This window comes from Trachypithecus francoisi, unplaced genomic scaffold (genome assembly GCF_009764315.1).
Source record: "Trachypithecus francoisi isolate TF-2019V2 unplaced genomic scaffold, Tfra_2.0 Lachesis_group6, whole genome shotgun sequence".
NCBI classification, from domain to species: domain Eukaryota; kingdom Metazoa; phylum Chordata; class Mammalia; order Primates; family Cercopithecidae; genus Trachypithecus; species Trachypithecus francoisi.
Genome location: NW_022681471.1, coordinates 77,797,133 through 77,867,479, shown reverse-complemented (window position 1 = coordinate 77,867,479; position 70,347 = coordinate 77,797,133). Strand labels below are relative to the sequence as shown.

At 41.2% G+C, this 70,347-nt stretch overlaps 2 pseudogenes; one reads left to right on the top strand and one right to left on the bottom strand.

The window, feature by feature from the left end:
- The first annotated feature begins 33,487 nt into the window (after positions 1-33,487).
- LOC117077755 lies at positions 33,488-34,733 on the top strand (annotated as a pseudogene).
- Positions 34,734-56,901: 22,168 nt separating this feature from the next.
- LOC117077754 lies at positions 56,902-68,401 on the bottom strand (annotated as a pseudogene).
- Between the last annotated feature and the right edge of the window lie 1,946 nt (positions 68,402-70,347).

Sequence of the window (70,347 nt, the reverse complement as noted above, 5' to 3'; positions counted from 1 at the left end):
ATAGCACTAAATGCCCACAAGAGAAAGCAGGAGAGATCTAAAATTGACACTCTAACATCACAATTAAAAGAACTAGAGAGGCAAGAGCAAACACATTCAAAAGCTAGCAGAAGGCAAGAAATAACTAAGATCAGAGCAGAACTGAAGGAGATAGAGAACAAAAAACCCTCCAAAAAATCAATGAATCCAGGAGTTGGTTTTTTGAAAAGATCAACAAAATTGACAGACCGCTAGCTAGACTAATAAAGAAGAAAAGAGAGAGGAATCAAATAGACGCAATAAAAAATGATAAAGGGGATATCACCACCGACCCCACAGAAATACAAACAACCATCAGAGAATACTATAAATGCCTCTACGCAAATCAACTAGAAAATCTAGAAGAAATGGATAATTTCCTGGACACTTACACTCTCCCAAGACTAAACCAGGAAGAAGTTGAATCCCTGAATAGACCAATAGCAGGCTCTGAAATTGAGGCAACAATTAATAGCCTACCACCAAAAAAGTCCAGGACCAGATGGATTCACAGCTGAATTCTACCAGAGGTACAAGGAGGAGCTGGTACCATTCCTTCTGAAACTATTCCAATCAATAGAAAAAGAGGGAATCCTCCCTAACTCATTTTATGAGGCCAACATCATCCTGATACCAAAGCCTGGCAGAGACACAACAAAAAAAGAGAATTTTAGACCAATATCCCTGATGAACATCGATGCAAAAATCCTCAATAAAATACTGGCAAACGGATTCAGCAGCACATCAAAAAGCTTATCCACCATGATCAAGTGGGCTTCATCCCTGGGATGCAAGGCTGGTTCAACATTCGCAAATCAATAAACGTAATCCAATATAAACAGAACCAAAGACAAGAACCACATGATTATCAATAGATGCAGAAAAGGCTTTTGACAAAATTCAACAGCCCTTTATGCTAAAAACGCTCAATAATTTGGTATTGATGGAACGTACCTCAAAATAATAAGAGCTATTTATGACAAACCCACAGCTAATATCATACTGAATGGGCAAAAACTGGAAAAATTCCCTTTGAAAACTGGCACAAGACAGGGATGCCCTCTCTCACCACTCCTATTCAACATAGTGTTGGAAGTTCTGGCTAGGGCAATCAGGCAAGAGAAAGAAATCAAGGGTATCCAGTTAGGAAAAGAAGAAGTCAAATTGTCCCTGTTTGCAGATGACATGATTGTATATTTAGAAAACCCCATTGTCTCAGCCCAAAATCTCCTTAAGCTGATAAGCAACTTCAGCAAAGTCTCAGGATACAAAATTAATGTGCAAAAATCACAAGCATTCTTATACACCAGTAACAGACAAGCAGAGAGCCAAATCAGGAATGAACTTCCATTCACAATTGCTTCAAAGAGAATAAAATACCTAGGAATCCAGCTTACAAGGGATGTAAAGGACCTCTTCAAGGAGAACTACAAACCACTGCTCAGTGAAATCAAAGAGGACACAAACAAATGGAAGAACATACCATGCTCATGGATAGGAAGAATCAATATCGTGAAAATGGCCATACTGCCCAAGGTATTTATAGATTCAATGCCATCCCCATCAAGCTACCAATGACTTTCTTCACAGAATTGGAAAAAACTGCTTTAAAGTTCATATGGAACCAAAAAGAGCCCGCATTGCCAAGACAATCCTAAGTCAAAAGGACAAAGCTGGAGGCGTCACGCTACCTGACTTCAAACTATACTACAAGGCTACAGTAACCAAAACAGCATGGTACTGGTACCACAACAGAGATATAGACCAATGGAACAGAACAGAGTCCTCAGAAATAATACCACACATCTACAGCCATCTGATCTTTGACAAACCTGAGAGAAACAAGAAATGGGGAAAGGATCCCTATTTAATAAATGGTGCTGGGAAAATTGGCTAGCCATAAGTAGAAAGCTGAAACTGGATCCTTTCCTTACCCCTTATACGAAAATTAATTCAAGATGGATTAGAGACTTAAATGTTAGACCTAATACCATAAAAACCCTAGAAGAAAATCTAGGTAGTACCATTCAGGACATAGGCATGGGCAAGGACTTCATGTCTAAAACACCAAAAGCAACGGCAGCAAAAGCAAAAATTGACACATGGGATCTAATTAAACTAAAGAGCTTTTGCACAGCTAAAGAAACTACCATCAGAGTGAACAGGCAACCTACAGAATGGGAAAAAATTTTGCAACCTACTCATCTGACAAGGGCTAATATCCAGAATCTACAAAGAACTCAAACAATATACAAGAAAAAAACAAACAACCCCATCAAAAAGTGGGCAAAGGATATGAACAGACATTTCTCAAAAGAAGACATCCATACAGCCAACAGACACATGAAAAAATGCTCATCATCACTCGCCATCAGAGAAATGCAAATCAAAACCACAATGAGATACCATCTCACACCAGTTAGAATGGCAATCATTAAGAAGTCAGGAAACAACAGGTGTTGGAGAGGATGTGGAGAAATAGGAACACTTTTACACTGTTGGTGGGATTGTAAACTAGTTCAACCATTATGGAAAACAGTATGGCGATTCCTCAAGGATCTAGAACTAGATGTACCATATGACCCAGCCATCCCACTACTGGGTATATACCAAAGGATTATAAATTACTCTACTACAAAGACACATGCACACGTTGTTTATTGCGGCACTATTCACAATAGCAAAGACTTGGAATCAACCCAAATGTCCATCTGTGACAGACTGGATTAAGAAAATGTGGCACATATACACCATGGAATACTATGCAGCCATAAAAAGGATGAGTTTGCATCCTTTGTAGGGACATGGATGCAGCTGGAAACCATCATTCTTAGCAAACTATCACAAGAAGAGAAAACCAAACACCGCATGTTCTCACTCATAGGTGGGAACTGAACAATGAGATCACTTGGACTCGGGAAGGGGAAGATCACACACTGGGGCCTATCATGGGGAGGGGGGAGGAGGGAGGGATTGCATTGGGGAGTTATACATGATATAAACGTCATGCACATGTACCCTAGAACTTAAAGTATAATTTAAAAAAAAAAATGTTTGATGGAAGTTGGGAAGGGAGTATTTTGTCTTTATTTTATGTTTTAGGGGGAAATTTCAGTTTTCTTCATTGTGTATAATGTTTTAGTTGTGGGCAAATACTATAATATCTGGGACATATTGAAAAGCAGTGTGTAGAGGGAAATTATAGCATAAATGCCCCAAGAGAAAGCAGGAAAGATCTAAAATCAGACCCTACATCACAATTAAAAGAACTAGAGATGCAAGACAAGCACCTCAAAAGCCAGCAGAAGGCAGAAATAAACAAGATCAGAGCAGAAAACTGAAGGAGATAGTGCACAAAAACCCTTCAAAACATCAATGAACTGGGAGCTGATTTTTTTTTTAAGATCAACAAAATTAATAGACCACCAGCAAGACTAATAAACAAGAAAAGAGAGAAGAATCAAATAGACGCAATAAAAATGATAAAGGGGATATCACCACCGATCCACAGAAACACAAACTACCATCAGAGAATACTATAAACACCTCTATGCAAATAAACTAGAAAATCTAGAAAAATGGATAAGTTCCTGGATACCTACACCCTCCCAAGATTAAACCAGGAAGAAGTTGAATCTCTGAATAGACCATAACAGGTTCTAAATTGGGGCAGTAATTAATAGCCTACCAACCAAAAAAGTCCAGGACCAGACGAATTCACAGCTGAATTCTACCGGAGGTACAAAAGGGAGCTGGTACCATTCCTTCTGAAACTATTCCAACCAATAGAAAAAGAGAGAATCCTCCCTAACTCATTTTATGAGGCCAGCATCATCCTGATACCAAAGTTTGTCAGAGACACAACAAAAAAAAAGAGAATTTTGGACCAATATCCCTGATGAACATCAATGCAAAAATCCTCAATAAAATACTGGCAAATCATATCCAGCAGCACATCAAAAAACTTATCCACCACGATCAAGTTGGCTTCATCCCCGGGATGCAAGGCTGCTTCAACATACACAAATCAATAAACGTAATCCATCACATAAGTAGAGCCAAAGACAAAAACCACATGATTATCTCAATAGATGCAGAAAAGGCTTTTGACAAAATTCAACAGCCCTTCACGCTAAAAACTCTCAGTAAACTAGGTATTGATGGAATGTATCTCAAAATAATAAGAGTCATTTATGACAAACCACAGCCAATATCATACTGAATGGGCAAAAACTGGAAGAATTCCCTTGAAAACTGTCACCAGACAGTGATGCCCTCTCTCACCACTCCTATTCAACATAGTGTTGGAAGTTCTGACCAGGGCAATCAGGCAAGAGAAAGAAATAAAGGGTATTCAACTAGGAAATGAGGAAGTCAAATTGTCCCTGTTTGCAGATAACATGATTGTATATTTAGAAAACCCCATTGTCTCAGCCCCAAATCTCCTTCAGCTGATAAGCAACTTCAGCAAAGTCTCAGGATACAAAATCAATGTGCAAAAATCACAAGCATTCTTCTACACCAATAACAGACAAACGGAGAGCCAAATCATGAGTGAACTCCCATTCACAATTGCTACAAAGAGAATAAAATATCTAGGAATCTAACTTACAAGGATGTGAAGGACCTCTTCAAGGAGAACTACAAACCATTGGTCAATGAAAAAAAAGAGGACACAACAAATGGAAGAACATTCCATGCTCATGGATAGGAAGAATCAATATTGTGAAAATGGCAATACTGCCCAAGGTAATTTATAGATTCAGTGCTATCCCCATCAAGCTATCACTGACTTTCTTCACAGAATTGGAAAAAATTGGAAAAAACTACTTTAAAGTTCATATGGAACCACAAAAGAGCCTGCGTTGCCAAGACAATCCTAAGCCGAAAGAACAAAGCTGGAGGCATCACGCTACCTGACTACAAACTACACTACAAGGCTACAGTAACCAGAACAGCATAGTTCTGGTACCAAAACAGAGATATAGACCAATGGAACAGAACAGAGTCCTCAGAAATAACACCACACATCTACAACCATCTGATCTTTGACAACCCTGACAAAAACAAGAAACAGGGAAAGGATTCCTATTTAATAAATGGTGCTGGGAAAACTGGCTAGTCACATGTAGAAAGCTGAAACTGGATTCTTTCCTTACACCTTATACAAAAATTAATTCAAGATGGATTAAAAACTTAAATGGTAGATCTAAAACCATAAAAACCATAGAAGAAAATGTAGGCAATACCATCCAGGACATAGGCATGAGCAAGGACTTCATGACTAAAACATCAAAAGCAATGGCAACAAAGCCCAAATAGACAAATGGGATCTAATTAAACTAAAGAGCTTCTTCATGGCAAAAGAAATACCATCAGAGTGAACAGGCAATCTACAGAATGGGAGAAAATTTTTACAGTCTACCATCTGACAATGGGCTCATATCCAGAATCTACAAAAACTTAAAACAAATTTGCAAGAAAAAAACAACCCCATCAAAAAGTGGGCAAAGGATATGAACAGACATTTCTCAAGAGAAGACATTTACACAGCCAGCAGGTGCATGAAAAAATGCTCATCATCATTGGTCATCAGAGAAATGCAAATCAAAACCACAATGAGATATCATCTCATGCCAGCTAGAATGGCGATCATTAAAAAGACAGGAAACAACAGATTCTGGGGAGGATGTGGAGAAATAATGCTTTTACACTGTTGGTGGGAGTGTAAATTAGTTCAACCATCATGGAAGACACCATGGCCATTCCTCAAGGATCTAGAACCAGAAATACCATTTGATCCAGCGATCCCATTACTGGGTATATATCCAAAGGATTATAAATCATGCTACTAGAAAGACACATGCACACATATGTTTATTGAGGCACTATTCACAATTACAAAGACTTGGAACCATTCCAAATGTCCATCAATGATAGACTGGATTAAGAAAATGTAGCACATATACACCATGGCATACTATGCAGCCATAAAAAAATGAGTTCATGTCCTTTGCAGGGACATGGATACAGCTGGAAACTATCATTTTCAGCAACCTATCAGAAGGACAGAAAACCAAACACCTCATGTTCTCACTCATGGGTGGGAATTGAACAAAGGAAACATTTGGACATAGGGTGGGGAACATCACACACCGGGGCCTGTCATAGGGTGGGAGGCTGAGGGACGGATAGCATTAGGAGAAATACCTAACATAACCAATGAGTTGACGGGTGCAGCAAACCAACATGGCACATGTATACCTATGTAACAGATGTGCACATTGTGCACATGTACCCTAGAAGTTAAAGTGTAATAATAGTAATATTAGTTGTGGGTTTTTCATAAGTGTCCTTTTTCATGTTGAGGAAGTTTCCTTACATTTCTAGTTTGTTGAATTTTTAAGGAAGTGGTATTCAATCATAGAAAGTGTTTCTTCTGCATCAATTGAGATGATCCTTTAGGTTTTTTTTTTTTTTCATTTTAGTAATGTTTTATATTTCACTAGCTGCTTTTCCTGAATCAAACTTGCATTCCTAGAATAAATTACATTTGGTCATTAAGTATAATCTTAATATGCTGTTGGATTCATTTTGCGATAGTTTTCTTCCTTGTAGAGTCTTTGTCTGCTTTTGTCATCAGGGAATGCTAGCCACAAGAAATGCTTTAGAAAGTATTCCCTCCTCTTTTATTTTTGGAAGAGTTTGAGAAGGATTGATGTGAATTCTTTGTTTCGTTGGATTCAACAGTGAAGCTGTCTGGTCCTAGAATTTTCTTTGTTGGAAGGGTTTTGGTTGCTGACTCAATCTGTTCTGTTGGTATAGATTAGTTCAGATTTTCTGTTTCCTCTTCAATCAGTTTTGGTAGCTTATATGTTTCCAGGAATTTAATACATTTCATTTAGGCTGTTTTTTTTGTGTGTATAATTACTCATAAGTATTATCTCATTGCTCTTTTTATTTCTGTAAGATCTATAGTAATGTTCTCACTTTAATTTCTGATTTTAATAATTTGAGCCTTTTTTTCTTAGTCAGTGGGTATTCACAAACTTTGTGGTTGGGGGAGTGATTTTACATGTCTGTATATTCAGACACCATCTGATCTCCTAATTTTTATAATTTCCTTCCTTCTGCTATCTTTGGTTTTATTTTACTTTTTTTTCTTGTTCTTAAAGTGCAAAGATAGGTTATTGATTTTGGATTTATTTCTTATTTTTTAATATAGTCACTTACAGATATAATTCACCTCTGAGCCTTCTCATGAGTTTTGATGTATTGTGTTTTCTTTTTCATTTGACTCAAAGTATTTTCTACTTTTACTTATTTCTTCTCTGTTTAATGTTGTTTAATATTTCTATGTTTGTCAGTTTTCAGTTTCCCTTTTGTTATTGAGTTTTAGTTTCATTACATTGTTGTCAGAGAACATATATGCTTTTACATTTTTGTGGCCAATATATGGTATATTTTAGAGAAGGTTTAACGTGCATCTGAGAAAAATGGAACAATAGAATAAGCAAAACAATGGTATCTGATATTGCTGGGTGTAGTGTTCCATAGATAGTAGGTCTAGTTGGTTTAATATGGTTTAAGCCCTTTATTTTTCTTCTGTCTAGTTATTCTATCCATTAATGAAAGTGGGATTATAAAATCTCCAAATATTATTTTAGAGCTGTCTACTTTTTCCCTTTAATTCTGTCAGTTTTTCTTCATAGGTTTGGGGCTCCTTGTTAGGTGCATACACGTTTATGCTTTTTCTAATTTCTTGACAGATTAACCCTTTTATCAATATATAATGTCCTTTGTCTCTTGTAACAATTTCTGTCTTTAAGTCTATTTTGTCTGATATTAATATAGCCACCTTAGCTCTTCTTTTTTCGGTTTGCTATTTGCATGGAATATCTTTTGGTATTATTTTACTTTCAATTGATTTGTGAATTTTGATCTAAAGTGAGTTTTTTGAATTATTTTTGAGTGTTGACTTTTTATTATTAGTCAATGTTCATAATTTGTTTCAACCAAAAGACAATACACACAACAGAATTCTAATGCATCTCATTTTACATCCATTTTATTCTTCACTCACCTCTAAGACTTATCATTTAAATAAAATTTTTTTTACATCTCAAAATGTGTCTGCAATAATTAGAGCTTCATTAGCTGTCCCACTTGGAAACAGGTTTTTAATATTTTTACAGTAAAGAAGACGTGATGGGACATAACGAAAATGTAACCTACAACACTATGAAACAAAAGGAACTTTGCAGGAACACAGTGGGAGTTCATAAGGAAAGAGTTCAGAAGCTCTTTCTCCTGGGGCCCCCAAGCAGAAAACAAAAACAAAACACACAAAGCACAACAACAGCTTCTTTGAGGAAAACAAAACCAACTGCAATGCTCCATCTTGAAGCCAGAATCAGCCTCTTGGAAGTTTGTAAAGCAACTATGCAAGCTGCTTCACCAATTCCCTCTGTTAAAACGTTCCAGGTCCTGGAACCCTGTCGATGAGACTCACTGATATTGCTTGAAAAAGTTATTCACTTCCGGTTCTGCAAGCAGCCCCACTCTCCTGAGCCAAAGCTGGTCAAAAGTGTTTTAAATTTCAGGACTTTCTGTGCAATTATCTCTTCAATGATCATCTCCACTTCCAAAGTCATGAATATACAGACGTGTAAAATCACTCCCTCAATCACAAAGTTTGTGAATACCCACTTTTTCCTCTCTAGATTTCTCAGTTTAGGACACTGCGATTCAAATATATTCACTAGAAAAAAAAAGGGGGGGGGGCAGAGCAAGATGGCCCAATAGGAACAGCTCCAGTCTCCAACTCACAGCGCGAGCGACAGAGAAGACCGGTGATTTCTGCATTTTCAACTGAGGTACTGGGGTCATCTCTCTAGGGAGTGCCGGACAATCAGTGCTGGTCAGCTGCTGCAGCCTGACCAGCGTGAGCTGAAGCAGGGCGAGGCATCGCCTCACCTGGAAGCGCAAGGGGGAAGGACATCCGTTTTCCTAACCAGGGGAACTGAGACACACAACACCTGGAAAATTGGGTAACTCCCACCCCAATACTGCGCTTTAAGGAAACAGGCACACCAGGAGAATATATCCCACACCTGGCCGGGAGGGTCCCACACCCACGGAGCCTCCCTCACTGCTAACACAGCAGTCTGCGGCGATCGATCCACAAGGCAGCAGCGAGGCTGGGGGAGGGGCGCCCGCCATTGCTGAGGCTTAAGTAGGTAAACAAAGCCGCTGGGAAGCTCGAACTGGGTGGAGTTCACAGGAGCTCAAGGAAGCCTGCCTGTCTCTGTAGACTCTACCTCTGCGGACAGCGCACAGCTGCAGTCCAATAGGCGAAGAAGAGGGGGCCAGTGCAGACGCGAAAGACTCTGTCTGACAGCTTTGGGGAGAGCCGTGGATCTCCTAACGCGGAGTTTGAGATCTGAGAATGGACAGACTGCCTGATCAGGTGGGTCCCTGACCCCTGAGTAGCCTAGCTGGGAGACATCCCCCACTAGGGGCCATCTGACACCCCACACCTCATAGGGTGGCGTCACCCCTGAGAGGAAACTTCCAAAGAAAGAATCAGACAGGTACACTCGCTGTTCAGCAATATTCTATCTTCGGCAACCTCTGCTGCTGATACCCAGGCAAACAGGGTCTGGAGTGGACCTCAAGCAATCTCCAACAGACCAACAGACAGTGCTTCTGACTGTCAGACGGAAAACTATCAAACAGGAAGGACACTATACCAAAACCGCAACAGTACGTCACCATCATCAAAGTCCAGAGACAGATAAAACCACAAAGAGGGGGAAGAAGCAGGGCAGAAAAGCTGGAAATTCAAAAAATAAGAGCGCATCTCCCCCTGCAAAGGAGCGCAGCCCATCGCCAGCAATGGATCAAAGCTGGTCAGAGAATGACTTTGACGAGATGAGAGAAGAAGGCTTCAGTCCATCAAACTTCTCAGAGCTAAAGGAGGAATTACGTACCCAGCGCAAGAAACTAAAAATCTTGAAAAAAAGTGGAAGAATTGACAGCTAGACTAATTAATGCAGAGAAGATCATAAACGAAATGACAGAGATGAAAACCATGACACGAGAAATACGTGACAAATGCACAAGCTTCAGTAACCGACTCGATCAACTGGAAGAAAGAGTATCAGCGATTGAGGATCAAATGAATGAAATGAAGCGAGAAGAGAAACCAAAAGAAAAAAGAAGAAAAAGAAATGAACAAAGCCTGCAAGAAGTATGGGATTATGTAAAAAGACCAAATCTACGTCTGATTGGGGTGCCTGAAAGTGAGGGGGAAAATGGAACCAAGTTGGAACACACTCTTCAGGATATCATCCAGGAGAACTTCCCCAACCTAGTAGGGCAGGCCAACATTCAAATTCAGGAAATACAGAGAATGCCACAAAGATACTCCTCCAGAAGAGCAACTCCAAGACACATAATTGCCAGATTCACCAAAGTTGAAATGAAGGAAAAAATCTTAAGGGCAGCCAGAGAGAAAGGTCGGGTTACCCACAAAGGGAAGCCCATCAGACTAACAGCAGATCTCTCGGCAGAAACTCTACAAGCCAGAAGAGAGTGGGGACCAATATTCAACGTTCTTAAAGAAAAGAATTTTCAACCCAGAATTTCATATCCAGCCAAACTAAGTTTCATCAGTGAAGGGGAATAAATCCTTTACAGATAAGCAAATGCTTAGAGATTTTGTCACCACCAGGCCTGCCTTACAAGAGACCCAGAAAAAAGCCCTAAACATGGAAAGGAACAACCGGTACCAGCCATTGCAAAAACATGCCAAAATGTAAAAACCATCGAGGCTAGGAAGAAACTGCATCAACTAACGAGCAAAATAACCAGTTAATATCATAATGACAGGATCAAGTTCACCCATAACAATATAACCTTAAATGTAAATGGACTAAATGCTCCAATTAAAAGACACAGACTGGCAAACTGGATACAGAGTCAAGACCCATCAGTCTGCTGTATTCAGGAGACCCATCTCACATGCAGAGACATACATAGGCTCAAAATAAAGGGATGGAGGAAGATCTACCAAGCAAATGGAGAGCAAAAAAAGCAGGGTTGCAATCCTAGTCTCTGATAAACAGACTTTAAACCATCAAAGATCAAAAGAGACAAGAAGGCCATTACATCATGGTAAAGGGATCAATTCAACAGGAAGAGCTAACTCTCCTAAATATATATGCACCCAATACAGGAGCACCCAGATTCATAAAGCAAGTCCTTAGAGACCTACAAAGAGACTTAGACTCCCATACAATAATAATGGGAGACTCAACACACCACTGTCAACATTAGACAGATCAACGAGACAGAAAGTTAACAAGGATATCCAGGAATTGAACTCATCTCTGCACCAAGCGGACCTAATAGACATCTATAGAACTCTCCACCCCAAATCAACAGAATATACATTCTTCTCAGCACCACATCGCACTTATTCCAAAATTGACCACATAATTGGAAGTAAAGCACTCCTCAGCAAATGTACAAGAACAGAATTATAACAAACTGTCTCTCAGACCACAGTGCAATCAAACTAGAACTCAGGACTAAGAAACTCAATCAAAACCGCTCAACTACATGGAAACTGAACAACCTGCTCCTGAATGACTACTGGGTACATAACGAAATGAAAGCAGAAATAAAGATGTTCTTTGAAACCAATGAGAACAAAAATACAACATACCAGAATCTCTGGGACACATTTAAAGCAGTGTGTAGAGGGAAATTTAGAGCACTACATGCCCACAAGAGAGAGAAAGAGGAAAGATCTAAAATGGACACTCTAACATCACAATTAAAAGAACTAGAGAGGCAAGAGCAAACACATTCAAAAGCTAGCAGAAGGCAAGAAATAACTAAGATCAGAGTGGAACTCAAGGAGATAGAGACACAAAAAACCCTCCAAAAAATCAATGAATCCATGAGTTGGTTTTTTGAAAAGATCAACAAAATTGACAGACCGCTAGCAAGACTAATAAAGAAGAAAAGAGAGAGGAATCAAATAGACGCAATAAAAAATGATAAAGGGGATATCACCACTGACCCCACAGAAATACAAACAACCATCAGAGAATACTATAAATGCCTCTACACAAATCAACTAGAAAATCTAGAAGAAATGGATAATTTCCTGGACACTACACTCTCCCAAGACTGAACCAGGAAGAAGTTGAATCCCTGAATAGACCAATAGCAGGCTCTGAAATTGAGGCAACAATTAATAGCCTACCCACCAAAAAAAGTCCAGGACCAGATGGATTCACAGCTGAATTCTACCAGAGGTACAAGGAGGAGCTGGTACCATTCCTTCTGAAACTATTCCAATCAATAGAAAAAGAGGGAATCCTCCCTAACTCATTTTATGAGGCCAACATCATCCTGATACCAAAGCCTGGCAGAGACATAACAAACCAAGAGAATTTTAGGCCAATATCCCTGATGAACATCGATGCAAAAATTCTCAATAAAATACTGGCAAACCGGATTCAGCAGCATATCAAAAAGCTTATCCACCATGATCAAGTGGGCTTCATCCCTGGGATGGAAGGCTGGTTCAACATTCGCAAATCGGCCGGGCGCGATGGCTCAAGCCTGTAATCCCAGCACTTTGGGAGGCCGAGACGGGCGGATCACGAGGTCAGGAGATCGAGACCATCCTGGCTAACACGGTGAAACCCCGTCTCTACTAAAAATACAAAAACTAGCCGGGTGAGGTGGCAGGCGCCTGTAGTCCCAGCTACTCGGGAGGCTGAGGCAGGAGAATGGCGTAAACCCGGGAGGCGGAGCTTGCAGTGAGCTGAGATCGGGCCACTGCACTCCAGTCCGGGCGACAGAGCGAGACTCCGCCTCAAAAAAAAAAAAAAAAAAACCATTCGCAATCAATAAACGTAATCCAGCATATAAACAGAACCAAAGATAAGAACCACATGATTATCTCAATAGATGCAGAAAAGGCTTTTGACAAAATTCAACAGCCCTTTATGCTAAAAACGCTCAATAAATTCGGTATTGAAGGAACGTACCTCAAAAGAATAAGAGCTATTTATGACAAACCCACAGCTAATATCTTACTGTATGGGCAAAAACTGGAAAAATTCCCTTTGAAAACTGGCACAAGACAGGGATGCCCTCTCTCACCACTCCTATTCAACATAGTGTTGGAAGTTCTGGCTAGGGCAATCAGGCAAGAGAAAGAAATCAAGGGTATCCAGTTAGGAAAAGAAGAAGTCAAATTGTCCCTGTTTGCACATGACATGATTGCATATTAGAAAACCCCATCGTCTCAGCCCAAAATCTCCTTAAGCTGATAAGCAACTTCAGCAAACTCTCAGGATACAAAATTAATGTGCACAAATCACAAGCATTCTTATACACCAGTAACAGACAAGCAGAGAGCCAAATCAGGAATGAACTTCCATTCACAATTGCTTCAAAAGAATAAAATACCTAGGAATCCAGCTTACAAGGGATGTAAAGGACCTCTTCAAGGAGAACTACAAACCACTGCTCAGTGAAATCAAAGAGGACACAAACAAATGGAAGAACATACCATGCTCATGGATAGGAAGAATCAATATCGTGAAAATGGCCATACTGCCCAAGGTTATTTATAGATTCAATGCCATCCCCATCAAGCTACCAATGACTTTCTTCACAGAATTGGAAAAAACTGCTTTAAAGTTCATATGGAACCAAAAAGAGCCCGCATTGCCAAGACAATCCTAAGTCAAAAGGACAAAGCTGGAGGCGTCACGCTACCTGACTTCAAACTATACTACAAGGCTACAGTAACCAAAACAGCATGGTACTGGTACCACAACAGAGATATAGACCAATGGATCAGAACAGAGTCCTCAGAAATAATACCACACATCTACAGCCATCTGATCTTTGACAAACCTGACAAACACAAGAAATGGGGAAAGGATTCCCTATTTAATAAATGGTGCTGGGAAAATTGGCTAGCCATAAGTAGAAAGCTGAAACTGGATCCTTTCCTTACCCCTTTTATGAAAATTAATTCAAGATGGATTAGAGACTTAAATTGTAGACCTAATACCAAAAAAAACCATTCATGCTGGATAGTTTTAAAAGTCTATTTTCATATATAAATGGAATAAACAGGGGGTACAAATGGCACCTTTAAACTAGCAAGAGGAAAGAATCTCTTCCCTAATGTTACACTGAGGAATGTATCTTTAAATGAGAAAGGCCTTAAAATTAACTGATGATCACTATACACAGTCTGAAACTTCCATGACTGTCCAAAGCACCTCAAGGTAACAGCATCAAAGCACTATGGGTGAAGATTCTCAGGCAGAGCACCCCTCCTACAGTTTTTTGAGATTACTTATATGAATTAATTCTCCTTTAGGATTCCCTGGGATGGGGAAGAGATGAGAATAAAATTGACTTGTGATGAGGGAAATAATGAGGTACAAGTGCATGTGGAATTTTTGAAGTAAGCATGTGAGAGATCACTGCTTATCACCCCAGGGTTATCAAAACAGCCTTGGAAATTGCTCTTTCCTCATAATGCCTCTGAAGTTGTAAATCCATCCAAATTTGCTCCCCCTTGAGTGATTACACTTGGGAAATGAATTATTAAAATGTGCAAGTATTCACAGAAACTGAAAAATTTCTCCTTTTAGCTGCAAGGCCAAATGAGAGGAAAACTAATTCTGATCCTAGAAACTAAGGTACGCTGAAGCTTTCAAAGATCCAATCATTTGAATTAGTCTTCACAACCATCAGTTTCCTAAGTAGTTATTTGGCTACTAGTCCTTCAGTACGGTGCTTGTGTTCAATTTCCGAAGTCAATTCATATTCTATACAGCACCTTTGTGTTAAAGCCATGATATTTTACTCCTAGACAAAGCTATGGATGATCATAAACTCTACTTCAAAACTATGGTCACCAAAGGAAATGCTCTGTCAGTGGAGTAGACCCTTTCCAGCTCCATTAGCTGACACTGTCTTATAGCATGGTCTTGAACAGATTTCTTCAGAGATTCAATCCAGTTCAAATTAAAATAAAAAACCTGAGCTGGTTAGATACAATATAGGAGAGAAAAATAAAGCCTCTATACAAAGAGCTTTATTTTATCTAACAAAGAGGAATGTTAAGACAAATTCTATTCAAGAAATCCACCAACATTATGTTAATCCTATCATGTTTCACAGCATTATGTATCCATCCAATGAAATCAGTCGGCAAAGAAACCCATTAAAGGCTATTTTTCATTGTACAGGCAGAACAGTTGTCTGAAATATGCACTAGTCCACACTTACATTACTGAAAACTGTGGAGGAGATAATATCCTGTGACTGACTCAGTCAACCATTTACCCAGTGGAGTAGGTTTTAGCAGATCTTGCTCATACATACTAATAAGACCAGAAACTTTCCCCTGTGGAGCCTTTAGATAAACTCCAGTTTGTCAAATGTTAGGAATAGTCTAGCATCTGAAACAGAGCTATATTTGACAAGACACTGAAGATTTTAAGTAAAGGCTTGGTGAAATGGAGGGGAACTAAAGGATATTTGTTTCCAGGTTTAAGATTGAAGCCAAAATAGTCATTATACTGTATTCAATACATTAACAATTGCAAACATTATAAGAGCAAGGTGGGCCACACTTTTTCTTTCTTCTTCAGTGTATAAGACATAGTGCCTGAATACTTGAACGTATATAGTACATTCATCGTGTACCACAGAGAGAGTCACCTCTACTTCATTCCAGCAACTCAATTTCAAAGTTTAATAACACATGGGTCCTTTCTAAAAAGCACTTGGCACTCTAGCTAGTTTAAAAAACTCAAGCCTTTGATGTGGATATTTGTGAGATTTGTCTTTTAAAAGAGACCAATTTCTCAGACTCAGGAAAAGCTATTCGTACCCTATGGTGTCCGTAAGACTTGCTCTGACATGGGGGCAAGGAAGTTACAAGGCTTCACTCCAACACCATAAAGTACAATATAGGGAAGATTTCTTTAACCATGTGGTCTTTATTTCAGTGCCAGTGTTACAGATACAACACAAATGTTCCAGTCAGAAGGAATTCAAATGGGATGTCAAGGTCCAAGCAAGGCTCAGGAAATAAAAAGAGAGGTTTGAAGTAATAGATAAGATGACTCCAATATACTCCAGGATGAGTCTGATACTCACTCTTCCTAATGGCAAAGGTGCTTTTGATACAGAGTCTGATCTTTAAAACTGGTGAACTACTCTTTCCACCCATTACCATAGTTAAAACAGGCAAGTTATGGGCTTATGAGCACTTCAAAATTTGTAGTGGGAATAGGGTCATTAATAACTATGAATATATCTTTTAGAAAACTTTTTGATCTAAAGTAAGCATATAGATAGATCCTTAAAAAAAACTCTCTCTTGCCATATCTGCTTTTTGATTTGAGAATAAATCCATTTACATAGAAAGCAATTGTTGGTAAGACAGGGTGTAGTTCTGTATTTTGCTATTTATTTTCTATATGTATTAGTCTTTTTTGTTCTTCATTTCCTCCATTAATTCCTATATATATATAATATTGTATTACATATGACATAATAGATATGATATATGTCATATCTATTATGTAATATGTAATTACATATATATTGTATACATATTTGAAAGAAGGTTCTTCCATGTGTGCACTGGAAGCTGGAGCCAACTGAAGGTCTCCGCATGGGAAAATGGGGAAAGTGATGGGGAGCTGGATCTGGATACGAGGAGCATTACTTCCATCAGGAGAGATGCAGATGCCAAGGCTATTTTGCCCAAGAATGAGAAACTGAAGCTGAGGAGTCAATGATGGCTGCAGAAAACCAAAGCCAAAAGTTGGCTGAGCAGAAGTGCAAAGAGCAGAGGCAGAGGGCCACTGTGGTGGTAAGGAACCTGCACCCACTGAGGCACACTCTGGTGGAGCTGCTGAAGCTGGACGCCAGCACCTAGAACAAGGCTCATGACAGGGTGAGCAGCAAGCCCAGGCCACCGGAGCTCAGTCAGATGGGTGCAGCCCAGAGAAAGGACCAGGTTTCAGGAGCTCCAGGCCAACAGAGCTAGCCCCCTGCTGGCTATAAGGCAGCAGCTGACCCACCAGGTGCAGCTGGAAGGTGATGTGGGACACACATGTAGGCTGAGATGCCAAGAAGATGGCCGGCATCTTGAAGACCGTGGCCTGAGTCTGCTGGGTACCCTCTTATCTGGTCTTTTTGCCATGTCACGGGATAAGTGAAGACAGCTGGTTGTGAGAACCAATAAAGTGCTCTATGAATTCCTTCCCTTGCACCTCCAAGGGCTGAACTACTCCTGTTCCTCAGGGCTGGGCCGACTCTGGAAGAACTGCCCTCTCTCCCCTCAGGATGACAAGTCGTGTGCGCCAAGCTGGGGTCCTCCAAATTCCCATGCAGAGTGAAGATGACCAAAGTGGTGGGTTTGTGGGGGCTACACTTGCGGGAAACTTATGGCCTGTCAAGTCCTTGATTCTGTCACTAAACAGGTGCAGACGCACCACACTCCTAGACTGCTGTATGGCTTCCTGGCTGTGTTGGATGCAGGAATCTGTGTAACTATATGCGTTATTAACTATGAGAAAGGTGCCTGGGAGGGGACAGCCTGCTGTGCTGGGTTCTGCCACAAACCGCTGTCTTTTGCTTCAACCTGAATTTCCACTGTGGCCCTGGTGGGGTCCAGGAGCACTCAGGCCTGTGGAGTCTGGAGCCGAGGCTGGCTCCGGGCTTTCTCCACCTTGGAGTCTGCCCCTCAACCCCCTCCTAGTCACAAGGGTTAAGTTGGCACTTGTGAGCACCCCCCACCCTCCACTTGCTTTCTCACTTGTTGTACCCACTCCCTTTGCCTTGCTCCTGCCAGCTCTGAGCCCAGGACTCTCAAGATCTCACTTTGGTGATGTCAGAAGGGAGGGCCTTCTTGCACTGAGGAAATATGGAGCAGGCCCAGTGGTGAAGCCTCTCAGCTGACTCAGAAGCAAGATGGATTGACATTTGTTGTTAGAAGCCATTGGGATTTGGAGTTTGGTTGTTGGAGCACAAATCACTGACTGGTCAGCCCTTGATTTCAGGATATGGAAAGTGAGGGCAGTGCGTTCCCAGCCCCCTGAGGCCCAGCTGGGGTTCCCCCTGCCCCAGCTCTCTCCTCAGGTGTCCCCCAGTGCTGTGTGGGACTTGCTGGCCCATATCCTGCCAGGGGGCCTGGGCAGGACCACTCTCAGCTCTCAGGTTGGGGCCCAGTACCCTAAGCCTTCACAGGCTGCCTGGGGTGGGGTGGCGCTAGGTACCCCAGGATCTTCTGGCTCCAGGATGTGTGCCTGGACTCCCTGCTGATGTCCCTGTGTCATGAGCCCTCTATGGTCCTGACCTCCCATGGCACACCCACGTGCTCAGGGTTCAGAACCCCAGCAGTGTCCAGGAAGGCTGCCCAATGAGAAGGTGGCCAAGAGGAATCTGAGCCTGTGTTTCCTCCATTCAGTCCTAGGATCCTGGGCCCCTACTCCACAACAACAGACTTGGTGGTGTCCACAGACACAGCGTGGACACCCTCCAAGGCACTTGACAAATAAGAAGGGACAGCAGTGGCTGGCTTGGCTGCCTGGCAAGAGAGCACCAACCCTGCTGACAGAGGAATTCTCACTTAATTGAGATAAGTAGTTTACAAAATCGAATTTATGATAAACCCATTTTTGCAATAAAGTGAATGTTAGGAACAAAACCTGTCAAATGCACAGACAGCATAGCCTGACTGTCAGGGAGGCAGGGTGGGGGTGGCCTTCACTTTCTTCACACTTTTCTGTATAGTCTGAATTTTTGTATAATGGATATGTGTTCTGTGTTATTTTAAGAGGAAAACCTTCTAGTTTCCTAGTCTTCAAATGACTTCAGTCTGACTGTGGGCTGGTGTGGCTTGAAACTCCCCTTCTAGGGATGCTCCTGGGCTCAGGAGCTTCTGACTCCTGTCCAGAAACAGGTGCCTTCCCTTTGAGGTCCTAGCTGAGAAAACAGGCCCCATGCAGCAGTGACTGCAGAGTCACGTGTGGACAATGCTGAGGAAAGAGGACTGGCTGGGCATTGTCAGGGAAGATATTTAAGCAAAGACTTAGGAGAGACAGGGGGCAGTGGGCATCCTGTCAACTGAGATGGACTCAGAATTGTCCCAAGAAAGTAGCCTAAGAAACCACAAATTTTGGGTGATGTCATCCTAGCATTTTTTTGCAAGTGCAAGAAACCCAAACACTCAGTGATGGGCTTGTGCTCAGACAGACAGGTTAATCCTTGCATCAGAAGAGCATTCTTGAGTTTATTTATCATCACTCATGTTAAACATGGTTGTTAGCTGAGCACTGCTCCGTTCCAGCCACCATGTAGAGAGAGGGAATCTCTAGATAGAGGATGGAGTAGTCCCATCTTGCCCCAAAACAAATCACGTGCAGTCTCTTTGGACAAACATTGAGAGACTCCCTGGAATCAGTAGATCCGAGTGAAGAAAAGTGTATAATCTTTTCTATCTATCTATATATATATATGCATGTATATTTTCTAACCTTTGTAGCATGAATATGAATTACTTGGTAATATAAGAAAAAATATAAATATATATATTTTTTGATTGTTTTGTTTTTATTTTTAAAATTTGTGTAAATTTATGGGATGCAAGCGTAATTTTGTTACATGCATAGACTGTGTAGTGGTGAAGTCAGGGCTTTTAGGGTAACCATTGCTCAAATAATATACATTGTACCTGATTTGTTTTTTCTAAGACCACCAGAGCGGGCACAAAAGAACCAGCGAGTAGGCAAGGCTAGGAGCAAAACTGCAAATTTATTCTTTGGTCATCTAGCTTCAGGGAAGAAGGTATGTGGGTGAAGTCTGTCGGCCTCTGGCAAGGGAGGCTGAGAGAGTCGCCTGGTAGAGCTCTCGGGCGGAGTTCCTGATGCAGTCCCGACAAAGGTGGGGGCTGAGGAAGCCCACACCACGCGTCTGCCGGGAGTGGCTTTTCTAGGAGTGGAAGGGCAATAGGCGGGGCATGGACGTGTCGGGCAAGGGGAGGGGCTCTGCAGGTGCCACCAGGTAAATCTTGGTCTCTTCGAATTGACATCACCTGGTGCATGACCGGTTGGTCTGCACCTTCCTGGGCACCGGCTGCATTTTCGTGCACACGGGAAAAGTTGATGATGAAAAACCCGGAAGTGTGCCATCCTGCCTCCGTTCGTCCAAACAGTCCAACCTTTTATTGGTAATAGTGATAAGGGGCACCGTGGTCTATCTGGCTGCTTCCAGCTGTTAAGGGGCGTCGTTAAGGTCGGGGTCTATGGTTGGTATCTGGACGTACGGATGAAGAAGCATTTAATTAAAGGTGACGCGAGTGACTTCTTGAGTCTTGGCTCAGAGAAATTTGATCAAAATGGAGGCAAAACATAAAATAAGGCACAGTACTTATATAGGAATGAGGAATGGAAGCATTCATTGGAACATGGACAAAACCCAGAAGGATAGTCCTGGCAAGACTGGGGAGTATGAAATAGTTAAGAAAATTTAGTAAGTTTGAGGTGAGTGGGGGAAAATTGAACTGATTTCCACTGATTGCTTTCAGTGGGGGCCCTTTTTAGCTGGGAATGAGGAACGAGTGCGCAAAGTTGTTGCTGGCCAGGCAGCAAGTAAGGAGTTGAGTTTTTCATGGAGTGGATGGCTTTCCGCCTACTCCTACTACGGAGATATTGAATGGAAGGCTAGGTCCAGAGAAGGATGGCAAAACAGGATAGGTAGCCTCGCTGTCGATTAAAAAATTAATTGTCTTACCCGCTACCAGGAGAGTTACCTGTGGCTCGGTGAGGGTGATGGGGGTCCCTGAGTCTCGGCACCTTCAGCTGTCGTCGTCCAAATGTAGGAGCTGGAAGGAGCTCCCAGGATCCTGGGAAAAGGGGTCACGTTGAGCCGTGGCACCTGTTCTCAGGGTGGGGCAATCAGACTTCCAGTGTCCTTCCTGTTGGCAAACAGGGCAAGGAGGTTGCTGGTGGACGAGGGTCAGGACATTCACTGGCCCAATGTCCTGACACCTTGCAGTTATAGCAAGGCTGCGTTGAGGCTCGGGGACCTTGTGGATACCTGTTGGCATAGTGTCCTGCCTTGCCGCATTTATAGCAGGCTCCTTTTGTAGCCTTGGAGTCTGCGGGGTGTATACTCTCTGGTCTGGGGTTACGACTGGGCTGTAAAGCTGCTGCTAGGAGCTGTACTTTCTGTTTGAGGCAAGCCTGCCACTGTGCCTCAGCCGTCTCCTCTCTGGAGTTATAAACCTTAAAGGCTAATTTAACTAGGTCTTGTATTGATGTCTGAGGACCATCCTCTGCCTTTTGAAGTTTTTACGAATGTCAGGAGCTGATTGAGAAATGAAATAAGACGCCAAAATGGTGGCCCCTGTGGGGGAGGCGGATCCAACCGGGTATATTGGGTTAGAACCTCAGTCAGCCTATTTAAGAATGCGGCTGGATTTTCTTCGGATTTTGAATAATTTCTTTTAATTTGTTAAAATTTACAGTTTTGTTTGAGGCTGCTTGCATACCAGCCAACAAACACTGGACCATTATGTCTCGCCTACGGCACCCAGGCTGGCCTACTTGGTAGTCCCAGTCTGGGTCTGCTGAGGGGACTGCTTGCTCTCCTAGTGGAATGGTGGCATCAGTTAAATGTAGTTGGTTGGCGTGCTGCCTAGCGGCCGCTAGGATACACTGTTGCTCCTCAGGGTTTAGGGTAGGAGTTAGGATCACCTGGAGGTCATGCCAAGTTAAGTCATAGGCCTGACAAAGGTATCTAAATTCCTTTATGTATATGGTAGGATTAGCTGAGAAATCACCTAAACGCTTCTCAATTTTGGAAAGATCGGCCAGTGAAAAAGGGACATGTACTCTGACTACCCCCTCTGCCCCAGCTACCTCTCGCAAAGGTGCTAACACTATAGGAGAGTGTGGGGCAGGAGTGGGGGCATCAGCAGGGCACTTAGAGCGGGTGTGGGCAGAGACAGGAGACTCAAGACAGCCAGTTGGGGGCCCCCAAAGAGGCACGGGACCGAGTGGATTGCTAATAGATAAAAAGGAGGAAGGAGGAGTCTGGACAGGGGGAAAAGGAAGAATGTAGGGCGGGGGTGAGGGTATGGAAACAGAAGGAAACCCTAGGTCCTCCGGCTGAACAGAAAGGAATGAAGACTCCTCTTTTTCGGGTTCCTGTGAGCCAGCGTCCTTGGCCAGCATAACCCGGACCAAAGAACACCGGCTACACAAGTCGGGATGAGAGCGTAAGGCCCAAAAGCCTTGTATGTAATTAATTTCGGACCACTTGCCTAGCCGCTGGCAGAAATTGCTGAGGTTGATCAGAACATTGCAGTCTAAGGTGCCCTCTGGTGGCCACTAAGACTGATTATCTAGTTTATATTGAGGCCACGCCACAGTGGAAAGGAAAATTAACCGCTATAAGGTTTTTAAATTGTCTAGGAGGCACCCTAAAGGGGTGCTCATTAGAAATTTGAACTGGGGATTTCCCATTTGTCTCCTCTTTACTTACACAATGGAGATCTCTGCCTGGCTTCAAAGCGTCCTTTGAAATCACCAGAGACAGACTGGAGGCTCTTGGAGCCAAGGTGGAGATTACCTTCAGGCAGCTGACGTCTCCGTCCTGAACGGGTCTCCTGAGCCACTTGGTGGCTCAAAAGTAAGCCTGGGACCTGCACAGGTTTTTGGCCGAGGGAGGTAAAGAGGAGACAAGGGCACTTACCCCAGAGAGGCCATGAAAGTAAGGAAAGCGGGTCTCAGGTCCTGGTCTGTCTGCGGCGTGGGAGCAGGAGGAGGTTCCTCAACCGTTAGAGGCCTGAGGAGGGATCTCCTCCTGGGTTTCAGCACCAACTGATTTGTTTTTTCTAAGACCACCAGAGTGGGCACAGAAGAACCAGCGAGTAGGCAAGGCTAGGAGCAAAACTGCAAATTTATTCTTTGGTCATCTAGCTTCAGGGAAGAAGGTATGAGGGAGAAGTCTGTCGGCCTCCGGCAGGGAGGCTGACATAGTCACCCAGTAGAGCTCTTGGGTGGAGTTTCTGATGCAATCCCGACAAAGGTGGGGGCTAAGGAAGCCCACACTGCGTGTCTGCCGGGAGCGGTTTTTCTAGGAGTGGAAGGGCAATAGGCGGGGCATGGACATGTCAGGCAAGGGGAGGGGCTCTGCAGGTGCCACCAGGTAAATATTGGTCTCTTCGAATTGACATCACCTGGCGCAAGCCCGGTTGGTCTGCACCTTCCTGGGCGCCAGCTGCATTTTCGTGCACATGGGAAAAGTTGATGATGAAAAACCCGGAATGGTGCCATCCTGCCTCCATTCGTCCAAACAGTACCCATTAAGTAATTTCTCATCATCCACCCCACCCAAAATATACTATATGAATTTACTTATCTTTTTCTGTATAGTTTTAAATTTTTTTTTTTTTTTTACACTGGAGATTACAGTTAACATCTTACAATTAACATCTTTGTTGACCAGCCTGGGCAATAAAGTAAGACCCTATCTCAAAAGGAAAACAAACAACAACAAGAACAACACAAAAACAAAAAACAAAGAAACAAAAAACCCCCAAAATGCAGTAACAGGGACTTTTATATTTATCTATGCAGCTACTTTTACCATTGCTCTTTATTTGTTTGTATGATTTTGGGTTATTGTCTAGTGTTCTTTCATTTCAGGTTGAACAACTCCCTTATAATTTCTTTTAGGGTAGATCTGTTAGTGACAAATTCCCTCAGTTTTTTGTTGCCTGGGAATGTCTTAATTTTGCCTTTATTTTTGAAGGACAAAAGTTTTGCTGAATGTAGAATTATTGGTTCATAGTTTGTTTTTATTTTCCCCTTTGGCACTTAAAATATATTATGACCATCTTCTGAAGTCTATGGTTTCTGAAGAGAAATTGATTTGTTTCTCATTGAAGATCCCTTTTTCATTCGTGGAAAGTCACTTTTCTCTTACTGCTTTCAAGATTCTCTCTTTGCCTTTGGCTTTTTACACTTTGATCATAACTTGTCTCAGTGTGGATGTGTTTTAGTTTTCCTGCTTGGAGTAAATTATGCTTCTTGGATGTGTAGATTCCTATCTTTCACGATTATTCGAGAAACTTTTGGACATTACTACTTTAAACATTCTTTTGCCCACTCATTTTATGTTCCCTTCTGGAGGTTTCACTATTCAAATATTGGTATGCCTGATAGTTTCCCTTAGGTCTCTAAGACTCTATTTATTTTTATTTTTTCTTTGTATTTCTGTTCCTCTTACTGCACACTCTTGTTTGACCTATCTTCAACTTTACTGATTATTTCTTATACCAGCCCTAATCTACAATTGAGCTCCTCTAGTGAAGTCTTTATTTCTGTTATTTTACTTTTGTTCTCCAGGTTTTGTATTTGTTTCTTTTTAAGAAATGATTTCTCTTTATTGATATTCTTTATTTGTTGAGACTTTGTTCTCCTGGTTCCTTTCTTTTTTTTTTTTTTTTGTCCATGATTACTATTAGCTCTTGGAGCTTTTTAAAGATAGTAGATTTTTTTTTTTTTTTGAGATGGAATCTCACTCTGTCACCCAGGCTGGAGTGCAGTGGCACAATCTTGGCTCACTACAACCAAGCTCCGCCTCCTGGGTTCAAGCGATTCTCCTGCCTCAGCCTCCCAAGTAGCTGGGACTACAGGTGCATGCCACCACACCCAGCTATTTTTTTGTATTTTTAGTAGAGATGGGATTTCACTGTGTTAGCCAGGGTCTCAATCTCCTGACATCGTGATCCGCCTGCCTCCCAAAGTGCTGGAATAAGAGGCGTGAGCCACCATGCCTGGCCAAAGAGAGGAGATTTAAAGTCTTTGTCCAATTCCTAGCCTTTCTCAGGGAATGTTTCTATTAATTTCTTCTTCTTCTTCTTTTTTTTTATACTGAGTGCACCTTTGCATGTCTCATAATTATTGTTTAAATCTGAACATTTTATGTATTATGAAGTGGCAGCACTTGATGTCAGATGATCCCTGTTCCCCTAAATTTGTTTTGCTGCTTGTTGTTACTTTTTAGTGACTTTTGTAAACCATTTTTTATAAAGCTTGTATTCTTTATGTGTGGCTACTGAAGTCTGCATTCTGTTAGCTTACTGGACGTTCATATTTTGAAAGCATTTTCTTAAATACCTGAAACTCACCCCGACAAAATACTCACCCAGTCTTTGAATATGGACACTGTGTGGGGCCCTCCTTCAATGCTTTGCTTTGAAGTCTGTTTTATCTGATATTAATGTTTACATAATATGCATTTTTCCTAATTTTGGCATACTTATGCCTTTGTATTTAAGGTGAATTTCTTGTAAACCATAGTTTTAAACATAATTCCCTCCCCCAAATCTCTCTCTTTTAATTGGTGTATTTAGATGATTTACACATAAGGTAATTATTAATATATTAATGCTTATGTCTGCCACCTTATTATGTGTGCTCTACTAGTTTTCTTTACTTCTCAATTCTTTTATTTGCCTTTTAATTTTTAACATCTTGTTGGTTAAGTAAAATGTTTTGGATCACACCTTGATTTATTTAGACCATTTTTTTTCTTTCTCTTTAAAATATTACCTGCAACCAACTCACACCATATACTGTTTTTGAGTATACCACTTTGCATAGTTTTCTTTATAATTGCTTTAGAAATTACCATATGTATACTAACATATCACTGTGTACTGGTATCGGATTTTTAATGCTTCGTATTAAATATAGAAACCTTGCTTCCACTTAGGTCATTTCATCCTGTGCATTCAAATAAAATATAACTGGCTTAAATACTTAGTGTGCATATATTGAGCACCATATCACATAGTGTTATAATCTTTGCTTCAATCTTCAGATAAGATTTAAAAACGCAGGAGAATTAGGATTATCTCTTACTATTACACCTCTTTTTTGTATTCCTATGTTCTTCCTTTTCTGAGGTTCCAAGCCTTCTTCTGTTATAATTTCCTTTCTAAGAAAGTTTAAAGAACTTCTTTTAGCTGTTTTTTAAGGATAGATTTGCTAGCAACAAATTCTCTTTATTTTTCTTCATCTAAGAATGTCTTGATTTACCCTCATTCCTGACAGATATTTTTGCTGGATATACAATTTGTGTTTGACAAGTCCTTTCTTTCAGCACTTAAAATACGTTGTTACTTATTTCTGGACTTTATGGTTTTAGATGAGAAATATATTTTCGTTTGAATTAGTATCATCCTAGAAGAAATGTGTTGTTTGACTCTGGCTGCTTTCAAGATGTTTTCTTTACATTTAGTTTCCAGAAGCTAAATATCCCATGTCTTGACATGTGTTTCTTTGGATTTATCCTATTTGCAATTCACTGAACTTCTTGAATCTGTGGGTTTAAGTGTTTCACCAAATATGGGAAGTTTTCAGCCAGTATTTTTTTGAGTATTCTCTCAGCCATACTCTATCTCTTCTTTACTTCTGGAACTCTGGTAATAAGAACGTTATATATATATATTATATATATATATATATATATATATACATTCTCACACGTCCCTTAGGTCCTCTTCTTTTTTAAAAATTCTATTTACCCACTGTTGTTAAGATTGAATAAATTCTATTTATCTGTCTTCAAATTTACTGATTCTATCCTCTGTCATCTCTACTCTACTATTAAGCCCATCGAGTAATTTGAAAAAATTTGCTTACTGCCTTTTTATGTTCTATAATTTCCATTTATTATTTTAAAATATAACTTGAATTTCTTTCTGACATTTTCTCTTTTTTTTTTTTCATTTATTTCAAGGAAATTGTAAGTCCTTGTTAAAGCAATTGTATAGGGGTGGAGCAAGATGGCCGAATAGGAACAGCTCCAGTCTCCAACTCCCAGCGCGAACAACATAGAAGACCAGTGATTTCTGCATTTTCAACTAAGCAACTGGGGTCATCTCACTAGGGAGTGCCGGACAATTGGTGCTGGTCAGATACTGCAGCCCGACCAGCGAGAGCTGAAGCACGACGAGGCATCGCCTCACCTGGGAAGTGCAAGGGGGAAGGGAATCCCTTATCCTAGCCAGGGGAACTGAGACATACAACACCTGGAAAATCGGGTAACTCCTACCCCAATACTGCGCTTTAAGCAAATGGGCACACCAGGAGAATATATTTCACACCTGGCCGGGAGGGTCCCATGCCCACGGAGCCTCCCTCATTGCTAGCACAGCAGTCTGCGATCTAACCGCAAGGCAGCAGCGAGGCTGGGGGAGGGGCGCCCGCCATTGCTGAGGCTTAAGTAGGTAAACAAAGCCGCTGGGAAGCTCGAACTGAGTGGAGCTCACAGCAGCTCAAGGAAACCTGCCTGTCTCTTTAGACTCCACCTCTGGGGGCAGGGAACAGATAAACAACAACAACAAAAAAGCAGCAGAACCTCTGCAGACGCAAACGACTGTATCTGACAGCTTTGAAGAGAGCAGTGGATCTCCCAACAAGGAGGTTGAGATCTGAGAAGGGACAGACTGCCTGCTCAAGTGGGTCCCTGACCCCTGAGTAGCCTAACTGGGAGACATCCCCCCACTAGGGGTAGTCTGAGACCCCACACCTCACAGGGTGGAGTACACCCCTGAGAGGAAGCTTCCAAAGTAAGAATCAGATAGGTACACTCGCTGTTCAGCAATATTCTATCTTCGGCAACCTCTGCTGCTGATACCCAGGCAAACAGGGTCTGGAGTGGACCTCAAGCAATCTCCAACAGACCTACAGCTGAGGGTCCTGACTGTCAGAAGGAAAACTATCAAACAAGAAGGACACCTATACCAAAACCCCATCAGTACGTCACCATCACCAAAGACCAGAGACAGATAAAACCACAAAGATGGGGAAGAAGCAGGGCAGAAAAGCTGGAAATTCAAAAAATAAGAGCGCATCTCCCCCTGCAAAGGAGTGCAACCCATCGCCAGCAACAGATCAAAGCTGGTCAGAGAATGACTTTGACAAGACGAGAGAAGAAGGCTTCAGTCCATCAAACTTCTCAGAGCTAAAGGAGGAATTACGTACCCAGCGCAAAGAAACTAAAAATCTTGAAAGAAGAGTGGAAGAATTGACAGCTAGACTAAATAATACAGACAAGGTCATAAACAAAATGACAGAGATGAAAACCATGACACGAAAAATACGTGACAAATCCAGAAACTTCAGTAACCGACTTGATCAACTGGAAGAAACAGTATCAGTGATTCAGGATCAAATGAATGAAATGAAGCGAGAAGAGAAACCAAAAGAAAAAAAGAAGAAAAATAAATGAACAAAGCCTGCAAGAAGTATGGGATTATGTAAAAAGACCAAATCTATGTCTGATTGGGGTGCTGAAAGTGAGGGGGGAAATGGAACCAAGTTGGAAAACACTCTCAGGATATCATCCAGGAGAACTTCCCCAACCTAGTAGGGCAGGCCAACATTCAAATTCAGGAAATACAGAGAATGCCACAAAGATACTCCTCAGAAGAGCAACTCCAAGACACATAATTGCCAGATTCACCAAAGTTGAAATGGAGGAAAAAATCTTAAGGGCAGCCAGAGAGAAAAGTCGGGTTTCCCACAAAGGGAAGCCCATCAGACTAACAGCAGATCTCTTGGTAGAAACTCTACAAGCCAGAAGAGAGTGGGGGCCAATATTCAACGTTCTTAAAGAAAAGAATTTTCAACCCAGAATTTCATATCCAGCCAAACTAAGTTTCAAAAGTGAAGGAGAAATAAAATATTTTAGAGATAAGCAAATGCTTAGAGATTTTGTCACCACCAGGCCTGCCTTACAAGAGACCCTGAAGGAAGCCCTAAACATGGAAAGGAACAACCGGCACCAGCCATTGCAAAAACATGCGAAAATGTAAAGACCATCGAGGCTAGGAAGAAACTGCATCAACTAACGAGCAAAATAACCAGTTGATATCATAATGGCAGGATCAAGTTCACACATGACAATATTAGCCTTAAATGTAAATGGACCAAATGCTCCAATTAAAAGACACAGACTGGCAAACTGGATACAGAGTCAAGACCCATCAGTCTGCTGTATTCAGGAGACCCATCTCACATGCAGAGACATACATAGGCTCAAAATAAAGGGATGGAGGAAGATCTACCAAGCAAATGGAGAACAAAAAAAAGCAGGGGTTGCAATCCTACTCTCTGATAAGACAGACTTTAAACTATCAAAGATCAAAAGAGACAAAGAAGGCCATTACATAATGGTAAAGGGTCAATTCAACAGGAAGAGCTAACTCTCCTAAATATATATGCACCTAAAACAGGAGCACCCAGATTCATAAAGCAAGTCCTTAGAGACTTACAAAGAGACTTAGACTCCCATACAATAATAATGGGAGACTTCAACACTCCACTGTCAACATTAGACAGATCAATGAGACAGAAAGTTAACAAGGATATCCAGGAATTGAACACATCTCTGCACCAAGCGGGACCTAATAGACATCTATAGAACTCTCCACCCCAAATAACAGAATATACATACTTCTCAGCACCACATCACACTTATTCCAAAATTGACCACATAATTGTAAGTAAAGCACTCCTCAGCAAATGTACAGGAACAGAAATTATAACAAACTGTCTCTCAGACCACAGTGCAGTCAAACTAGAACTCAGGACTAAGAAACTCAATCAAAACCGCTCAACTACATGGAAACTGAACAACCTGCTCCTCAATGACTACTGGGTACATAAAGAAATGAAGGCAGAAATAAAGATGTTCTTTGAAACCAGTGAGAACAAAGATACAACATACCAGAATCTCTGGGACACATTTAAAGCATTGTGTAGAGGGAAATTTATAGCACTAAATGCCCACAAGAGAAAGCAGGATAGATCTAAAATGGACACTCTAACATCACAATTAAAAGAATTAGAGTGGCAAGTGCAAACACATTCAAAAGCTAGCAGAAGGCAAAAAATGATTAAGATCAGAACAGAACTGACGGAGATAGAGACACAAAAAACCCTCCAAAAAAATCAATGAATCCAGGAGTTGTTTTTTTTTAAAAGATCAACAAAATTGACAGACCGCTAGCAAGACTAATAAAGAAGAAAAGAGAGAGGAATCAAATAAACAATAAAAATGATAAAGGGGATATCACCACTGACCCCACAGAAATACAAACTACCGTCAGAGAATACTATAAACACCTCTATGCAAATCAACTAGAAAATCTAGAAAATGATAATTTCCTGGACACTTACACTCTTCCAAGACTAAACCAGGAAGAAGTTGAATCCCTGAATAGACCAATAGCAGGCTCTGAAATTGAGGCAATAATGAATAGCCTACCAACCAAAAAAAGTCCAGGACCAGATAGATTCACAGCAGAATTCTACCAGAGGTACAAGGAGGAGCTGGTACCATTCCTTCTGAAACTATTCCAACCAATAGAAAAAGAGGGAATCCTCCCTAACTCATTGTATGAGGTCAATATCATCCTGATACCAAAGCCTGACAGAGACACAACAAAAAAAGAGAATTTTAGACCAATATCCCTGATGAACATCGATGCAAAAATCTTGAATAAAATACTGGAAAACCGGTTCCAGCAGCACATCAAAAAGCGTATCCACCATGATCAAGTGGGCTTCATCCCTGTGATGCAAGGCTGGTTCAATATTCGCAAACCAATAAATGTAATCCAGCATATAAACAGAACGAAGACAAGAATCACATGATTATCTCAATAGATGCAGAAAAGGCTTTTGAGAAAATTTAACAGCCCTTCATGCTAAAAACGCTCAATAAATTCGGAATTGATGGAACGTACCTCAAAATAATAAGAGCTATTTCTGACAAACCCACAGCTAATATCATACTGAATGGGCAAAAACTGGAAAAATTGCCTTTGGAAACTGACACGGAACAGGGATACCCTCTCTCACCACTCCTATTCAACATAATGTTGGAAGTTCTGGCTAGGGCAATCAGGCAACAGAAAGAAATCAAGGGTATTCAGTTAGGAAAAGAAGAAGTCAAATTGTCCCTCTTTGCACATGACATGATTGTATATTTAGAAAACCCCATCATCTCAGCCCAAAATCTCCTTAAGCTGATAAGCAACTTCAGCAAAGTCTCAGGATACAAAATTAATGTGCAAAAATCACAAGCATTCTTATACACCAGTAACAGACAAACAGAGAGGCAAATCATGAATGAACTTCCATTCAAAATTGCTTCAAAGAGAATAAAATACCTAGGAATCCAACTTACAGGGATGTAAAGGACCTCTTCAAGGAGAACTACAAACCACTGCTCAGTGAAATCAAAGAGGACACAAACAAATGGAAGAACATACCATGCTCATGGATAGGAAGAATCAATCGTGAAAATGGCCATACTGCCAAGGTTATTTATAGATTCAATGCCATCCCCATCAAGCTACCAATGAGTTTCTTCACAGAATGGAAAAAAACTGCTTTAAAGTTCATATGGAACCAAAAAAGAGCCCACATTGCCAAGAACCCTAGTCAAAAGGACAAAGCTGGAGGCGTCACACTACCTGACTTCAACTATACTACAAGAGTACAGTAACCAAAACAGCATGGTACTGGTACCAAAACAGAGATATAGACCAATGGAACAGAACAGAGTCCTGAGAAATAATACCACACATCTACAGCCATCTGATCTTTGACAAACCTGAGAGAAACAAGAAATGGGGAAAGGATTCCCTGTTAATAATGGTGCTGGGAAAATTGGCTAGCCATAAGTAGAAAGCTGAAACTGGATCCTTTCCTTACTCCTTATATGAAGATTAATTCAAGATGGATTAGAGACTTAAATGTTAGACCTAATACCATGAAAACCCTAGAAGAAAATCTAGGTAGTACCATTCAGGACATAGGCATGGGCAAGGATTTCATGTCTAAAACACCAAAAGCAATGGCAGCAAAACCAAAATTGACAAATGGGATGTAATTAAACTAAAGAGCTTCTGCACAGCAAAAGAAACTACCATCAGAGTGATCAGGCAACCTATAGAATGGGAGAAAATTTTTGCAATCTACTCATCTGACAAAGGGCTAATATCCAGAATCTACAAAGAACTCAAACAAATATACAAGAAGAAAACAAACAACCCCATCAAAAAGTGGGCAAAGGATATGAACAGACATTTCTCAAAAGAAGACATTCATACAGCCAACAGACACATGAAAAAATGCTCATCATCACTCGCCATCTGAGAAATGCAAATCAAAACCACAATGAGATACCATCTCACACCAGTTAGAATGGCAATCATTCAAAGTCAGGAAACAACAGGTGTTGGAGAGGCTGTGGAAAAATAGGAACACTTTTACACTGTTGGTGAGATTGTAAACTAGTTCAACCATTATGGAAAACAGTATGGCATTCCTCAAGGATCTAGAACTAGATGTACCATATGACCAGCCATCCACTACTGGGTATACACCTAAAGGATTATAAATCATGCTGCTATAAAGACACATGCACACGTATGTTTATTGCGGCACTATTCACAATAGCAAAGACTTGGAATCAACCCAAATGTCCATCTGTGACAGACTGGTTAAGAAAATGTGGCACATATACACCATGGAATACTATGGAGCCATAAAAAAGGATGAGTTTGCATCCTTTGTAGGGACATGGATGCAGCTGGAACCATCATTCTTAGCAAACTATCACAAGAAGAGAAAACCAAACACCGCATGTTCTCACTCATAGGTGGGAACTGAACAATGAGATCACTTGGACTCGGGGAAGGGAAATCACACACTGTGGCCTATCATGGGGAAGGGGGAGGGGAGACGTGGGAGGGATTGCATTGGGAGTTATACATGATATAAATGACGAACTGATGTGTGCTGACGAGTTGATGGGTGCAGCACACCAACATGGCACAAGTATACATATGTAACAAACCTGCATGTTATGCACATGTACCCTAGAACTTAAAGTATAATAATTAATAAATAAATAAATAAATAAATAAATAAAAAATAAAATAAAGCAATTGTATGACAGATACCTTAAAACCTTGTAAGGCAATTCTACCATCTCTATCAACTCAGTGTTGGCATCTATTGATTGTTTTTTCTTATTCAAATTGTGGGTTTCCTGGTTGTTGGTATGATGAATGATTTTTTATTGTATGCCAAACATTCTGGAAAATTATGTTGTGAGATGTTTAATTACACTAACCTTATTTTTAAGCACATAGTCTCTATGTTGAAGTAGCAAAAGAGCTGGATATGTTCAGCTTCCTGTTGGCCTCACTGACACCAGGTAGTATGGAAGTGGAGCGCTGAATCATGCCACTTTGTTGCTGCATGGTAAAAATGGAAGCTCAGTTTCTAGTTGGACCCTGCTGACAATGGGGAATGGTGGGGGAGTTGTCTTAGTTTAGGTTGCTATAACAAAGTACTATATACTGAGTGGTTTAAAAAAAAAAATGCTCTGAGTGACAAAAATATTAGCAGAGGAGTTTGGAATTGCATCTAACATTGAGTCATGAGTAAACTGTCTTTCAGTCCTGGGAGCCATTACATTTGTACAACAAAGGCTCAAACTTTATAACAAAGTACCTTCAAATGGTCTGGTTGTTTACTGTGGAACAACTGTAACAGAAGAAGGAAAGGAAAAGAAAGTGAACATTGACTTTGAATCTTTCAAACCAACTAATACATCATTGTACTTGTGTGACAACAAATTCCATACAGAGGCTCTTATAGCACTACTTTCAGATTATAGCAAATTTGACTTTATTGTAATAGATGGTAGTGGTGCGGTTTTTGGCATGCACGAAGGAAACACAAGTCCTGCACAAATTCATTGTGGATCTCCCAAAGAAACACGGTAAAGGAGGTCAGTCATCCCTGTGTTTTGCCTGTTTAAGAATGGAAAAGCGATATAACTACGTTTGGAAAGTAGCAGAGACTGCTATGTAGCTGTTTATTTCTGGAGACAAAGTGAATGTGACTGGTCTAATTTTAGCTGGATCCGCTAACTTTAAAACTGAACTAAGTCAATCTGATATATTTGATCAAAAGTTGCAATAAAAAGTTTAAAGTTAGTTTGTATATCCTATGGTGGTGAAAATGGCTTCAATCAAGCTATTGAGTTATCTACTGAAGTCCTCTCCAATGTGAAATTCATTCAAGAGAAGAAATTAATAGGACGATAGTTTGATAAAATCAGCCAGGACATGGGCAAGTACTGTTTTGGCGTTGAAGATTCGCTAAAGGCTTTGAAAATGGGAGCTGTAGAGACTCTAATAGTCTTTGAAAATCTGTTATATGTGATATGTTCTTATTGACAAGGCACAGAAAAGGAGAAAATTCTCTAACTCCAGAGCAAGAAAAGGATACATCTCATTTCATAGACAAAGAGACTGGATGGGAACATGAGCTTATTGAGAGCATACCCCTGTTGGAATGGTTTGCTAACAACTATAAAAAATGTGGAGCTACGTTGGAAATTGTCACAGATAAATCACAAGAAATGTCTCAGTTTGTGAAAGGATTTGGTAGAAGTGGAGGTATCTTGTGGTACCGAGTAGATTTCCAGGGAATAGAATGCCAGGAGACGATGAATTTTTTACCTTGGTGGCTAGTAGGTAGTCAGCAAAACGTGCCTCACCCTCCAACATCCAACCCAAGGAGCATACCCATGGTCGAATCCAAACATGTCCCTGCCTCACAATTGGAATATTTCCAGAATTTAATCCATGAGCATTGGATATTGAAAGAAAACCGAAACAAAACCAGACCCAGTCCTACACTTCGGTTTGTCATGGTGTCAGCACAGCAGCCTACAACTAAGTTCCTAAATGCAACTTTGGACTAGTGTAAAAAGGAATCCCAGTTTTCACTTTACTGGTAGTATAATTGGTTGCTCTTGTAGTTTATGAAAAAAAAAATTTTTTTAACCTTCATACGTAGAAGCAAAAATACTTTAATTGCTGTAAATTTTCAAAAGTTAATAGAAGTGAGATCAGACTGGTTTGTTTCTTATTTTGATTGGAGAAAAATTAAATTATTGCATTTTGCAGTGACCCATTTACATGGCATTCTCAGCTTAGACTGCATAAGAAAAAATACATGTGGTGAAACGTTGGAACCATTTCTCTCTTGGTCTCTGTTTGATGTTGAAAGGGTGAGCTAATAGGAGGCAATTTCAACTTCACTCCCTCATGCTACCCACTCCCCTGCCAGTCTGGCAGTTTCAAGGATGCAAATTGCATTGCAAAATCAACTGACTCCTGAAGTATTTGAGACAATGCATTGTTTGCTTCCATTTGTTTGGCAGACACATTGTGCCAGCATTTGGGAGCCCTTTGAATCAATTGTTTTGACAAGGGTCCTTATAACCTTAGCCTACTAGAAACCAGTTTGGGATGGATATGATGGGGCTTCTGTCTGCTGCTGAGATTGGGAGAAATGAAACATGCAATCTAAGCGGAAGTGAAGAAATTTAAAGATGATTTTATTTTGTTAGGACCAATTCTTGTTTAAAGGGAGGTGGGCGTGTTTTCCTTGTGTTGGATGGCATGAATTATGTGAACGTTTTGATTTATTAAACTGAACCACAAGGATTTTCACAGAAACGACAGACATGTATAACTGCATGTAATTATAAACTCTCGACCTTCTGGTGGGGTTGGGACATCTGTTTCAAATGTGGGACTTACAATCACCTCTCACATGAGAAATTAGGGGCAGGTGGAAAGGGATGGGACACAGCTTCTGGCACCATGGACTTAAGACTATTTTGGATTCAAAAGTTGGCCTGAAACCTTGAAGCTTATGCTTCACATCTGGGCTATAAGTCAGACTTGAACCCAGTTGACATGCATGCCATGCTTGATGTGGTGACAGCGAACAAAGTGTATAGTATGTGCCCAGTGGTAGCAATGGAAAAAAAGTATAATGTATGGACGTTGAAGGACCAAAGTCAATTGATATCACTTTCACACTGACTAGGATAGTGGGGTGCATTTGGTTTTGAAATTGGGTACTTTTAACACTTTAGTGCCTGACTGCTGTTTCTTGCTGACTTGACTTAGTCACTCGTAACTGTATTGATCTGAACCAGCATCTTGTCCCAGGTTACAGATCTGCCTATCTTTCCAATAATCCTATTTCACTTAAATGAAGGGAGTATGTCTTAAATGTAAAGCTTCTGGTCTCACACTGTACTCTGAGGTCCAAATGACTGTCTGTTAATGTGTAACCTGATGTCTCAACCCCAGTGAGAGGAGTTGATTCTTTGGTGTTCACCAAAATGGGAGACACTTTACTGGAACAAGCGTTTTTGTGTGTTTTTTTTTTTTTTTTTTGCTTTGGGCTCTGCTATTTGTTTGTAGAAAACCCAAGAGTGAGTAAAAACGCTCTGTTCACAGAAGTATCTTAGGATTTTGCCATTGTAAATGGGTCTGAAGTGATATGACAAGACCAGAGAAATTGGAGGTAAATTTACATTTTTGAATATACTTGTTGTTTCACATGATAAATTTAGGGTATGAGGCTCCTTTGTAGATTTAATTTTGACTATTTAAGTTTGGAAATGATGCCTAATTTTGTATTTCTTTAATCAATGTGCTCTCTTTGGTGATATATATTGCATGATATATTGATGTGTATTAATATATACTGACGTGTATTACGCTTACACATACAAACATATAAATAAGAGGGGGTGAAAATTGTAGCCTTTGCATTCTCTATAGCTTCTTCAGAGAGATCCTAAGCAGCAAAATCTTGGTGTTGTGATGTACAGAAATGGAAAAGAATATTAAACCATATTTAAGAATTAAACATGCTTATTTCTCACAGTTCTGGAGGCTGGGAGTCTGAGAAGAGGGTATCAGCCTAGTCGGGTTCTGGTGAGGGCCCTTTTCCAAGCTGTAGACAGTTGACTTCTACTTGTATCCTTACATGGCGAAAGAGAGTGATCTAGTTCTCTGGCCTTTTATAAGAACACTAATCTCACTTGTGTGGACTCCACCCTCACGACCTAATTACTTTCCAAAGGTGCCACCTCCAAATATCATCAGATTAGAGATTATACATCAACATATGAATGGTGGGGGAGGACACAAACATTCAGTTCATAATAGGAAAGAACAAGAATGGTCAGTATCCCTGCTTCAAACTGCCTTGTTTAGTCTTTTTGCTGCTGGGTGGATGTATAGGTTTAGCTCTTCACTAGGTCCCAGTAAAACTAGGCATTTGGTGATAATAGAGATTGCTGACTGGCACCAACTCTCACTGCTTTTTTCAGTCACATGTTGTTGGATTCAGGTGGATAGTCAGCTCTCCATTAGGCTTGATGACTTGGGGTTGAGAGGATTAACTGTAGCCTCTATGCCTTGAACCACCTCACCTCTTATGTTTCTTTGCTGCTGGGTAGGGTTGAAGTCTCAGCTGATTGTTGGACCCCACTGACTCTACTCTGGTGGGAAAATTGAAGCACTGCTTGCTTTTTCCAGGAGAGTTACAGAAGATCAACTCTTCTCTCAGTCGCAACAATATGATCCTGGCAGGGATTTCCATTGCCTTGTGATCCAGAAACCCTTTACTCCGCATACATCTCCAGCAAAACATGCATACATAATGTTAGTCATCTTAGCTTTGTTTGCAATTGAAGATATTACAATCAGCCTAAGTGCTGATACATAGAACAATGGTTGAGTAAACTATAGTACATCCACAAAATGGAGTATTATAGATTTGTAAAAGAAAAAGAATGAGGAGTATCTGGAAGATCTCTTATGGAGTGATTCTAGAATATATTGTTAACTAAAAAACCAGACTGCAAAAAAACCTACGGTATCCTACTTTATGTTTAAGAGGAAAAAAAGTAATAAGAAAATATACATACATCTGTTCATTCATGCAAAATGAAACACAGAAAGGATAAACCAAAAATTAATAAGAATGATTACCTCTGAAGGTAGGTGAGAATTGGGTGGAAACGATTAGGAATTAGAACAAGATGCAAAGAATGGGGGGCATTTCTCTGAATAGAATTTTTTGTATAGTTCTGACCTTTCAAACCATGTTGATGTTTCACATTCTCAAAAATAAAACAAAATTCACAAACATGGAGGTTTAAAAATAGAATATAAATGGAAACAAATGAATCTAAAAGTATTTCAGATGAATAAAAAGACCAGAATAAACAGAGGAAAAACAAATTAACCTAAGTAAGTTTTGAACACGGTAATTTGACTATATTCTCTATAAAGACAAAAAATGTGTAAACAAATATTGGATTCCAGTTAATAGGTTTGTTTTGCAGTTATGAATTAGCATTCCCAAATCGCTTTGTGTATGTACAAATTACTTTACGAATATGTTGTGGATAATGTAAAATAGTTTTCTCATTCTTGAAGACGGGAATTAAAAATATAGAAAAAGGAAGGCTAAATAAACATGGTGTTGGAATGGAATTGGATATGTAAGAATAGCTTATGGTTTATTTCATACATATGGCTTATAAAATATATATGTATATATTTAAACACTTTTTGTGTGTGTGTGTGTGTATCTGCATGCATGTGTATGACAGGACTGCCCACTGAGAATAACTAGAAACATTGACATTACAGTAGCAGTAAGCACACCTTGCACCCAAATCTGGATTTCTACATACAGACAGTCCCTCACTTATGATGGTTCAATTTTCCATTTTTGACTTTATGAGGGGCTTACTGGGGTATTAAATGCATTTTTGACTTACGATATTTTTGACTTATAATGGGTTTATTGGGATGTAACCCCATCATAAGTCGAGGGACGTGTATACCATTCTCCACTAAATTGAAGCAGGGAGCCTTGGATAAATGGCTTATTTCAGTCCTGGAACCAAGGAAACACAAGAGCTTAGAACATCTTTTTGTGAAAGAAATTAAGGGAGCATCAAAGAATGATCAGGGCATGTCAAAAGGACACATGAGCCAGGTTGAAAGGGGTCCCACTGAACAATCTGAGATACTTTAACCATCAAATCTATTTTAGAATCTGTTTATCCTAAAATAGTTTGTTGTCATTTGGATTGCATTGAATGTATACATCAAATGGGAGGTTTTGACATCTTAACAGTATTGAATCATCCAATTCATAATTGTGAAATTCTTTCCTTTTATTTTGAAGATATAAATCTTTTTTTATTTTTTCACAAATGTTTTGTAGTTTTTCATAAGCACATTATATACATATTTTGTGAGACTTACACATATGTTATCATTTTTATGCTATTCAAAATAGTATTGCTTTAAGATTTTCAAATTCTAACTGTTCATTGCTAGTATATGAGAAAGAATTTGACAGTTATATATTGACCTTGTATCCTGTGACATTGCTATAATTGCTTATATTCACAGGAGAGTTTTGTTTACAGATCCTTTAGATTTTTCTATACAGAATTATGTTATCTGCAAATAAAGACAATTTTACTTCTTCCTTTCCATCTGTATATCTTTCATTTCTTTTTCATGTCTTAGTTCACTAGCTAGAGCTTCTAGTATAATATTGACAAGTAGTGAGAGAGGACATCTTTGCTTTACCTTAAGGCAAGAGCATACTTGGCAAGTTCATGGAAGAGTAAGGAGACCCTAAAATTGATTGCACATGTAACAATGCTCTGTTTTAATGTTCCTTTTTCTGGATCTGGATCTAATTGCAAGGCTTGATTTAATCTATTTTAAATGTGCTTATTTATAGAAAGGGCCTCACCCAGGACCTAGCACAAAATGGTGACCATTTTCTTCAATTGCCATTTTAAAAATTAAGCCCATCTTTCACTTTGGGTCTTTTCTGATGCCTGTTTCATGTCCCAGATTGAGATCATCTGCAGATATTAAAGTGCTTCTTCCAAATCTATATTCAAGTCCAGTATAAGCATGCTTCTCAAATCCAGCCAAATACAAAACCTTTCAAGTTACAATCAAATAGTTGCCCTCTTTGGATACTGCATTTAACCAGTTACAATGGCACTTGACTGGTCTTGTAGTTTCATATTTCATAAGTTTATCCACAAGACTATCCCGAGTTTGTCAAATATCTGGTTTAATTCCCATACAAGTCTTCTTTTGGCAATCCTGTGGAAGAGGTTGCCTTTGTCTGATGGGTTGCTGTAACAAAATACTATAGGCTGGGTGGCTGGCTTCAGCAACAGATATTTATTTCTCATGATTACCAAGGCTGGGATGTCTAAAATCAGGGAGCCAGTAAGGTGGGGTCCTGATAAGGGCTCTCTTCCTGGCTTGCAAACAGATGACTGCCTTCTTACTATGTCCTCACATGGGAGGGAGAAAGCCAGAGGATGGGGCTGGGGAGACAGAACCAATGAATGAGCTCTGTTCTCTTCCTCTTCTAATAAGGGCATTAATTCTATCATGAGGATTATATCATTATGATCTCATCTAACCTAATTACCTCCAAAGGTCCCATCTCTAAATGTCACCATATTGGAGTGTAGGGCTTCAATGTGTAAATTTTAGAGTGACACAAGCTAGTCCACAACAGGGGTAAATTAACCTCATCTGACATGTCTGAGTTTCTGCCATAGGGCTCAGGCCATTCAGCATAATCCAGTTTCTAAACATTTCCTGAAAGCCTATGGTAGGGCTAGAAACTGCAGAGATATGTAGAGGGACCCATGAACTGGATTGTGTGTTAGAATACCTGGGTTACAGCCTTGACTGCTTCAATCTTTTTTTTTTTTTTTTTTTTTTTTTGAGACAGAGTCTCGCTCTGTTGCCCAGGCTGGAGTGCAGTGGCCGGATCTCAGCTCACTGCAAGCTCCGCCTCCCGGGTTCCTGCCATTCTCCTGCCTCAGCCTCCTGAGTAGCTGGGACTACAGGCGCTGCCACCTCGCCTGGCTAGTTTTTTGTATTTTTTAGTAGAGACAGGGTTTCACCGTGTTAGCCAGGATGGTCTCGATCTCCCAACCTCGTCGGGATGGTCTCGATCTCCCGACCTCGTGATCCGAGAGTCTCGGCCTCCCAAAGTGCTGGGATTACAGGCTTGAGCCACCGCGCCCGGCCTGACTGCGTCAATCTTGCTGGCAAAATTGAGGGAAGTCACGTTGCTGAGCCTCACTTTCTTTGTAAAGGGAATAAGCCATACTTTCCTCAAAGTTGTGAGAATAAATGAGCAAAGACTGACTGGCTGAAATCAGTAAGACAAAATTTGTCATATATAGGTGTAAACTTCACATTTAGATTAAAAAATAAATTCTGAAGATGGCTTACTACAAACAGCTAGTATGCACCGTTCTCATAGAGAGAAATAGAAGGAGTGAGTAAATACAGCACCTTTAACTTTACTTCTGGGTACATGCATTGGGATTCATCAAGGAAACAAAGCTGGACCAAAGATGGCTGACTAGAAGCAGCAAGGACTCTTGGCGAGAAATGAAAGGGGCAAGTAAAGACAGCAACTTCAACTGAAACATTAACGTTCTAACATTGAGACTGATCAGGGAAAGAGCTCAACCCATGGAGAAAGGAGAAAAGCAAAGCAGGGCAACAGTCTACTCGGGAGCAACATGGAGCCAAGGGAACCTCTCCCTGCCCAGGGAAGCAGTGAATGAATATGTGATCCCTAGCAACCACAATTCTCCCATGGACCTTTGCAACCCTTGGGTCAGGAGATCCCCTCATGAATCCACTCCACCAGGACTTGGTCTGACACACAAAGCTACATGAAGTCTCTGCTGAGCAACTGCCCAGGTGTGCACAGAGTCCCAGGAGCTTTACATACTCTAGCCCCAGGATCCCTGGTCAGGGTGATTGCAACTCAGGCAAGGTGGGAGGTTGAACCTCCATACACAACCCTAGGAGGGGAGTTGAATCCCAGAGGCCAAGTAGTGTCGGTCTGTGATTCCCACTTCCTTGGCACCTCACAGGATAAGACCCACTGGTTTGGATTTCCAGCCAGCCCTCTGGCAATGGTGTTATGCCTACCTGGGATGGGATGGAGTTCCCTGGGGTGGCAGCAGGCAGCTATCTTTTCTGTTTGGACAACTGGGGACTGACAGGACCTCCCAGCACAGCACAACTGCTCTACCAAAACATGGCCAGACTGCTTCTTTAAGTGGGACCTGATCCATTCTTCGTCTTAGGGCAGGGCCTCCCAACCAAGGCCTCCAGCCAACTCCACCCGTATTCTCTGGCAGACAGAGTTTTGATTTCTCCCTGGGATGGAGTGCGAAGGGGTAGGGACGGGCCACTATCTTTGCTGTTTGGACAACTCAGTCATTCCAGTCTCTTGGCTTAGGAAAGTTCAAACCATCTGAGAGCAGAAGTGGTACCCCAGCATGACACAACTGCTCTACAAAAGCGTGGCCAGACTGCTTCTTTAAGCAGGTCCCTGATCTGTTCTTCCTCACTGAGAAGAACTTCCCAACCAGGGTCTTCAGCCACTCCCACTGATGTTCTCTGGCTGACAAGGGTTTGAAAACTTCCTGGGACAGAGTTACTGGAGAGAGTGGCACCCTCTTTGCTGTTTCCACAATTTAGCCATTCCAGCTTCCAGGTTTTGGAGAGCTCAACACCATGAGGGGCAGAAATGGTATCCCAGCACAGCTCAGCTGTTCTACAAAAGTGGGGCTAGACTGCTTCTTCAAGCAGGTCCCTGATCCTATTTCTACTGACTGGGTGAGACCTCTCAACCAGGGTCTCCAGTCACCTCCTACAGGTGCGTTCAGGCTGGCAACAGATTTGTACCCCCCTGGGACAGAGCTCCAAGAAGAAGGGGCAGGTTGCCATCTTTGCTGTTTCACAACCTTAACTGATGATACCTCCAGGTACTAGAAAATCTGAGGTGACTATGTTCTGGAATGGATGACCAGCAAACCGTAGTATCACTACAGTAAAGTGGTCAGACTCTTAAAAGGGAACCCTCCCTTCAAAAACCCCATCCAAAGGCCAACAATCTCAAATATTGAAGGTAGATAAGCCCACAAAGATGAAAAAGAATCAGTGCAAGAATATGGAAAACTCAAAAACCCAGAGTGCCCTCTCTCCTCCAATGACCACATCACCTCTCCAGAAAGGGTTCAAAATGGGGCTGAGGCTGACATGGCTGAAATAACAGAAGTAGACCTCAGAATATGGATAAAAGTGAACTTCGTTGAGCTCAAGAAGCACGTTCTAACTCAATGCAAGGAAGCTAAAAATCACAATAAAACATTGCAGGAGCTGACAAAACAGCCAGGATAGAGAAGAGCATAACCGTCTGATGGAGCTGAAAAACACAACACAAGAATTTCATATGCATTTGCACATATTAATAGCAGAATAGACCAAGTGGAGGAAAGAATCTCAGAGCTTAAAGACTGTCTTTCTGAAATAAGACAGGCAGACAAGAATAGAGAAGAAAAGATTGAAAAGGAATACACAAAACCTCTGAGAAATATGGTATTACGTAAAGAGACCGATTCTATGACTGATTGGTCATAGACATTTTCCAAAATATGAAATATTTTGCTCTTTCAGGGGAGAATGGAACCAATTTGGAAAATATACTTCAGGATATCATTCATAAGAACTTCCTCAACCTTGCTAGATAGACCAACATTCAAATTCAGGAAATGCAGAGAACCCCAGTAAAATATTTCACGAGAAGATTATCCCCAAGACACATAATTATCAGATTCTCCAAGACTGAAATGAAAGAAAAAATGTTAAGGGCAGCCAGAGAGAAAGGCCGGGTCACTTACAAAGGGAAGCCCATCAGACTAGTGCATTGAGAAGCAGACTTCTCGATGGAAACTCTACAAGCCAGAAGATATTGGGGGTCAATATTTAACATTCTTAAAGAAAACAAATTCCAACCCACAATTTCATATCTGGCCAAACCAAGCTTCATAAGTGAAGGAGAAATAAAATCCTTTTCAGACGAGCAAATGCTGAGGAAATTCACTGCCATCAGACCTGCCGTACAAGAGCTCCTTAAGGAATGATAGACGTAGAGATCAGAATGTGGATAAATATGGAAAGGAAATCCACTACCAGCCATCAAGAAAATAACTCAACCCATGGAGGATGGAGAAAAGCAAGGCAGGATGACTGCCCACCCAGGAACAACACAGAGACAGAGAAGCCACCCACGCCCAGGAAAGCAGTGAGTGAGTGAGTAACCTCGAGGACCATGCTTCTCCCATGGGTCTTTGCAACTCTTGGGTCAGGAGATTTCCTCATGAACTCACTCCACCATGGTCCGCATTCTAATATGCAGATACTTGGCAGAGTAGATACTCAGATGCCAATTCTTGGCAGAGCAGATACTCAGACACACACAGAGCGCTAGGGAGCCTTAGATACCTGGGCTTCCTAGCAAAAGTGGCTGCAACTTCAACGAAGTGGGAGGTTAGACTGCCATACATACCCTTAGGAAAGGGGTTGAATCCAGGGGGCTGAGCAACGATGGTCTACAGGCCCTGCTTCCATGTCACCTCACAGAATAAGACCCACTGGCTTGGAACTCTAGCCAGCAGGTGGTAGCGGCATTACACCTCTCTGAGATGGAGCTTCCAGAGAGGGGTGGGGCAGGCCACCATCTTTTCTGTTTTGTAGCCTTTGCTGTTTTTGGAATCAGTCTACAGAAAAGTAGACAGGCTGCTTTTTTTAATTCGGGTCCCTGATCCTGCTTCTTCTCACTGGGTGAGACCTCCTGACCAGGGTCATCAGCCACTTTTCCTGGTGTTTACCAGTTGGCAGTTCTGGGCCTCCCTGGAATGGAATTCCCAGGGAGAGGGATGGGCAGCCATCTTTGTTGTTTCACTGCCTTAGTCATTGTTGCCTTCAGGCTCTATGGAGTCTAAGGTGACTAGGGACTGGAGTGGTCCCCCAGCACAGTGCAGCAGCTCTACGGTGAAGTGGCCAGACTGCTTTTTCATGTGGGCCCCAGATCCCTTTTTACTTCATTGGGAGGAATCTCCCAGCCAAACTCTACAACGACCTCCACCAATGTGTTTGGGCCAGCAACAGACCTATACCTCCTTGAGACACAGCTTCCAGAGGGAGGGGCAGGCTGCCATCTCTGCTATTTTGCAGCCTTCACTGTTGATACCTCAGGTGCTATAAAATCTGAGGTGACTAGAGACTGGAGTGGATCCCCAGAATACTGCAGCAGCTTTACAGAAAAGTGGACAGACTGCTACATGGGTCCCCATTCCCATATCTCCTCACCGGGTGGGTCCTCCCAGCCTGGGTCTCCAGCCACAACCCACTGGGCATGTCAAGCCAGTAGCAGCTTTGCACCTCCTTGAGAGAGAGAGAGCTCCCAATGGGAGGAGTGAGTTGCTATATTTGCTGTCTTGCAGTGCTCATCCTTGCTGTTTTCTGGCTTTGGAGAGTCCAGGAGAACCAGGGGTCTGTCTAGACCCCCACCTCATGGAAAAGTGGCCAGACTGTTCTCCATGTAGGTCCCAGTCCTCACTTCTCCTCACTGGGCAGGGTCACCCTACCTGGGACCCCAGTACATCCACCTTGCATTTGCCTGACCATTTCAATCAGAGACAGCCCAGTAGTTAAAGAAACACCCACAAGCAGAGATGAGAAAGAACCAATGAAATAACTCTGGCAACTCAAATGACTAGAGTGTCCTATGTCCTCCAAATGATTACACTAGGTCTCCAACAAGCATTCTTAACCAGAATTAGTTTGCTGAAATGATAGAAATAGGATTCAGAGTATGGATAGGAACAAAGATCATCAAGATTTAGGATGACAAAACCCAATCCAAGGAAACTAAGAATCACAATAAAATGATGCAGGAGCTGACAGACAAAATAGCTAGTATAAAAAAGAACATAATTGATAAGAGAGAGCTTAAAAACTCACTACAAGAATTTCAGAATGCAATCAGAGATTATTTTATTTATTTATTTTTTTGATGGAGTTTCCCTCTTGCTGCCCAGGCTGGAGTGCAATGGTGCAATCTTGGCTTGCTGCAACCTCCACCTCTCAGGTTCAAGCAATTCTCCTGCCTCAGCCTCCCAAGTAGCTGGAATTATGGGTGCCTGCCACCATGCTTGACTAATTCCTTTTTGTATTTTTAGTACATACAGAGTTTCACCATGCTGGCTAGGCTGGTCTCAAACTCCTGACCTCAGGTGATCCACCCACCTCGGCCTCCCAAAGTGCTGGGATTACAGGTGTGAGCCACCGCACCCATGTTAAAAGCAGAGTAGACCAAGCTGAGGAAAGAATATTGCAACTTGTCAACTGGCTCTCTGAAATAAGACAGTCAGACAAAATTAAAGAGAAATGAATGAATAGGAATGAACAAAACCTCTGAGAAATATGGGATTATGTAAAGAGGCCAAATCTATGAATCATTGGCATCCCTGAAAGTGATGAGAGAAAACAAACAACTTGGAAAACTTGGTACATTTAAGGATACTATCCATGAAAACTTTCCCAATCTCACTAGAGAGGCCAACAGTCAAATTCAGGAAACACAGAGAACCTCTGCAAGATTCTACACAAAAAAATTATCTCCAAGACACATCATCATCAGATTTTCCAAGGTTGAAATGGAAGAAAAAAATTAAAGACAGCAAGAAAGGGCAGGTCACCTACAAAAGCAACTCCACCAGGCTAGCAGTGAACCACTCAGCAGAAACCCTATAACCTAGATGAGATTGAGGGCCTATATTCAACATTCTTAGAGAAAAAAATCTATGATCGAGTATTTCATATCCTGTCCAACTAAGCTTCCTCAGTGAAGAAGAAACAGGATCCTTTTCAGATAAGCAAATGCTAAGGGAGTTTGTTATCACCAGACCCATCTTACAAGATATCTTGAAAGGAGCACTAAATATGGAAAGAAACGATTATTACCAGCTGATATGGTTTGGATCTGTGTCCCCACTCAAATCTTAAGTTCAATTATAATCCTCAATGCTGGAGGTGGGGCCTGGTGGGAGGTGATTGGATCACGGGAGTGGATCCTTCATAATGGTTTAACACTATCCATTTGGTGCTGTTTTCATGATGGTGAGTTCTCATAAGATCTGATTGTTTAAAAGTGTGTGGCACCTCCCATTCTCTCTCTTCCTCCTTCTCTGACCATGTGAAGTGCTGGTTCTCCTTTGCCTCCCACCATAGTTGTAAGTTTCCTGAGGCCTCCCCAGAAGCAAAGCAGATGCTGCCATGCTTCCTGTACAGCCTGAAGAACTGTAAGTCAATTAAGCTTTTTTCTTTATAAATTTCCCATCTCAGATTTTTTTTATAGCAGTTCAAGAACAAGTTAATACAGAAAATTGGTACCAGGAGTTAGATATTGCCATAAAGATACTTCAAAATGTGGAAGTAGCTTTGAAACTGGGTAATGGGCAGAGGTTGGAAGAGTTTGGAGAGCTCAGAAGAAAACAGGAAGATGAGGGAAAGTTTGGAACTTCATAGAGACTTGTTAAATTGTTGTGGCCAAAATGCTGATAGTGCTATGGACAGTGAAGTCCAGACTTAGGAGGTTTCAGATGGAGATGAGGAACTTATTGGGAACTAGAGTAATGGTCACTCTTGCTATGCTTTAGTAAAGAGACTGGCAGCATTGTGCCCCTGCTCTAGGGATCTGTGGAACTTTGAATTTGAGAGTGATGATTTAGAGTATCTGGTGGAAGAAATTTCTAAGAAGCAAAGTGTTCAAGATGTGTCTTGGCTGCTTCTAACAGCATATGCTCATATGTGGGAGAGCAAAGAAATGATCTGAATTGGAACTTATATTTGAAAGGGAAGCAGAGCATAAAAGTTTAGAAAATGTGCAGCCTGACCATGTGGTAGAAAAGAAAAAAACATTTTCTGGGGTAGGAATTCAAGCTAGCTGTAGAAATTTGCATAACTAAAGAAAAGCCGAATGTTAATTGCCAAGACAATTGGGAAATGCCTTGAAGGCATTTAAGAGACCTTTGTCATAGTGCCTTCCATCACAGACCCACAGACTTAGGAGGGAAGAATGGTTCTGTGAGCTGAGCCCAGAGCCCCAGTGCCCTGCACAACCTTAGGACACTGATCCCTGTGTTCCTGTTAGTCCAGCTCCAGCCATGGCTAAAAGATCCCCAGATATGTCTCAGGGTGCTGCTCCAGAGGGCTCAAGCCACAAGCCTCGGTGGCTTCCATGTGGTGCTAAGCCTGTGGGTGTACAGAGGGCAAGAGTTGAGGCTTGGGAGTCTCCAACTAGATTTCAGAAGCTCTATGGCAATGCCTAGATGTCCATGCAGAAGTCTGCTGCAGGGACAGCCCTCATATACAACCTCTTTTAGGGCAGTGAGGAAGGGAAATGTGGATTTGGATTCCCCACACTGAGTCCCCACTGGGGCACTGCCTAGTGGAGCTGTGAGAAGAGGGCCACCACTTTCCAGACCCCAGAATTGTAGATTCATTGGAAGCTTGCACTCTGTGCCTGGAAAAGCTGCAGGCACTCAATGCCAGACCTTGAGAGCAGCTGTGGCGACTGAACCCTGCAAGACCACAGGGGTGGGACTGTCCAAGGCCTTGGGAGCCCACCACTTGCACCAGTATGCCCTGGATGTGTGACCTGGAGTCAAAGGAGACTATTTTGTGGTTTTAGAATTTAATGGCTCTCTGCTGGGTTTTGGACTTGAATGGGGCTTGTAGCCCTTTTTTTGATCTGATTTTTCCCTCTTGAAATGTGAATATTTAACCACTGCTTATTCCTCCATTGTATCTTGGAAGTAGCTAGCTTTTTAAAATTTTAAGGGCCCATAAGCAGAATGGACTAGCATTGTCTCAGATGAGACTTTGGACTTTTGAGTTAATGAGGAATGAGTTGAGACTTTGGGGGACTGTCAGAAAGGCATGATAGTATTGTGCAATGTGAGAAGGACATGAGATTTGGGAAAGGTCAAGGGAAGAATGATATGGTTTGGATCTGTGTCTCCATCCAAATGTCATGTTCAATTATAATCCTCAATGTTGGAGGTGGGGCCTGGTGGGAGGTGATTGGATCATGGGGGTGGATCCTGCATGAATGGTTTAACACCATCTCCTTGGTGCTGTTATCATGATGGTGAGATCTGGTTGTTTAAAAAGTGTGTGGTACCTCCCCCCTCTCTTGATTCCTCCTACTCTAACCATGTGAAGTGTTGGCTCCCCTTTGTCCTCCACCACAATTGTAAGTTTCCTGAGGCCTCCACAGAAGCTGAGCAGATGCTGCCTTGCTTCCTGTACAGCCTGAAGAATGGTGAGCAAATTAAACCTTTTTTCTTTATAAGTTACCAAGACTCAGGTATTTCTTTATAGTGGTGTGAGAACAGACTAATTCACCAGCCATTATAAAAACACACTTAAATACACAGACCAGTGACACTATAAAGCACCCACACAAATAAGCTGGCATAGTAACCAGCTGACAACAAAATGACAAGATCCAATGTACCCATATCCATACTAACATTGAACGTAATGAGCTAAATGCCCCATTTAAAAGGCACAGAGTGACAAGATGGACAAAAAAGCAATACCCAATGGTATGCTGTCTTTAAGAGACCCATATCACGTACAATGGCACACGTAGTCTCAAAAGAAAGGGATAGAGGAATATTTACTAAGCAAATGGAAATCAGAGAAAAAGCAGTGCTTGCAATGCTAAATTCAGATAAAATAGACTTTACATCAACAAAGATTAAAAAGAAAAACAAAAAATGACATTCCATAATAGTAAAAGATTCAATTCAACAAGAAGACTAACTATCCTAAATATATATGTACCCAACACAGTAGTGCCCAGATTTATAAAGAAACTTCTTAGAGACCTAAAAAGAGATGTAGACTGTGGCACAGTAAAAATGGGAGACTTGAACACTACACTGACAGTATTAGACAGATCATCAAGGCAGAAAATTAGCAAAGATATTCAGGACCTGAGCTCAAAATTAGACCAATGGATCTCATAGACCTCTACAGAACATTCCATGTCCAAACAACAGAATATACATTCTGTTCATTGCCACATGGCACATACTCTAAAATAGACCACACAATTGGACATAAAACAATCCTTAGCAAATGCAAAATATCGAAATCATACCAAACACACTTTCAGACCACAGTGCAATAAAAATAGAAATAAAGAATAAAAAATGTTCAAAATCATGCAATAATATGGAAATTAAACAACTTGCTCCTGTATGACTTTTGGGTAAATAATAACATTAAGACAAATTGAGAAGTTCTTTGAAGCTAATGAGAGCAAAGATATAACATTCCAGAATCTCTGGGACACAGATAAGAAAGTGTTATGAAGGAAATATATAGCAGTAAATGCCCATATCAAAAAGTTAGAAAGACATCAAAATGCTTGCAAAGCAAATCCAGCAGCACATCAAAAAGCTAATCCATCATAATCAAGTAGGCTTTATCCCTGGGGTGTAAGGTTGGTTCAACATATGCAAGTCAATAAATGTGATTCGTTACTTAAAAATAACTAAAGACAAAAACCACATTATTATCTCAACAGATGCAAAAATCCTTTTGAAAAAATTCAACATCCCTTCACGTTAAAAACTCTCAATAAGCTATTTATTGAAGGAATATATTTCAAAAGAATGAGAGCCATCTATGAGAAACTCACATCCAACATCATACTGAATGGGCAAAAGCTAGAAGCATTCCACTTAAAAATCAGCGTAAGACAAGGATGCCCTCTCTCATCACTCCTATGCAACATACTATTGGAAGTCCTAGACAGAGAAATCAGGCAAGAGAAAGAAAAAAAGGCATTGTATTATTCAGGGTTCTCTAGAGGCACAGTACTAATAGGATAGATGTATATATGAAAGGGAGTTTGTTAAGGAGTATTGACTCACACAATCACAAGGTGAAGTCCCATAGTAGGCAGTCTGCAAGCTGAGGAGCAAGGAAGCCAGTCTGAGTCCCAAAACCTCAAAAGTGGGGAAGCCAACAGTGCAGTCTTCAGTATGTGGTCAAAGGCCAGAGAGTCCCTGACAAACCACTGGTGTAGGTCCAAGAGTCCAAAAGAAGAAGAACTTGGAGTCTGATGTTCTAAGGCAGGAAGCTCCTGACACGGGAGAAAAATGGAGGCCAGAAGATGTAGCCATTCAGGTCCTTCTATGTCTTCTCCCTGCTTTTATCCTAGGCATGCTGGCAGCTGGTAGATGCTGCCCACCCAGATTGAGGGTGGGTCTGCCTCTCTTAGTCCACTGACTCAAATGTTAATCTCCTTTGCGACACCCTCACAAACCCACCCAGGAGCAATACTTTGCATCCTTCAATCCAATCAAGTTGACACTCGATATTAACCATCACAATCATCCAAATAGGAAGAGAGAAATTTGAACTATTCCTGTTTGCAGACAACATGATTCTATACCTAGAAAATCCCCATAGTCTCAGCCCAAAAGCTCTTTAAGCTAATAAACAACTTCATAAAGTTACAGAATACTAAATCAATGTAAGAAAATCACTAGCATTCCTAGACAACAACAGTCAAGCTGAGAGCCAAATCAGGAATGCTATCGCATTACATTTGCCACAACAATTATAAAATACCTAGGAATACAACTAACCAGTGAGGAGAAAGATCTCTATAATGATAATTACAAAACACTGCTCAAAGAAATCAGAGATGACACAAACAAAGGGAAAATCATTCCATGCTCATGGACAGGAAAAATCAGTATCATTAAAATGGCCATACTGCCCAAAGCAATTTACAGAGTCAATGTTATATCGAACTACCAATGACACTTTTCGCCAAAGTAGAAAAAAATACTTTAAGGCCAGATGTATTGGCTCACACCTGTAATCTCAGCACTTTGGGAGGCTGAGGAGGGTGGATCACCTGAGATCATGAGTTCAAGGCCAGTCTGAACAGGGTGAAACCCCATCTCTACAAAAATACAAAAATTAACCAGGCATGATAATGGGTGCCTGTAATCCTAGTTACTTGGGAAGCTGAGGTGGAAGAATCACTTGAGCCCGGGAGGTGGAGGTTGCAGTGAGCTGAGATCGTGCCTTTGCACTCCAGCCTAAGCAACAGAGTGAGAATCCCTCTCAAAAAAAAAAAAAAAAAAAGTAAGAAAGAAAACGAAAAAAACTATTTTAAAATTCATATGAAACCAAAAATGATCCCAAGTAGCCAAGCAATTCTAACCAAAAAGAGCAAAGCTGGAGGCATCACATCACCAAACTTCAAACTATACTACAGGGCTACAACAACCAAAACAGCATGGTACTCATAGAAAAACAGATGCATAGACCAATTAAACAGACTAAAGAACCCAGAAATAAGGATACACACCTACAACCATCTGAACTTTGACAAAGTTGACAAAAGCAACGGGGAAAGGACTCCCTATTCAATAAGTGGTGCTGAGATAACTGGTTAGCAATATGCAGAAGACTGAAACTGGACCTCATCCTTATGCAATCAACTCTAGATCGATTAAAGACTTAAATGCAAATCCCAGAACTATAAAAACCCTGGAAGACAACATAGGCAATATCATTCTGGACATAAGAACTGGCAAAGAGTTCATGATGAATCCACGAAAAGAAACTGCAACAAAAGCAAAAATTGACAAATGTGAAATAATTAAACTAAAGAGCTTTTGCAGAGCAACAGAAACGATCAACGGAGTAAACAGACAACCTTGAGAACAGGAGAAAATATTTGCAAACCATGCAACATACAAAGGTCTAACATTCAGCATCTATAAGAAACTTAACAAATTTTCAAGAAAAATGCAAACAACCCTATTAAAAAGTGTAGAAAGTGGGCAAAGAACATTAATAGACACTTTTCAAAAGAAGACATACATGTGGCCAACATGCATATGAAATAAAGCTCAATATTCCTGATTACTACAGGAATGCAAATCAAAGCTACAATGAGATACCATCTCACAGCAGTCAGAATGGTTATTATTAAAATATCAAAAAAATAAAAAATACTGGCAAGCTTGTGGAGAAAAGAGAACATTTCTCTTGTAAAATTAAAATAGAGCTCATTAGCTTTTCTTTTCTATTTTATTTTATTTTTTTTCTTTTTGAGACAGAGTCTTTCTCTGTTGCCCAGGCTGGAGTGCAGTGGCACCATCTCTGCTCATTGCAACCTCCGCCTCCCAGGTTCAAGCAATTCTCCTGCCTCAGCCTACCAAATAGCTGAGACCACAGGCGCACGACACTATGCCCGGCCAATTTTTGTATTCTTAATAGAGACGGGGTTTCCCCATGCTGGCCAGGGTGGTCTCGAATTCATGACGTCAGGTAATCTGCTGGCCTTAGCCTTTCAAAGTGCTAGGATTACAGGCGTGAGCTACCATGACTGGCCAGCTTTTCTTTTAATATAAACATAAGAAATTAAAACCACATAAAATTGCAGCATTCTTTTCAAAATAAAACTGCAATCAATACTTGAATCTCTAAACTCTGAACTCCAAATTTTTTTTTTTTTGAGGTGGTAGATCGTAATATTTTTATACCATTATTTATTGTTTATGTCTGTGTCTTTCAAAAATAATAAACTGCAGCACAATATGATGTGAAGCATTGCTATATTAGAGGAAGTATTCCTGGTCCAGAAATGCTTTTTTTATAAGCAAGATTCTTATGATTATATTGGAGAAAGTAGGAGAAATAGATTTCACCTAGTTTAGAACACCAATCTCTTTTCAATATTTCAAATTTAGGTGGCATTATTATCAGTCTCCTAAAATTATTTGCTCCTTGCCTTTTAAAGCCTGAAGTAAGACTTCCTAAGGATTACGTAAGTAGTTTCTTAAATAGCAGGACTTAATGGGACACCTACAGCTTGGTAACATGTAGGATGATAAAAGAGCTGTTCATACCACCTTCTATCATTAGGGTCCATTTCCTTTTATTACATGTTAATTAACACTGCTCTTCAGAATCTTCCTTTACATTAAAGAAACTTTGGTGATCAAAGCATATAGAGCAGAGCCCTGCAAGTAGCTACTTTTGAAAAGAGGAGCTACTTTTAAAATCTACATTTTATGGAGATACAAGGTATTCAAAAGTTTAGTGTGATTTTAAACCTTGTATAGCTGCTACAAACCACAAACCTTTACAAAAACTTGTTCAAAAACTTTTCTTTTTTCTTTCTCTCTTTCTTTTCTTTCTTTCTTTCTTTCTTTCTTTCTTTCTTTCTTTCTTTCTTTCTTTCTTTCTTTCTTTTCTTTCCTTCCTTCCTTCCTTCCTTCCTTCCTCTTTCTTTCTTTCTTTCTTTCTTTCTTTCTTCTTTCTTTCTTTCTTTCTTTCTTTCTTCTTTCTTTCCTTCCTTCCTTCCTTCTTCCTTCTTCCTTCCTTCCTTCCTTTCTTCCTTTCTTTTTCTTTTTCTGGTTTTTAGACAGGGTCTGGAAGTTACCCAGGCTGGAGGGCAGTGGCATGATCATGGCCCACTGCAGCCTTGATCTCCTGGGCTCAAGTGATCCTCCCAACTCAGCCTCCAGAGTAGCTAGGACTACAGACACATGCAAACATATCCAGCTAATTATTTTTATTTATCATTATTTTTTTACAGACAGGGTCTCACTATGTTGCCTAGACTGGTCTTGAACTCCCATGCTCAAGCAATCCTCCCATCTCAGCCATCCAAAGTACTGAGATTATAGGCGTGAATCACTAAGTCCAGTCCATTTCTTTTGCATTTAATTTTACATTTTTTAAAGAGATGGGGTATCACTATGTTGTCCAGTTTGGAGTGCAGGAGCAATTCCTATAGGCACCATCATGGTGCACTGCAGCCTCCAATACTTGACCTCAAACAGTCCTCCAGCCCCAGCCCCACAAGTAGCTGGGACTATAGGTGTGCACCACCACACTCAGCTTCATTTTGCAAATTTTGAACATAAAGCTTTTAATTGTTTGCCTCAGTCAATGTCTGCTATCTTTGAAAGTGACTGAAACAAAAAAATTAAAAGTTTACTATTCAGGAGACAAGTGCCGGGTGTGCCTGTAGTCCCAGCCACTCATGTGGCTGATGCTAGAGGATGGCTTGAGGCCAGAAGTTCTAGGCAGCAGTGCACCGTGATTGCACCTATGAACAGCCACTGCACTCCAGCCTGGACAACACAGCAAGACCTCATCTCTTAAAAAAAAAAAACTTTCAAAGGATGTTTTTTAAAAGGTTTATGGCATTTATACTCATGCTTCAGTGCCTTCGAGGGCCCAAGCTGTATTACGGCTTAAAACCACTTTACTTTTTTTCCGTCATCACTAAGCCACCATGTTGGTTGGCATTACGAAAATATCTATTAATACATTTATTTAACAAGGGAAAAATTATCAGAAAATTAGATGCATCATTCTTAGTTTACAAGAAATGCAACATGGATCCCAATAGAAGTAGGAGAAGTCATTTATGCAGCCAACAAACATATGAAAAAATGCTCATCATCACTGGTCATTAGAGAAATGCAAATCCATGTCATGCCAGTTAGAATGGTGATCATTAAAAAGTCAGGAAACAACAATGCTGGAGAGGATGTGGAGAAATAGGAGCACTTTTACACTGTTGGTGAGAGTGTAAACTAGTTCAATCATTGTGGAAGACAGTGTGGTGATTCCTCAAGGATCTAGAACTAGAAATACCATTTGACCCAACAATCCCATTACTGGGTATATACCCAAAGGATTATAAATCATGCTACTATAAAGACACATGCACACGTGTGTTTACTGTGGCACTATTCACAATAGGAAAGACTTGGAACCAACCCAAATGTCCATCAATGGATAAAGAAAATGTGGCACATATACACCATGGAATACTATGCAGCCATAAAAAAGGATGAGTTCATGTCCTTTGCTGGGACATGGATGAAGCTGGAAACCATCATTCTCAGAAAACTAACACAAGAACAGAAAACCAAACACCTCATGTTCTCACTCATAAATGGGATTTGAACAATGAGAACACATGGACACAGAGAGGGAAACATCACACACCGGGGCTTGTTGGGGGGTGAGGGAATAGAGGAGGGATAGCATTATGAGAAATACCTAATGTACGTGACGGGTTGATGGGTGCAGCATGGCACGTGTATACCTGTGTAAAATGCTGCACGTTCTACACATGTACCCCAGAACTTAAAGTATAATAAAAAATAAATAAATAAATAAATAAAAGAAGTAGATACCAATAACTGATACTGCCTCTGTTTATGCCCCAAACATGCTAAAATGCTAAAGTAATGTTTGCAAAGAATATGAATGACAAATGTTATCCAGCAGCTTTTTGGTTTAAAATGATTGCCGATGACTAGCAGCTTCAATGGTAATAGTAGGGAGGAAGAACGCTTCAATACCTAACTATGGTGCAGTCTGCTCCTAAGTGGCTTTGAGTCCCATGTTTTAGTAATGCTTCATTGATTCTAAAGGCATATGCAGCAAAATGTGGGGAGGGAGAAAAATTGGAAAAACCATAAAAGTTATATGGTTAGTGTCTTTAAAGTCTAAAAATTAAAACTATTGTTTAAAAAACCTTACATAGTTCACAGCTATTGGCCAACATAGTAAACAAATACTTGTGTGTGGAAGGAACCTTCACTTTGGAGTGGTTTTTGTAACTCTGTTTAAATTTAAAAGGACAGAAGAATGTTTTGTTGCATTGACAGGGTCCCATTCTTTTCTATGGAGTATAATCCTTGTTGTCCATAAATCTCTTAAATTCGAGATCCATCCTTTTAATGAAAACACTAATTTTGCCGGGTTTTGAGCAGGAAAGGTGATATTTCTCCAATCTTTGTAGATAAAGGTGCCATGACGTGACGTTATAACCCCTCATATAACCTTCTCATAGGGGCTCTACACAAGTCTTTGTCTTCACAATCTAGAAATAGCCTCTAGGTTCTGTGCTCTTTCTTTGCTAAGAGGAGCGACCAGAAAATTCAGGTTATTGTCATCTGCTAAGGAGTGAAGGTCAAAGTAGTATTTGGCATAAACACTGGCAGGAACATTAATATTAAACTGAAGAAACTCCAAAAAAAAAAATGCCTTTCCATTTCATTCATGTCCTCAACTGTAATGTTCTTGAAGATCTGGCAGTAGTACATATTCCATACAGCCTGATCGTCCCAAATCTTGGAGGCAAGAAAAATGGCTCCCAGACCAATCCTTTTCCAGTTAGTGGGACAAATGTCGGTTTCAGCATAAGTTAAAATTTTTTCTAAGTAAACCAAAGTTACTATTGCACATTCAGCTGTTAGCTGTGCGGCACTAAAAGGAGTATGAACAAATCTGTAAATAAATTTGTGCTCAAGATCATACTTAAACTATTCTTCTGGAACCCTTTCTTGTGTAAGTGGATGTGATCTCTCATCAAAAATATCTAGGGATCTATTTGCATCTCTGTTCTTTATGTGGTGATATATTGCTAAGGTCACACATTTTACTGTGATTCTAAGATTAGACTGGTTGATTGTGCTGTCATGTAGAAATATCGTTGAGCGTGAGCTATACTTTTTAGTAAGCTACCCTGGAGATACATGGTTTAAATGATTGCTCTTCCTCTTTTCTCTCACATCCGTTTGAGATTTGCTCCGGAAAATTGTGCTTGCCCTGGGATGGTCAGAAGGGTTTGACTCCAAAGCTAAATCTTCCGGCATCTCGCGGTCGCTGAGGTGCTGCAGGTGGTGGCCCTCATCTTCTCCGAAATCAAACTCGGCAGGCTCCACAGCAGCAGGCACTACCGCCACCGCGTCCCCGGACGCCGCCTCGCAGATGTCGGACGCGCGGACCCGCGCGCCGGCCCAGCTTGGAGCTGGCATTGAGGGACACGCAACAAGTCAGCGTGTTCCCCGTGGGGCGCCTCCGCTCCTCTCCGCCCCCGTTGGCGCCTTTGCTCGTCCGCTACTCCGCCTCGCTCAGCAGCAGCCCCCTCCCCCAACAATGGCGCGGCGACACCGCGCAAGCAGAGGCCACCTCGCCCAGGGTTCACCCGTCCGCCCTGCGGCCCTGCCCTGGGCAGGGCTGGGGCCTGGGCCACACCCCCGCCGCCGCGCTGCTGCCGCCTCCCCTGAGCTGACTTGTCTGCCAAGAGAACACTTATATACTGTTGGTGGGAGTTCAGTCATGGTGGAAAGCAGTGTGGTGATTCCTCAAAGAGCTAAAAACAGAACTACTATTAAACTCAGTAATCCCATTACTGGGTATACACTCAAAGCAATAAAAATACTTCTACCGTAAAGACACATGTATGTGTATATTCACCCCAGCACTATTCACAATACCAAAGACATGGAATCAACCTAAATGCCCATCAATCAGACTGCATAAAGAAAATGTACATGTAGACCATGGAGTAATATGCAGCTATAAACAAGAATGAGATTATGTCCTTTGCAGGAACATGGATGGTGCTAGGGGCCATTTTCCTTAGCAAACTACTGCATGAACAGCGAGCAAAATACCGCATGCCCTCACTTATAAGTGGGAGCTCAATGATTGGAAAACGTGGACACGAGAGGGGAACAACAGACACTGGGGCCTACTTGAGGGTGGAGGGTGGGAGAAGAGAGAAGATCAGGAAAAATAATTATTGGGTACTAAGCTTAGTGCTATGTGATGGACTAATCTTTACAAAAAAAAAAAAAAAAAAAGACACAAGTTACCTATATAACAAACTTGCACATGTACCCTGACCTAAAATAATTTTTTTTTAAATGAATTCCATGAGAAGTAAAGGAGGAGGCCTAGCCTGGCAACTCTTTGGAGTCATGATATCTGGGGATTTTAACTAATCACGGTTCAAAGTAAGACAACAGAATATTGTTGCTATGTTGCTACTAAAAAGAAATTGGAATGTCAGAGAGACCATTTTAGATTTGATGTTACGATGCAAGGCAAGTTGCAAAATCAGAGAATGGGAAATAGTGTAGGTGAGGGTGTGTGTGCATGCATGCATCTTAAGACCGAGGTAGGATGGTGTAGGTTGGTGTGTTAGTCTGTTTTCACGTTGCTGATAAAGACATACCTGAGACTTGGCAGTTTACAAAAGAAAGAGGTTTAATTGGACTTACAGTTCCTTGTGGCTGGGGAAACCTCACAATCATGGCAGAAGGCAAGGAGGATCAAGTCAGATCTTACATGGATGGCAGTAGGCAGAGAGAATGAGGAAGACGCAAAAGCGGAAACCCCTGATAAAATGATCAGATTTGTGAGACTTATTCACTACCATGGGAACAGTATGGGGGAAACCACCCCCATGATTCAATTGTCTCCTATGAGCCTGTAAAATCTGCAGAGAGGTAAACTAACATTTGTACAGCTATTTTTCCTCTGTGGGTATTTTCTGCTTTCTGGTTTGCATTAGGCTGAAAACACAGACATGGCTCCAGTCAGAAGGCTGCTGCTGAGAGTTAGAGAAACCAACAGAGCTTTTGGTAGTGCCTTGGTGCTGGAGAAACAAAACAGGAGAATATGACAGAGCCCAGGTACATGGGAAAGGCAGAGAACTGAGCCTATGAATAGCTGGTTTTCGCCTTAAGATGTTTACCAAATTCTGGAGCTTAGAAGGCTAAAAAGCTAAATAGAAAGCTTTCAGAAAGTAAAGTGAAGATTTTGTCATTAAACTGTGTGAAGTCAAGGATTCAAATTCTGGATCCATCAAGGGTAAACATGCCAAATTCTCCATTGGAAACCCTGGAGAACTAACACCCCAGAAACCAGAGGTATTCTGGTTTACCATGAAAGAGAAAGAGTAAAAATAGCCAATAGAAACAAAACAGACCCATAGATGTTTCAGATATTACTGTTATCAGACAAGGACTTTTAAATAATTATGATTAATATGTTCACAAAAATAGAAAAGAAAAAGAGAAAAGATAGATGAAATGAGGAGAATTCCAGAGAGCTAAAATCTATTTGAAAGAACCAGATGGGAATTCTAGAAGGAAAAAAGTATAAAAATTGAAATAAACATCTCAACAGACAGATTTAAAAGCAGCTTAGACCAATGAAATGATCTAAAAGAAATGATTAGTAAGCCAAAAGACATAAATATACTTCTCTCAATAGCTAGCAAAATAAGTAGACAAAAAGCCGGTAGTTGAGATGAGAAGGTTTCATAGATGATATTCTGAGCAGATGATCGTGGAAGTGTAATAAGGTATAGTATATGTGGGGTTGCTGGAGATGGGAGGTTGGGTAGGAGAAGTGGCAAAGAGATAGGCAGGTCTTCAGTATTAGAGAGAGCACAGCAGAGTGGAAGTCATATGTAAGTTCAAATCCCAGCCTTATCACTTCAAGGTTATGAGACCTTGGGCATGTTTCTTAACCTTGGTTTCTTCATTTGTGAAATGAGGCTTAGAGTATTACCTATCTTAGAGGGTTGTTGTGAAAATCAAATTTAAATGAGACAATGTTTGTAAAGTGTGTAGATATTGACAAGGCACAGAGTAGTTACTTGACAAATGGTAGCTGCTAACATTAGATGGCCTGGTATACTATGTAAGTTAGTAGTGTAAGGATTTAGATATTAAGAGCCAGGCAAAACTGTTTTCTGCCTATCTAACCTTCTATTTTAGGGGATGTAGGGAAAACTGGGACATAGAGAGAAACCTCATCCTTTTCTTCCATAAATCTGGCTTCCCATCTTTGTGGGCACAGAGTGTAAGAAGCAGTTTACGGCCCAGTATCATTTTTTGCTGGCTTTCAAAGGAACCAGGATAGAGGACAGGGCCTTGTGCCAGACCTTCTTTTCTAGGAACCCTTCTCTGCAAGCTGCAGGCTTTCTGGTTGACTCACTTGGTGTCTATGGGGATACGGTCTTGCTAAGGAGAAAGCTAGAGCACCCTGTGGCTAGAATCAGCTCCTGTTTCTGATTCTACAGTACTAGGTGGGGGACTCCACTAAATGCTGCGGTGTGAGGTTGGGTTACAGTAGTTTGTTTCTGCTCTAACTCAATGGATTCCACCTTTTCTGAAGAGAAGTTCTGAGGTTTCATATTTTTTGTAGGATTTTTTGACAAAGATAGCAGATGTGAAGTAGGGGCCTGTTTTCTCAGGCTAGGTTAAACATCCTCTCAGCTTCAGGACATGACACCAAACTTGATTTTGTCAATCACTTTTGACAAAGAGCCTGATTTCTACAAGGACAGACTTTCTGAGAAGAGTGTGAATATGTTTACAGGTATTCTGTGATTATGTTTATCTTTTACAATTAGCTTAAAGGGCTTACTAAATACCCAGAATTGTTGGGAGTAAACTTGCAAAATCGAAATATTACTATGCCTTTATGATCCAAACAAACAAAAATAATAATTCCATTAGTAGTTCCAAAGTGTAATAACATTGATTGAGTATACATTGTGCTTCTAAGGATATGAAAACACATGGATGATAAATAAAAATTACACTCACATTCTTGGGAAGACTTTGTATTGCTGTGACTAATGCACAAACATTAATTCATGAATAGTAAGAATCACATCTATTCTCTCAAAAATAATTTTCTTTTTAGACTTTTAGGACAGTGGTAGATAGGAGGCAAGATGCAGGTTTCACTTGGATGGACAGAAGAGCATGTAGACTTTTGCTCTAAGAATTACTGCAGAAACATACCAGGAAAACCAAAGAATTCACAGACCCTTTAAAAGAAGCAGTGTGCTGTGGCAAACTCCAAGAAGGAGCTGGAAAACTGAGTGCCCAAAGTGTGAGAGGGGGAAAGTCTGCCTCTGAACACACATCCTCAGTGGGGAGCCTGAAAATCCAGATCACAGGAGAAGGATTTAACCTTACCTAGAACTGAAACAAATTTAGAGAGCCAAGCAAAATACAAAAGTAGAAGAAGCAGTGTGAAGGACCCTGTAGGCACTCCTGGCCTGTAAGGAAGCCCAGATAACCCATTTCTGACGTTATCTCACAGGGGTCTTTGGGGAGGGCTGCCAGTGGAACTGGGGAAAGACTACAGGGAGAAGGAAACTTCCAGCTGAACTTTGTAATAATTTTGACCAAATGCAAATTTTCCAGGGCAGAATCTGGGGGTGGGGGTGAACAAGAAGTACAGATAAGAGCACAGAAGCCACAGTGAGGAGGGGCAAAGCTGAAAACCCTGTTTGCTTTCTCAGCAAGAAAATCCGTTTGCTTTCTCAGCAAGGATGCTTGTAGCCTGGGGCAAGTTCCAAGCCCTGCTCACCAGCTGCCTTGATATAAACTTGTGCCATTGGGGGAGCATGGCAGGAGTGAGATTGGCTTTCTGCCTGAATAGGAGCTGGGCGAGGCCTGTCACTGCTGGCTTTCCCCCACTCCCTGGTGACCTGTATAACACAACAGAGACAGCCATAATCCCCTGGGAACATAACTTCATCTGCTTGGGAAACACACCCCCATCCCCCACAGTGGCCACAGCAAGCCCCACCAAAGAAGAGCCTAAGGTTAGATATGCCTAACCCTTTCCCCACCTGATGGTCTTTCTTTGCCTACCCTGGTAGCCAAAGACAAGAAACATAATCTCTTGGGAGCTGTATGGCCCCATGCACTACCTGAGAAACCCAAGTACTTATCCAGGCAACCCTAGGGTAAGCTTGTATGCTCTCTATACTACCACAGCTGATGCTCTTTTTTGAAAGTGCCACTTCCTAGCTTAGGGGCAACCAACTTAACCACTACAGCAACTCATAACAGAACAACCCTGCCCCATGAGAGGAGAAATCAACAGCTAATCCCACTGCCTGTAACATCCTGGCTAGCCAGAGGTCCTGAGGCTATCCACATGACAATTTTACAGCCAGCACAACCAACAGTAGAGAAAAACAGCACACTAAACAAAACTACAATCAAGGTCCCACACAGTCCACTTCACTCCCCTGTTACCTCCACTGGAGTAGGTGCTGGTCTCCATAGCTGAGAGACCTGAAGATGGATCACATCAGAGAACTCTTTGCAGACACTCCTCAGTACCAGCCCAGTGCCTGAAAACTCCATTGATGGATAAACCCAGAAGAGAAATAACAATCACTGCAGTCTGGCTCTCAGGAAGCCCCGTCCCTAGGGAAAGGGAGAGAGCATCACATCAAGGGAGCACCCTGTGGGACAAAAACAATATGAAAGTAGCCCTTGAGCCCCAAATCTTTCCTCTGATATAGTCTACTTAGATGAGAAGGAACCAGAAAAACAATTCTGGTAATATGTCAAAACAATGTTCTTTAACATCCCCAAAATGATCACACTAGCTCACCATCAATGGATCCAAACCAATAATGAAACTTTGAATTGCCAGATGAATAATTCAGAAGGTTAATTATTAAGCTGCTCAGTGAGGCACAAGAGAAAGGTGAATACCAACTTAAAAATTTTTTAATGTTAGAGGATATGAATAAAGAAATCTCCAGAGAAATAGACAGCATAAATAAAAAACAATCACAACTTCTAGAAATGAAGGACACACTTAGAGAAATGCAAAATAAAACTGAAAGTCTCAATAATAGAATTAAACAAATAGAAGAAAAAACTTTAGAGCTGGAAGACAAGGTTTTGATTTAACCAAATCTGTCAAAGATAAAGAAAAAAGAATTTCAAAAAGTGAACAAATCTTCCAAGAAATTTGAGATTATGTTAAATGACCAAACCTCAGAATAACTGGTGTTCCTGAGGAAGAAGAGAAATCTAAAAAAAGTTGAGAAACATATTTGAGGGAATAATTGAGGAAAACTTTCCCGGCCTTGCTAGAGATCCAGACATCCAAATACAAGAAGCTCAAAACACCAAGAAAATTTATTGCAAAGAGATTATTGCCTAGGCACATATTTATCAGATTATCTAAAGTCAAGATGAAGGAAAGAATCTTAAAAGCTGTGAGGCAAAAGTATCATGTAACCTACAAAGCAAAACTAATCAGATTAACAGCTGATTTCTCAGCAGAAATCCAGGCTGGAAGGGATTGGGGTCCTATCTTTAGCCTTAAACAAAACAATTGTCAGTCAAGAATTTTGTATTCAGTGAAGCTAAGCTTCAAAAATGAAGGAAAGATACAGTCTTTTCCAGACAAACAAATGCTGACAGAATCTGCCACTACTAAGCCAGCACTACAAGAACTGCTAAAAGGACCTCTAAATCTTGAAACAAAATCTGAAAATACATGAAAATAGAACCTTCTTAGTCAAAATACACAAAAATAAAACCTTCTTAGAGCATAAATCTCACAGGACTGATAAAACAATAACACAATAAAAAAAAATTGAAAGGTATTCAGGCAACAACTAGCATGATGAATAGAATAGTGCCTCACATCTCAATACTAATGCTAAATGTAAATGGCCTAAATGCTCCACTTAAAAGATACAGAATAGCGTAATGGATAAGAATTCACTAACCAAGTATCTGCTGTCTTCAAGAGACTTACTTAACATATAAGGATTCATATAAACATAAGGTGAAGGGGTGGAAAAAGACATTCCATGTATATGGACACCAAAAGCAGTAGCTATTCTTATATCAGACAAAACAAACTTTAAGGAACAGCAGTTAAAAAAGACAAAGAAGGATATTATATAATGACAAAAGGTCTATCACAATCTAAATATACATGCACCTAACACTGGAGTTACCAAATTTATAAAACAATTACTACAAGACCTAAGAAGTGAGATAGATGGCAACGCAATAATAATGGGGGACTTCAATACTCCACTGACAGCAGTAGACAGGTAATCAACACAGAAAGTCAACAAAGAAACAGTGAACTTAAACTGAATCCTGACCTACTTTTGAGAGCTGTGGTTTCAATGTTACAAATTTCCTATCCCTTGTATTTCTATTTGAGTCTGTTTAGTTTGTGTGTCACTCAGAGGCCACTCTGAAAGTCTGGATGGCATTCCATACTTTGGTTCAGTTCTCATACCTTTTGGATCTTGATTCTGATCAGTTTCATTTTGGGATCTGTCAGGTGTCTGCCCAGTACTTCCTATGCAGGTTTAAAGAATCTCCCTTTCTTTTCCTAAATTCTCCTCTTACTCTCTAGTTGTAAAAGTGAGGGGCATTGCCTACCACCACTGAACAGGGGTGAGAGTCCAAACTCTTCACTATGCTTCCTCTGGCAATGAATTATTACAGATGGGGGCACCACCCTGGGGCATCTACTGCTTCCAGCTGTGGGGAAGGAGATGGACGTTCTGTTCCTTCTCTATTGACCATACTGACATGGGAGGAAAGCACTTACCTGATTCTGCCTGCTGCTACTGGGTGAGGTACAGGAGTTAGAACTCCCTGCTTGTGTGTGCGGGCACCCTCCTAGTAGAGGCAGAAAGAGCTCACCTGGGCCTGCCTGCTGACTAGGTGAAGAGTGGGAAATAATACTTTCTATCTGATCTCTGCTGGCACCACAATAAAGAGGATTGTCCACTCTGTTATGCTGTTGTATGGCTGGCATTGTTAAAAAAAAAAAAGGTTTCTATCTTGCTTTGCTGTTCCCTTCCCTTTCCTTTGGCTAGAGAGAACAATCTTTTCTTTAGTCTTAAAAAATCTATTCTAACAAAAAATAGACCACAACATCTATCTTACAACAGCAGCAACAATAACAAAATCTGTTACTGTTGGCAGTTCTGTTGGGCCTTCTAGTGCCCAGCCTAGGATATATAGAGATACAAAAAGAAAAAAAAAAGAAAAATTCAGGGAATTCACTGCATTGTCATTCATCAAGATTGAAATATCTAGTCAGTCTGCCTTCCTCTTTTCAACTTTCTGAGTTCTTTTATAATTGTCTATTGTGTTACTTCCAGAGTTTTTAAGTGTAGTAATAGGGAAAGATCAGAGAAATGAGAGTTTATGTTATTTTGATGAGAACCAAAAGCGTAAAATTATTTCATTTAAAATCTTCTCAAATGTTACTTCAATACAGGCTATTTGGTATAGTGGTTAAAAGCATGGATTCTAGAACTAAACTGCCTGGATTTAAGTAAGTCCTGGCTCTGCCACTTACTAGATGTATAAACTTGTATAAGCTATTTAGCCTTTCTCTTTCTCAGTTTTTCCATCTATAAAATGAATAATAACAGTACCTACTCCATAGACTTTCTAGGGAATTGATTTAATATATGTAAAGTGCTTAGAACAGTGTCATAGAAGCTACAATTCTTGCATCCCATATTCCTGTTGAGAAGTTTGAGTTTAATCTGATTATTGTTCCTTTGGAGATGAGCTTTCTTTCTTCAGCTAGCTTTTACATTTTTTCTCTTTCTTTTTAATATGCTTAAATTTTACTACGATGTGTTCAGATGCTTTACTTTATCTCCCTATTGAGCACTTTGATCACTATTCACCTGTGGTCTCTTTTCTAGATTCCAGGAAAATGTTTCCTCATTATTCATTACAATAATTTCTCCTTTTTGCCTCTTATTTTAAAACTCCTATTATCTGAGAAAATTTGTCTGTCCATTAGGGAGGATAGAATTGTGAGAAGCTATATTAGGATATATTAGTCCAGGTGAGAGTTGATGAGGGCCTGACCTATGCATAATGGTGGGGCATGGATGTGAGTGACAGTGGATATAGGGGAATTATGAGGGGAGAGAAAGAGAATAACAAGAGGATCAGGCTATGTGCTATATGCTTGGACCACTGGGAGTTTGAGAGAATCATTAAAGAACATAAAAGTCTGAAAGAAGTGTCAATGATGGGGATAGAAGAGGACTTGTGAAGTCTTTGAATACACTTTTCTTTCCCTCCCAGCTTGACATAACTGTCCTGAGCCAGTTTCAATGCCATTATGTGGCTGAGAACCGAGAATCCTGGATTTACTCCCTTGTGCCCTATACTTCTCTATTCTGTGGAAAAGGCAAACGTGGTTTGATCACTGCAAGTCTGAATTCTCCTATGCTAAATGTGTTTCCCACTTCCAACCAATCACCCTATCAATTATATAACCATTCTTCTCCTCACCCCTGTGAACTTCTTTTTATTCCCCAAAGTAGTGTTATATATAACCCTCACTATCACTTCTTATCAGTAATTATCCTCATTACATAGATGAAGAGCAGAGGCATGGAGAAATAAAGTTGCCCATCCAAGATCACATAACACATCAGTTATTATGTTGAATCTTCAGCCACATCCTAGATGAGTATGTTTATCTCACATGTCCCTATTTGAAATAAAATATACCTCACCAAGTTTGCCAGAAAATACTGGCTAATATGTCATTGAGTGCATACTCTGTGCCAGGGGTCCTTTAGTAGCTCTTAAATGTATTATATAATTTAATCCTTGTAATAGTCTTAGATATTAATATCCTCATTTGCAAGATAAGGAAACAGGCTGGGTATAAGTAAAGAGCACAAAGTCACACAGCTTCAAAGCAACAAGAACTGATATTTGAATAGAAGCAAGATGGTTCTGGAGCCGTGTCTTAAATCACTATGCAATACCCCTTCTCAGACTTTGGTTGTTTATAATTCACCTTCATTTCCTGAAGAAAAAATATCCAGAATAAAATTATAGAATCTGGACTACTGTTTTTCAGACCTGGCTCTGCCACTAGAATTAAAATGTACTATGTGACACTGGGCCTTCTTCCTCTTCTGTAAGATACAAATTTTGAACCAACTGAAAGCTATGGTCTCTTCTAGCAACTAGCCTGCAGTCAAACTGAACAATGGCCATTTCCTGCCTGAAACCAAACTGCCATTCTTAAAGCTGTGGAAACCATTCTGGAAATACCTGTGGTCTACACACTTTATGGGGTAGGGTGGGTGGGGGACCCTGGATGCAGAGCAACTACTCCAAACTTATCCCCTTTCTCTCTCTTACCTACTTTCTAGTCATGCATACTTTTAGTCCCAGTCCATAGAAGGATGAAATGGGCTGGCCTCACCCCTATAGAAGAAGCCAGGTTCTACTATGGAGCCAGTAGGCATCTGGCACAGCAGGAAGGCAGAATCCAGAGAAGCAAGCCAGCCCCACCAGTATGCCGTTCCATGGTACCCTAAGCCAGGTTCAGACCCTGCAGCCCTGTGTGGCCCACTTGCCTACCCAACCACAGCTGGTGAGATTCTTTACTAACGAGCACCCAACAGTTCCAAAAGGATGCCCAGGATTCAGAATGAGTTAGATACTCCCTTTGCCCATTTAAAATGGACCCTTAAAGATCCTGACATACTCTAGCAAGAGAATGGGTTGTTAACCTCCCTAAGGGTCCTTATGGTCTGAGGTTTTAAATTGCTGAGAAGGCAATAGATAGCAGAGTGGAACATGTCAAACCTTGCATGCAGGCATTGACTTGTGCTCTTTCTTGCTTCACTGTCTGAGCAGATGCCTGTGAGGGCTCCCTGGCCAGTTCCATCTGTCACCTCAACTTGGAGGAGAAGGATTTTTGGTGCCTCAGACCCATCTCTGAGGATGAGCTGGACATGATTGACTTGACCTGCAGAATGACAGAAACCTGAGTGTTTGTGGTTCAGTGCTGGCTGGCTTGATTCCTTGGGGCATGCAATAGGTTCTGATGGTGATAGTGCCGTGGTGACTGGCATAGCCTGTACATTTGTTGGGTCAGGCTGCTTTTCAGGTGGCTTGGGCTGTGGCTTGGTTGGCTCACCCAGTTTATGCTGTTCCTTGCTCTACTCCTCAGTTGGTTTGGCCTGAGCCTCAGTCACCTCAACTGGGATCTTAGCTACTTCGGTCTGTAGCTCAGCATGCTCTCTGGTGTGCTCTTCAGCTGACTTAGCCTGTGCCTGGCCCAGCTCAGTCTATACCTCACAGATTTCATCCTGAATCTTGGGGGGTTCAGCCTGCTTCTTTGCCTGGACTTCAGTCAGCTCCTCCTGTGCCTCTGCCTGATTCTCACCTGGCTCAATTTCCTTCCTGAGTGGTTGAGCCTGCTTGTTGGCTGGTATGGCCTGTTCCTCATATGGCTCAGCCTGTTCCTTGGCTGGTTCAGTCTGTGCCTCAGCCTACTTTTTAACAGGCTTGGCCTGCTTTTTGGTTTGTTGAGTCTGTACTTCAGCTGGTTTGACCTATGTCTCAGCCTGTTCCTTGGATGCCTTGGCCATTGCCTCAGTTTGCACCTGGGATGGTACAGACTGTACTTACACCCTGGATAACTTGGCTTGTGCCTCAGCCTGTTTATTGGCATTTTTGGATTGCTTCTTGGCTAATTTGACCTGTGCCACTACCTGTTCCTTAACTGGTTCCTGGGCTGGTTTGACTTGTTTTCCAGCAGATTCTGTTTGCTCCTTTGGCAGCTTCCACCTGTGCCTCAGGCTGCCCCTGGGCCTGCTGCTCAGCTGCTTTGGCCTGTAACTTAGGCTGCTCATCAGCTAGCTGGGCTTGTTTCTCAGCTACTTTGGCCTGCCACTTGGCTGCTTCAGTCTGTTCCTCAGCCTGCACCTCCCATAGTTTGAACCATAACTCAGTGGGTTCAGCCTGCACCTTGACTGGCTTGGCCTGTGACTCAGCTGGTTCAACAAGTGCCGGGGCTAGTGTGACCTTTGCCTTGGGTGAGTTCACCTGTACCTCAGTCACAGAGAGCACCAGAGTCAGCTTGACTTTTACTTTAGGTAACTTAGCCTGTACCTCAACTGGTTCAGTTAGTGCCAGGGCCATATTAGCTTTTGCATTGGCCTTTGTCTTAGCTTTGTGGTTAGCTTGGCTAGCTTGAACTGCATGTGGGCCAGCATGGCTTTTGCATCAACTGGTTCATCCTATGTTTCCATAGGCTCAGCTTGTGCATTGGCCATCTCCTGGGCAAGTTCAGTCTGCATCTCTGCTGGCTGAGCCTGCTTCTTGATCTCCTGGGCTGGATTGACCTGTGCCTCTGTCTGGGTGGGTGGGACCTCCACTTCAGTGTCCTTCTGGGCAGCTGCTTCTTTGTCTTCATACTCCTGAAGCTGAAACTCATGACATCCTTTGATGGTCTTCAGCACTGCAATTGAAGATTTGGGCAGAATGAGTCAGTGGGAAGGCAGAAGCAGCATATGGGAAGCAACAGAGGAGCCACATTGGCTTGGCTGTTCCCTACCAAACAAGCTGAAGACGGACCCTGCCTAAGCCCCCATAGTCTTTGTTACCATTTGTCTCCATGCAGGTGGCAATAACCCTTCCCTTCAGACTCCTGTCCCTTATTCTATTAACACCCCCAGGCAGAGCAAAGCTGGAAAGGGGTCGTAGAAACCAAATCTTCCTCCTTGGTGGATTCCAACCTAGACCCTCTAAGAGAGCAGTGGAGGGTGGGGAACGATTTCTGATATTGTAAGAGGAATAGCAGAAATTGCACATTTGCCCACAATAAAG